This window comes from Nannobrachium achirus, assembly GCF_963921795.1.
Source record: "Nannobrachium achirus genome assembly, chromosome: 2".
Taxonomy (NCBI): Eukaryota; Metazoa; Chordata; class Actinopteri; order Myctophiformes; family Myctophidae; genus Nannobrachium; species Nannobrachium achirus.
In genome coordinates, this window is record NC_137811.1 from 39,821,033 (window position 1) to 39,882,902 (window position 61,870).

A 61,870-nucleotide genomic window follows, 5' to 3' on the forward strand; every position below is an offset into this window, starting at 1 on the left:
TTGGTCGCTATTAAAATGTTTAGTACAACATACTGTATAGTTGCCTATATCCATTCTTTGTATCCTACGTCTTACTCAACACTCAGCTGTTAGATCCAGTGTTTGAGTCATTAACATTACAGTGTTGAAGGGTTGATAATTGGATAACACGGTCTGTGATTTTAATTATAGATCATATGTAGGAATATAAAGTTACACATGCATACATGGACGCAGTAACTGCAGACATTTTGGAATGCTTTTGTGAGTGTAGCTAAAATCACTGATCATCCCTCATGTCTTTGCTCAGTGTATAGGCCTTTGCATGCACCTGTTCAAGAAATATCATGCTAAAGACAATTTGCTCTAAAGTAAGGCAGTTGTATAATTTGGCCCAGAGTTTCTGACTTTTAGATTTAGAATCTTTTCTCTTGATTCATAGACTTCATATATTACATAATTAGGCTACTTTTTGTAACAGTAATTACAATTTTATATAACACCATGTGGCTGAATTTCACACGTCAAACCGAAACTGTATGACATTCTACTATCACAACAGTGTTAATGGAATGGAAAGTCTCAATTGACTTGCACACTAGAGTTTAGTAATTATAATTGTATTACTTTGTTTGTTTGGCATTCTTCAACAAGTTCTAATGTGCTTTATTGATGTTAAAAGGTCCCCAGACATTTGTACTTTGAAAAGTCAACTGGAAAGAAATGTCACAAGCCAGCTGGAGGTGACAGGTGGCACCCTGCTCATACTCTCCCATTTTCTTTGGGTTCACACAGAAACCCAGCAGCAGGGAGGTGTACATGGACAGATTATATACATTCACCAATATCACATGTTCTATGTTTCAGAGCAGCCTGTGGCACGGTAAATTAAACATAATTAAAATGCAGTGGTGTAAAGAAACTAAGTACATTTACTCAAGTACTGTACTTAAGGCTGTACCCACACGTACCTATGAGAGTGGATTCCCCATTCCGCCAAATGTATTTCAATGAGAATGGAGTGTTTTTTGTAGAAATCCTCTACCTGCATGAAACCGCTCCTTTCCCACTGAAATACATTGGCGGAATGGGGAATCCACCCTCATAGGTACTTTGGTGTGGCTTCAGCCTTAGTACAATTTTGAGGTATTTTTTGAGCGGTGGTCACAACGCTCCTATACGTGGCCGTGTGTGTGGGTCTGTCTGTCTGTTTGTCTGTTTGTCTGTCTGTCTGTCTGTCTGTCTGTCTCCGGGTCTGTAGCCTGCAGTAACCTTTTCTGACCACACATGTTAAGGGAGGGGCGCTGTTGCACACACACACACACACACACACACACACACACACACACACACACACACACACACACACACACCACCGCTCAGTTCACACGAGTGTGATTTTTTACTTTATAGTATGTCCAATTTTCTGTACTTTTACTTCTACTCCGATACATCTCAGACGCAAATATTATACTTTTACTACTTTTATCTACAAGCTCACAATGTGTTGTGATGAACCCATTGTGAGCTTGTAGATCTGCTATTTTCAAAAGATTTCTATTCAATTTATACATTTGAAAACCTGTGAAATGAGACATTCTGCATAATGAGTACTTTCTACGGTTGGTACTTTAAGTACATTTAGATACCAATACTTTTGTACTATTAGGCTACTCAAGTACATTTTTAATTCTGGACTTTTACTTGTAAGGGTGCACACACACCAAACCTATACCTCATACCTATGAGAGTGGAATCCGCATTCCGCCAATGCATTTCAATGAGAAAGAAGCTTTTTTGCAGAAATCCTCTACTGGCATGAAACCGCCCCCTTCCCATTGAAATGCATTGGCGGAATGGGGAATCCACTCTCATAGGTACTTTGGTGTGTGTGCACCCTAACTGAGTATTTTTACATTGCAGTATTGATACTTTTGCTTCAGTAAAACATTTTTTTCCACCACTTTTAAAATGTGATTATTTGCTTGCCGGACAATTATGTTTCACTCTTTAAATAGGATTTGTAGTTTATATTTAGCCTACAGAAATGTGTACAGTATCTTATAGTCTGCAGATTTGTCAGGCCTCGATGCTGCTTACTGTATATGGACAGCAGAGTGGTCTAAATGTTAAAGAGACAGGGCCACACATTAGTCATGTTGATGCTTCCTTCAGTAAGAAACCGGACCCCTTCCTGCTCATGAAACCATGTCAACTTAAAATATATATTAATTAGCACATTATGAAATGCACTGTCACTGGGTACAGTCTGTGTGTCTGTCACATGAAAATGTGCGTAATCCCAGATTTGCGTTGTAAAACTAAACGCTCGCTCATTTGTCTTGAAACTGACAGGCCCTTGGCACACATTGTCTCAGCTTGTTCTCTCAGGTAGCCGGTGATAAAACAGCCTAGTCAGTGTATCAACATAAACAATAGCCTCAGCTCAAATGCTTGCAATTGGTGGTGCTGTCAAATTATAGGATCTGTGTTTGGGTGAGGCACCGCACCAACTATATCTCTTAAAATCATATTTATCATACATATGCGACATCACACTTCTATTTTGGGGCTAAAGCTAAAATGTTTGAGAACCACTGCATTAGAACAACCATTGAGTAGTTGTTCTAATGCAGTAGCTTTCAACCTGTGGGTCGGGATTCCCAGGGGGGGTCCCCAAATATTTGTCAGGGGTCCCCAGATGAACATTGTTTTCTCACTCAACAGTAAACAAACCAACATAAAGTTTAAGTGTATAGAGGGTATATGCACCTTTCTAAAGTGACAATTTAAGGAATTTTTAATGACAAATTAAACATTGGCCAAATTGTCAAATATTAGAGGCAGAAATTACATGTTTTGAGCATGTAGATCTACTATTTTCACAATAGAACTGTGTTATACAAAATGTAATGCCTCAACTCTTAGTGCTTGTCAGGGTGGGGGGGCGGGGGTCCCCATTTAAAATATGATTATTTTGGGGATCGCTGCCTTAAAAGGTTGAGAACCACTATTCTAATGCAGTAGTTGTTCCAAGACAAATTCCTATCAACTTTGTTGACATGGCAATAAAGTTATTGAATCTTGAATCTTGCCGGGGTAGGACACACACAACACAAAGAAATACAGACACACATTTTTATGTAGCTGTTGACAATGCATGTTTTTCTTTGTTTTCACAATAAATGCCAGGTTGATGGTCAGAAATAACATGGGCTGTGATTTCAAAAATAGATACACGAATACATTTGCACATGCATATACAGTATGTATACAGACATATAAGCTCATTAGGCCTATCTCTTCCATGGAAGAAAATAACATTTGTGCCAAAATGTATTGCAATCAGCCAGGGTATAATTTACTGCACAACAGGCGGTCCAACATAAGCAACAAGGTGTCTGTGTGTGTGTGTGTGTGTGTGTGTGTGTGTGTGTGTGTGTGTGTGTGTGTGTGTGTGTGTGTGTGTGTGTGCGTGTGCGTGTGCGTGTGTGTGTGCGTGTTTGTGTGCGTGTGTGTGTGCATGTGCGTGCGCCTCTGTCCTCAAATAAAGTTTGACCGGGTAATCTGATACAAACCACACAAGTGTTACCTTGACAGGAACAAGGTTAGATACATCAAGACTATAGCATTTATGCATCACGGAAGCATTCCAACACACTGAAGTTGTATTGTGTTATACGTAATTACCGTAGAATACAATGCAATTAAAGTAAAATAACAGAACGTCACATTTTTATTTGAAATCGATCCGTCAAGCACAAAACAAACAAACCATTGATGTTGAGTAGATGAGGAGGGTTTACCTATACTGTAAAACAGCAGAAACATGGCAGTCCTTGAATGACATCATACCTCTTGATTAGCCAAATGAAAGAATGTTCCATGACTTGAACCTAAATGGATTCTCTTCATTTGCCAAGTCGGAATGGAATTTGGGCTGAAACATGAAAAATACGTGAGCCTAAACCTGATAGGTCTATTATTTATAGCGCACATCATCAGCTTTGCTCTGAGGTATACACCAATGCTATTGTTGTGGTATTTCCTGTTCTGGGCAGACCAGGCTTTGTATTGAAAAAGTGTCCTGAACTTTCTTGTTTCTCCTCTCCTCTCCTCTCCTCTCCTCTCCTCTCCTCTCCTCTCCTCTCCTCTCCTCTCCTCTCCTCGCTGTAATTCTAAACCTAGCTGACCGCACTCCAACTAAGAATAGCAAAGAACTTATGCTCTCTGTAGCTCTCATTTGCTTTCTTCAATTATTTCCCTCTGTCTACACAGTACACAGTACAGTACATCATTCCTACGCCTGCAGTCCCCTTTAAGGCCATCAATGGGGGTTTTCATTTTCAGATGAAAATAGTACAGAAATGATGACCTGGTGCAGTATATTGATATGGGCTCTCTCTCTTTATCAGCGAAAAAGCAGCTGTTATTACCATTGGATTATTCTAGAATGAATGGGAGAAGTGAAATACATGGCCACCACACAATTTGCATAATTGTGAATATCCCTTTACAATGACTAGGAATAGGTTAAATATTTCACTTTAGAAGAGCAGTATAGAACAGAAGTCAAGAGTGTTAAAGCAGGACTATGCAACTTTCCTCTTCTACCCCGGATTTTAACCTGGTTTCCTGCGCAAGTGCAGACATTTTTACCATTGAGCTAATAGAGCCTGCCTGCTTGCTCAGGGGATAAATCTAATCTGTTCATAATTCATGTCAGATCCTGTGTCAGGTGAGACATGACCTTTGACACGATCATATCTCAATAGAAGAGCAGGGAGAAAAAATATAACCACCCAATTGTATAAGTTATATTGTATTAACATACTCTATCATACAGAGTGGACAAAATAAATGTATTGATAAAATTCAATTCAATAAACCAGTAGGAGAAGTCATTTGACCCAATTGTTACCTTCCTCATACAATGGTGTCGAAGAAATACAAAGCCTAAATTAGGCTCACATGACCCAGTAACTATTAACTAACCTCCCTAAAGTACACTATAATGTTGTTGGAGTCATAGCATCCTAAGTAACAGATCCTTTCCCTTTTCTTCCGCAGTGCCCTCCCCCCAGGGTTGCGTGGTGTGTGTGAGTGAGTGTGTGCATGTGAGACAGACCCCCGGCAGCCATGTCAGACCCCAGGGATATCGACGAGGATGCCATCCTCAAGGGCCTCAGCGCTGCAGAGCTGGATCAGCTGGAGTATGACCTCCAGGAGCTGGACCCCGAGGTATGGAGAACACTGCCTTATTTTATTTTAAACAGGATTTAGTTTTTGAGCGGCGCAAACCGCTCCTATATTTCACTTCGTGTTAGCCCATGGCATCAGCACGGATCAATCAAAAGCTGTTCTGGTAATGATGTCATGTGTTAAGCAAACAGAACAGACCAATCGAACTCCGGTTTGACCATAACGTCATGGACACAGAGGCTTGCGATTGTTTCGCCAGTTTCACAGCGTGTTTAACAAAAAGGTTAGCACCGTTCACGGCCTTTGATTGGTCCGTGTTTTCAACTCGTATGAGCTGAATATTACCTTTGATCTGAGATAGTAACCACACTTGCACAGATTGTGGTTATTGTCACAGGTCTCAGGTAACACAGAGCTCACATATAAGCTTAAAACGCATTTTCTCTTCTATGGTCTATAATAAAAAATGTACAGCATACAAAACCTTATATAATCCGACCAGGCCTCTAGTCTGATATCATTACGTTATTTTATTTTTATTTATTATTTCATTGATATCAACACATCATATCAACACTGATTTGCAAGGCGCCCTTGCAGGAATTAGTTTGCATCGCTCACTTCGCATTGGTGCGATTTTTATATACTGCGTGTGTGTGTTATTGCGACTGTAGGTTGCTACTTACTGTAGTATGGAAGCCACCAGATCCTGTCCGTCACTCAACACCCCTCTTTAATTTGTCACTCAAAATCCCTCTTTAATTTGTCACTCTTCTTTCTCTTCACTCCTCTCTTAGCTCAAGGGGTAATGGCCTCTATATAGTGCTTGACTGTGTGATATGTCAGCTATGTCATATATGGAGTTCTACATTAGACTGATGCCAGCACTAGATGTCTTTGCCGGCTCCATACAGTATGGAGCTAAAGATCGTCCTGGTCCACATATGGAGTACCAATATGTCAGGGATCTCCATATATGGGGCTATATCCTAAATCCTTCTGCTGAGCTGGGTCTGACCTCTCTCTCCATATGTGGAGCTGACTATCATCACCTGGATCTCCATATTATGAAGATCACCACACTGACCTCATCAAACCCTGGATAGCCATACATGGAGACGACTGGGGATCTCCATATATGGGGCTATATATCCTTCTGCTGAATGATATTGATGACATCAGGGATCAACATATATGGGGCTGTATCTCCATATGTGGGGCTATATCCTATAGTCTGCATGCACCCATGTGCGTGACCTTTAGGCCAGTCAATCTAAGCTAAAAAAAAGGGCCTGACCCAAAGGAAATTGCAATAGTAATCATTCAGGTTTTTTTTTACGATCCTTAGGGTCATCCAAATAACATGTTAAAAGTTTTCCACTATATTCTTAGTGGATCAAGGTAAATTCAGGGGGTTCAAGTTTGGACCCTTCACTACAGGGAAAAAAAGACCCCAAAATAATCTTCTTTAAGTAGCATGTGAGGGGTCTAACTAGAGGTTTTTCATGATTCTGAATCCATTGCAAGCATTTGTTTTGCACAAAAAACATTCCTCTGGCTAAAAATGGAGCCACAAACTATGGTTTAGTGATGAGTAATCACTTTTCTGGGGTCAGCTCGTTTTTTTTGGGGCCCGTTTTTGCCCGAGGAATGTTTTTCATGCAAAACAAATGCCTGCAATGGATTCAGAATCATGAAAAACCCCCATGCTACTTGAAGAAGACCTTTTGGGGGGGTCTTTTTTTTCCTGTATAGTAAGTGAAGGGACCCAAACTTGAACCCCTTGAATTCACCTTGATCCACTAAGAATAAAACGTTTAACATGTTTATTGGATGACCCTAAGGATCATAAAAAACCTTGAACCATTATACTATTGCAATTTATTTTGGGTCAAACCTCAGATTGACTGGCCTACTTGCCCTTTAGGGCGAGGTCGCTTCTCGCCTTGTACCATATGTGTGTGCAATGCAGCACAATAAGCCCTATTCACGGCCCGCCCACTCAGCATCCCCCCGGTGCTGAAGTCACGTTTTGAAGGGGTAAAACCCTGCTAAGCCTAAAGAGTTAACACAGAAATCGCTAATTTAATGCAATTTCCGAATAGTTTTAGTATAAAATACGGCTAGCATGATCATGAACACAAGATAGTAAAAGGCACAAAGCGTTATAATTTACTCTAAATAATGATTTGTTGGCTTTAAGTCCAGCAATTTCTGTTATAGTTTCCCCTTCTAAATTGACGTCAGCACCAGGAAGTTGCTGAGAAATCTGCTGAGTGGGCGGGCCGTGAATAGGGCTTATGAGTTGTAATTCCTACAGTACATCTCTACATGTTACAAGCTGCCCAATCAAATCAGTGTGAGGTCAAAGTAATAGCGCAGAAGAAAAAATATATTCACCTTGTATTCTGCAAAATTATATTATACAATTCCAACTTCATGTACATACATTCATACTGAAATGAAAACACTCACACTCACTTGAAAATAACGATTCACATCTCTCTGCTCTCTGAAGGATGCATACATTATACATTACAGAGTACCTTTTATCGTACCTTTTACCTTGTTATCGTGATGATGATGATGATGGTTTTCTGACCCCCTCCCCTTCCAGCAGAGGTGTTGCACCAAATTCTGGGCCCTGGGTACTTTAACTATTGAAAAATAGCAGATATATACAAGTAGATTGTAGATCTGCTATTTTTGAAAAATCGTGACAATTTGTGCAAATCATTGAATATTTCAAATCCTTCTAAGGTTTTTGGAAAAACCTATGTTTTCATGTCTTTTCAAAGACTCCCAAAATGATATGTATTTGGCCACGGACTCCATCTCAAAACATGTAGTTCCAGGGACCCCCAGAAGCAAAGCTTTGCAAACACTTTCACAACTTTTCAAAAATAGCAGATACACAAGCTCGCAGCGCGGCACTTGGTGCCGCGCTGTGAGCTTGCATATCTGTGTTATGATGAGCTTGCATATCTGCTATTTTTCAATAGCTAAAGTATAACATAATTAATGCCTCTCCACCTTGGGCCCTAGTAACTCAGTCTTTTCTCCCCCTTGTGACGCCCCTGCCTTCCAGAATGCCATGCTGCCGGCTGGTTATCGTCAGCGTGACCAGACCAAGAAGAGTGCCACGGGGCCGTTTGACCGCGATGCCCTAATGGATCACCTGGAGAAGACAGCCATGGAGATTGCAGACAAAGAGGACCTGGTGCCTTTCACTGGGCAAAAGAATGGTAGGAGAAATCTCAACAAGTGTTCTCTTGAAAGACGTTTTACTCAAGGTGGATGCTCTGTTGCCACCCAGGGGTTATAAAAGGTTGGCTGGAGGATGTAGCTCACACGGGGCTCCCTCCGTGGAGCTCGCTGATGAGGTTTGCATCTCTGGGGTCAAAGCTAGTAGTATCTAAGTCAAATTATATTTTGAGAACAGCCATGTTTTTAGGTCAGATTTAAATCTGGACGAGGAATCGAGAAGTTTCATGTCTGTTGGTAAAGCATGCCACATTTCACCCCGTGTTCGTGCAGAATTTAGGGGGACAAGGTCAGAGGAGCTCCCTCTGGTGTTATGTCTGAGACCTGGGCCGCAGAGTCATATGTGAACAGGAACAAGATGCATGTGAATATCACATTATTAACATATTAAGGCCCAGAATGCTTCCCTGTGGGAGCCCACAGCTCACTGGGAGGGTCGAGGACAGGGTTCCATTTACATCAGCCACCTGTTCTCTTCCCTCCAGGTAGGATTTCACCCAGTTCGGGTAAGTCCTGAGTCGTAGCCATTCACACCAGATCCAGGCAGCAAGTTTACTACTATAGTAATAGTTGCTTAGAGCTTGAAAGAACTGAGGTTTACGTTAGAGGCCCTTTAAGCACTCACTGAGCCGTGTTAAGCCTGTAACAGAGTCGGGTCCGCGGTGTAGTGCTGTGTAGTCTTTTTGAGCGTTAACGTTGTAGTTTTATGACTCAAAAAGACTACACGGCACTACACCGCGGTGGATAGCCTTCCACCGCGGACCGACTCTGATACGGGCTTTAGACCCATGTCTTTTCCAGGTCATTGCTTTGGTGTTACTATTTTGACAGAAGGACAAAACCCAATTGAAGGCTATTAAATAGAAATATACAGTAGATTACATATATTTTGGGGAAAAATCCAGTGGAACTGCAAGCAAATGGGCACATAGTATGCACACTGACTTCACAATTTGTTTCAATGTCCCAACTTTAGTCTCTATTCGACTTTTCAACTTCTCTTTTAATTATTATTTTATTATAATGTCACTAATCCATACTTTTTACCCCAATCTTATGTGCTTGATTCAAGCATAGCTACCTCCTTACATTTGATCCCCAGGTCGCAGTTTATGCTCTTTAAGCATGCTTGCTCAGCCTTGTTAAATGACTGGAAAGACTCTGGCAGCTCCTAGGTACATAATAGTACTCTGCAATGCACCACTGCACAGGAGTGCTTACTTTTAGTTACAGGTCTGTGTGGGGTTTCTGTGGCTCATTACTTCTTCTGGGTTCTGGTGCCATTTTCATTTCCATTGCATGTCCAGACCTAAGCAGCCTAATTCAAGAAAAATGATTGTCTCAAGAAGTGTTTGGTTCCACTGTGCAAAAACAATTGCATGTTGATAAAACCTGAAAATAAGATGATAAATACATTTTACAATCAGTCTGTGTTTCTGGTGAGTTATGCGTTAATGAATATGAATATTAAAATGTAAATGAATAATAAAAGAACAGTGAAAAGATCCAAATACTGTGTAGGCTGCAGTGGAAAGTTGACTTTATATGTTTAGCCCACAAATACCTCATGAGCCCAGTTTAGTGTTTTAGGAAACATGATCTGAACAGTCCTTTTTACAAAACAAAGAAAAGGCTCAGTTTGAGACACAGACTGTTGCTTTTTGTTCAATTATTTAATTCTTATATAACACCAAACACTGAAAACTCAAATGTGTTGCTCGTTACACGGTAACATATTGTAAAAGTCTTATTGAGCAATTGTACAGGATTCGATTAATTAATTTGCATTGTTGCATTGCATCTCTCTCTCTCTCTCTCTCTCTCTCTCTCTCTCTCTCTCTCTCTCTCTCTCTCTCTCTCTCTCTCACTCTCTCTCTCCATCCCCATCGTGTTGTTAACTCTCTCTGTCTCATGTATTTCTATTGGTCTCCAGGTAAGGCCTTTATACCCAAGGCTGGATCAGGTCAGATCCCCCAGAGTGAGCAGATCACCTTGGAGCCTGAGCTAGAGGAGGCTCTGAAGAATGCCACTGATGCTGAGATGTGTGATATCGCAGGTTAGAGCTCAATACATCCACACTTGATTCTATACACGCACACAGTGTCACAGTATCCAAATCTAATGTAATATTATTCAGGCTTGATTTAAATCTAAGTACTTGGACTTTAAGGCAACTACAGAACTGTTTATACACAAAGGAAGTTGTAACAGTGGTGTAAAGTAGCTAAGTACATTTAGATTTACTCAAGTACTGTACTTAAGTAAAATCTTTAGGTATTTTTATTTTACTAAACTATTTCCTATTTTCAGAGGCAGTACTTTCACTCTTCTGCAATTATTTGAAAACTTCAGTTACTAGTTACTTCGTAGATTAACCACTTCAGCCCTAAATATATTTCGGCCTTTTGAAAATAAGCAATCTACATGTCTAACCATGTCCATACCTCCACCTGGATACAAAACATTAGCTTCCATTATGATCTGTAATCTGTACTTTTACTGTATAGTGTATTGTGTATCGTGTATCGTGTATACCGTACTGTATGGCGGCTGATGTATTTGCTGCCACTTCAGAAATACAAATGTAAATGGATATATGCGTGTCTGAGTTGCCTATTCCAGCATATTATTTGAAAATAATACTACTAATACTTTTTAACTTTAGCCTACATTAGTTGCCTGCTGCTCGTCGTGTCACACTGTTGTCGCTAAATACACAAGTCATTGTGATGTAAACCATTTTCCATTGTGATGCAACACCATATTTCCTATATTGTCAGCCGTACAGTGTCCTCATTGTGTCATAGTACATATTGGTCATGTGTCACAAGTAGCAGGTCCTATTGTCACAACATGACATGCCCTGGTGTAGTGAGGTCCATGTGTTTAATCATCGTGGCTCTGACCCACATAGTTATATTATGTAGCCAGGGGCGTCACAAGGGGTAGGAAAGTGGGACTGAGTTACCGGGGCCCAAGTTGGAGGGGCCCTAGTAACTTTAGCTATTGAAAAATAGCAGATATACAAGCTCACAGCGCGGCACCGAGTGCCGCGCTGCGAGCTTGTAGATCTGCTATTTTTGAAAAGTCTGGGGTGTCCCTGGAACTAAATATTTTGAGATGGGGGTCCGTGGCTAAATACATATAATTTTGGGGTCCTTCACATGAAAAGGTTTGAGCACCACTGACATGGAAACATAGGTTTCTTGCACACATTTTCACAATTTTTCAAAAATAGCAGATCTACAAGCTCGCAGCGCGGCACTCGGTGCCGCGCTGTGAGCTTGTATATCTGCTATTTTTCAATAGTTAACATTCATGGGGGGCCCACAGTGAATCCTTGTACCCAGGGCCCAGAATTTGGTGTGACGCCCCTGTGTAGCCTTAATGTGTCGTCTATCTGGCACCTCAAGACATGCTAACAGACACGGACAGATCTCAAATATAGAGCATGGCATAGTTGGGGTCTAATTCTCCATGCTCAGCAACACAAAAATAAATATGCTTGGCCACGAGCCACGAAGGAAGGAGTGGAATGGGCGGGGGCCTGCATGCGCTGTCTTATCTTTTTAAACCAAACAAGAAGAAGTTACAGGAAGTCCACAGATAAACATGTTTAATTTTCATGCCTGCACATTTCTTACACTTTTGAATCTTTAATCAACAATGAAATATAATGATTCTTCATTTCAGTGTTTTTAGTTGGCTTGAATGTGTTTAATATTCCCAGGAAAAACATGCCAATTTATTCAATTTCATGTTGTTTATTTTTCTGTCCCCTTGTAGTGTTGACTTTATAATAATATAAGTGCCAGAAGCAAATGATTATTATTAATACTGCAGAAAACCAGAAAGGCATTTCCCAGAAACCAGATCACAATGCTTGTTTTTTGTGACCAAAACCTAATTAGATCACATAATAATAATAAATGACCATTTGATTTTGTAGTTTTCAAAATAAGTCTCACCATTTAGTATCAACATTTATACAATACCAAACTTTTCAATTTATATTGATTTCCAAACATCCACTAGTCTAAAGCCAGTGGTTTGAGGGGTCCCCAGATGTTTTGTGTAATGTGCAACATTGCTTTCTCACTCTAAACAAAACAACATACAGTATAAGACCTTTAAGACTTTTTAATACCGAATTGGCCAAATTGTCAAAATGTAGGTAAGATAGAGGTAAACATTGTGAAAATATCCAATCTACAAGCTCACAAACTGTGAGGTGTTGTGAGCTTAAATAAACAAAACATGTAATTAGTGGGCACCTGAAAAACATACGGGCGTCATTATTATTTAGCTGTCAATCCTTTGCATGAAAGAGGTGCCCTTGTAAACCTGAATATTGAGATTTAGTTCGATGCAATCAATGCATATAACTGGTAGACACATTTCCTTTAATGTCCAGGGGAGGTCTACTGTAAGCAGACATCTGAAAATGGAGAACAGGAAAGTGGGGTAGCCTGCGTATCCAGTTAGATTATCCTGTCAGTGTGCTCTCATGGAGGCCACCGTTTTAACCCTGGAGAGAGTCCAGCGGAGGATTAAAACCACAGTTAGCTTCTGTCTGTCTGTCTTTTGTTTGGGCTCTTTGGCAAAGGGACTAAGTGGGGATGGGATCACAATAGCCTGACTAGTCAGCTCCGTGGGGGCCAGAGAGTGCGTCACCATGGAGACCTAATCGGCCCTTTTTTATTCACGGCAGTATTAATACTTAGAGTATTTGGGGTATTTTTGTTATCAGGGGTCTAGTTTGCACTGTAAAGCTACCGAAGGTTATTCACAGGGCGGCGCTGGATGATGTGAGCATGTTTACGCCCCCCCCTCAGCAGGCAGCTGTCTCCCCCAGTGTGGTTCTCCTCACAAGGCCCTTCCCATGGTGCCCTGCTCCATGCAGGTCACAGGGCTGGGGGGGGGGGGGGGGGTTCCACAGCAGGTGGTCTGTGACTGTGACACAGTTTGGTTTAGAAAGGCTGGCTGGCTGAAACATGACAGAGGCATTTATTATTGTGCCCCCTGCTGGCTGTAAAGAGTACCACCAAATAATACCTACAACAACATGCTGTTGCTTGTTTGAAGAATGCAATTATACTAATTACTAGTTAAATGCAATGAAAACAAGGGGATCTATCCATTGAATGGCTTGGAAAAAATAAAATAAAAAATAGATTCAAGACTAAATAATTGGTTGAGATTATTTAGTGGAACATTGTGATGGCCAGTGACTGTGTTTTATTCAGGCCATGAAGGAACAGAGAGGTGACCACTCATAAAAGGAGAATGTCACTCAGATATATCCTTACAGCCCACTCAAAATCATACGTGCTGTGTAGATGGTATGGTATCTGAGTTTGAGAGAGATGTACACGTTGACAAGAATATGGATTGGACTCATAAAACATAGACATTTTGGACTTTTGGAGAGGTGTTGCCTTTTGTATTATCATTACCAGTAAGACTCCCTAATCGGGAGATAAGCGACCGTCACGTCGCATACACAAACTTTAGAAGGCATTTTCACCCCAGGCCACACCCACATGAATGCATGGTATTATGACGCCCTTGGGGACCCTGGACTGTGAGTGATTAGGGCCAGTGACTGAGTGATATTCTGTCTCTAGGAGACTGAGCAGTCAACAATATCCTTATCTAGCCAAGCAGACATATTAGAACTATATAAAGGGGGAGGGTGTCCATTGTTCAGACAAGCTCATAATTCCAGTGAATGTATAGTTAAGTCAAAATCAATTACACAATCAGCACAATATATACGTTGAGAATGTGTCCATGTGGCGTTAGTGAGGAAACATGTCATGAATTCTGTATAGTGATCAGTGGTGGAAAAAGTATTTTACTCATTTCGTAATTAATTAAAAGTATCAAAACTGCACTGTAGAAATATTTTGTTACAAGTAAATGTCTCGAATTCAAAGTTTACTTGTGTTAAAGTACAAATGTATTGGCATAAAAATGCTGATGCATGTTTGAATGCTTGATGTATGTTTTGTAATAATAATCAAAATCTACAAAGTAACTAGTAACTACTTAAAAAAAAAAAGAAATGTAGTGGAGTAACAGTACAATATTTGAAAACCCGAGATATGTACTGGAGTAGAAGTAAAAGTATTGGAAATTGGAAATACTCAAGTAAAATACAAATAACTAAAAATGTTACTTAAGTACAGACTGTACAATACTTATGTAAATGTACTTAGTTAGGTTCCACCACTGATAGTGACATTGCATGTTAGATCCAATTCCAGACATACAAAAGACAATATGGAATTTAACTAAACTATTGGAGAGTCATTGTGTTTGCTTGAATTGTCCCTAAAGCATATGATTCAAAAGACTTGATTTCCCTGTGGTTGCAGCTATCCTGGGCATGTATACGCTGATGAGCAACAAGCAGTACTACGACGCTCTGGGTGCCACCGGCGTCATCGCAAACACAGAGGGGATCAACAGTACGTAACTAATATTCACACACTCTGCATAAATAAAACACAATGATTGTTGTATGGGAAACAATAGACATGGGTCTTCAACAGGGGGTCCGGGACCTCTAGGGGGTCCTCAGAGTTACTACAGGGGGGCCTCCAAATCTTTGTGTGATAGAAACTTTTTTCTCCTTTTTTATATTAACCACTTGAACCCTAGTGTCCATATTTGGAGAACTTTAACCACAAATAGCAGATCTACAAGCTCACAACTGTGAGCTTGTAGATCGGCTATTTTCGGCAAAGAGGTTTGGTGTAGACTAAGTACAGAGTGAAAGGTCAAGTTTATTAAGTATTGACGGTTCAAGTGGTTAAATATCTGAAAACACAAATTGACAGGAATTCAAAATACATTGATGATTGTGCTGTCAAACGCTGAAACTATGTTAAGTCTGACATCATTTTGTAGGCAGAGGAGAACTTTTGGGGGCAAAAGGCCCCAGCGCCCTTGAATCTTTTTACTATTTTTACTATTTACTATTTTTTCTTCTCTTTGTTGTTGAAAGGAAAGTGGTAGAATTATACTTTAGTCGTTATTTTTGTCTCGGATCTGTTGAAATAGCGAGGGACAGTTATTGATAATAAATCTGCTTGGAGGTCTGACTACAAAATGATGTCACGGCTTAAAAGCCCCATATGGAATCTATGGTGGGGGGTCCCTGCTTCAGCTCTCTCAACTAAGGGGCTGAAAACGTTGAAGACCCCTGCTTTAAGAGATAAACGTCTGAAACATGTTGACGTGTTGTGGTCTTTCCAGGCGTAGTAAAAGCAGACCCATTCAAGATCTTCCCAGAAGAGCCGCCCAACACCACCAACGTGGAGGACACTCTCGATAGGATTCACAATAACGACAGCGCTCTGACAGAGGTCAACCTTAACAACATCAAGGTCAGCTCACTGACGCAAGCAAGCACCATATCAGTATTATTTACAATAGTGCTGCGGGTTTGTTGTCAGCGGGACTATGAGAACCGTACACTAGTACCTGTTATCAGAGTACTTTAATAGTGTGTCTGTTTTGTACCAACTTTGATTTGAATGCTTCAATGGAAAATCCAATAAACAAAGTAAAAAAGAAAATAAATAAAAAGTACTTTGATGGACCAACTTGGAAGAATCAGGAATCAGGGCATAAAGGGACAGACACAAACACACACACACACACACACACACACACACACACACACACACACACACACACACACACACACACACACACACACACACACACACACACACACACACGTGCGGACAAGGATTTAGAGATAGATAACATTTGCCATGTACTGTAGTGTTGGGAAGAGGGGAGAAATGTCAATTATTTACAAATGTTTAGACCATCATTTGGATCATAATACCACATATAAAGTTCAATGTAAAGTATTTCTCTGCTAAACCTTTTTGTCTTTGCCATTTTACCCAACAATGCACACATTGCTGTGTAATATTACAACATCTGATTAATGTCCCTTGATTCTGTAGGACATTCCCATCCCAACATTGAAAGAGATCTTTGAGGCGATGAAGGGGAACTCCCATGTCGAATTTCTAAGCATTGCAGCAACACGAAGCAATGACCCAGTGGCCTATGTAAGTATAACAGAAAAGTTTGACAAAGTATGGTCCATCTCTGAATAACAAGCTTTATGATTAGGTTTCTATTTGAACTTTTGGAAATACATATAAGTATAAATGAGTTTGTGTTTGTGTGTTTGCCAGGCCTGTGCCGAGATGCTGCAGGAGAACACTTGTCTGCAGAGCCTTAACGTTGAGTCTAACTTCATCACCTCTGGGGGCATCATGGCCATCATCAAAGCCGTGGCCAGAAACGCTACACTGGTGGAGCTCAAGATCGACAACCAGGTCAGAAACCATACCGTACTAAAATGTGGTCTTGTTGTTCTATTCAAAGCTGTACTTAACACTGAGGTACAACATTATAAGATATACAGTATGGATGCAGCCAGATAGTATTTGTTGGGGGATCATGCCATATCACATTTTGACTTAATCCTTATCTTGACAAAAAAATAAAGGTGCTTACAGATTGATTTGACAAACATAGTGGTTGCAGAACTCAAGTGGTTTATTATGAAATGCAATAGGTCCTGTTTAAAAAGAAAAACAGATAACACTCTACTTAATATTTGTGCAAGCGGTAATATAAGGCATCGACACATTGTAACGTGTAAATATGTTTTTATTCCAATGATTTGAGAGGTGTCACCCACCTCTTAGAACGGTATACAAAATGGTAGAGATCTCATTTTAGAATGATACAAAATGTCCTTCCTCTTACAGAGTCAAAAGCTGGGAGACGCAGTAGAGATGGAGATCGCATCCATGTTGGAGAACAATTCCAGCATTCTTAAGTTTGGCTACCACTTCACCCAACAGGGTCCTCGTGCGAGGGCCGCCATAGCTATCACCAGAAACAATGACATGAGTAAGTATCAGGAGGAGCTGCTCAATCCTAGGGGCTATGTCCACCACTGCCTTTTTATGTACAGTATATTGTTTGGTATATTTAGATTATTTACACTTTGTTGGAAATGTCTTCATATGAGGTGTCAGAGACCTGTTTTACCTGTTGTCAGAGTAACTAGTGCAGTAACCATTATCATAGTACTTGGAGGGCAGTCTTTGAAGTCAGGTCTATGACGTGATACTGATGACATCAGGGATCTCCATACATATGCCCAATAATGGTCAATATATAATATATATCGTTGCTGTCGGGTGAAAAGCTTGTACCGTATGTCCAAAACCGTTCGTTTTGCATTTATCATTTTAAAAATGATTTAAACTAGTGGAAACAGCCGATCTACAAGCACACAACGCCTCGCGCTGCGAGGCGTTGTGTGCTTGTAGATCTGCTGTTTTCACTACTTTTGTGCGACGGCCTTGTATGATGAAGCAGGGCTTAACTTGGCGAAAGAACGTACAAATTTGAAACTTGGAGATACGAGGTTTCCACCCGACAACGACGATATAATGTTGTAAATTATTCTTGAAACCATGCCACAGCTAATGGATGATAACGTTATCTATCCATCTGACCTCTTTCTTTTCTCCCTCCATCCAGTTCGCCAGCAGAGAATAAGATGAGAGGACTAAAGAGCAGTCTATCAGTTCATCACCCTTGGAGCTGGTTTCAGCAAAGGACTGCCATTGACGGCATCATGCTAGTTTTTCGAAGGGGCGCAACAAACGTCATACTGATCCCTCATGTTTCCTCACAAGGCTGGGCTGTCATGCATGCTACAAACCATAATGTCCATGTCAAAGCATTTCGTTTCACTAACCACAGCCAGCTTTTGTAGACTGATCAATTCTTCATAAAGGCATGTATTAGGTCACAAGCAAAAGAAATGTGAAGTGTCTTTTTTGTGCTTCTAGTGTGTACAATGGCCACACCCACCCCAACAAGTGAACATTCATTCATGCAATTTTTTCAATGTGGTGCTATAAACAGGATGGTAAAAAAAGAAAAAACTGTAAATACTTTAAATAAAATATATACTGTATATATTTGTTGTTTTAAATGGGTGGCAATTTCAAGTTTGTCATTTCCACATCTCCCATAAACATCCATCCATCCATCCATCTTCAACCGCTTATCCGGAATCGGGTCACAGTTCCAACAGATTTCCAGTCGTCCCTCTCCTGAGCAACATTATCCACTTCCTCCGGGGGTATCCGAGGCGTTCCCGGACCACTGTGGAGATGTAATCCCTCCGTCTGTCTGGTCCATGTGGAGGAGGCATCCGTACCAGATGCCAGAACCACCTAAAGCAGGCTCCTTTCCAAGTGAAGGACCACATGAACATAATATTTATAATGCAAATGCGGATATTTATTTACAAATGATGTTGCTACAAAGTAGCAGTATTGCACCAAAGAGGGTCATGCGTATGTTCCCTCAGTTTAGTGTAAAGCTTTGGGTTAGGGTTGGGGTTCGTTTTGAGGGGAACGTACTGTAGGGCTGAGGGAACACTCCTGCACCAAAGGATTACATAGTATATCGATTAGGAAAACCCTGATACTGTAGATCTGTTTTGTTAAAGCTCTCTGCACATCTGATGTTTTTCTTTTCTTCCTAATTGATATATCCAGTATCCACCATTTGAGAAATGATGAACAACAAAAAAAGAAAACAAATTATGTTTTCATATGACAGTAGACATGATGTCCTTTTTGTAGAGGATCCTATCTCATTCATAAATACTGAATGATGCAGGTTCAGGTCATTATTTGTTTATCTAGAATTAAAGAAATAAAGAAACTACACAACCCCTGTGAGTCTTCTCCAGATCCTCAAACTTCCTGCAAGCATTTGCCCTATTTTTACCACGCTCTCTCCACCCACTCACCCGACTCATCTATCCCATTCTGGCCATGGCAAATGTAACCTAGTCCTCAAAGCTTGAGTTACTCTGCTCCAAATATATTTACCAACTTTTATAGGGTTAGAAGGGGCGGGGTACTGGGGGGGGCGCACCCAATGTTGCAGCAAAGGAGATTTATGAGCCTTTAGGAGCAGCTGCTAACCTCGGAGGAGTTCCAGCAGGCATGGGTGGGTGGGTGTGTGACTGCACTCTCATTCAACAGACATTTAATACATTTCTTGGTTTCCTCTACAAAAGTGTTCAAATCAGGTGCATGGTTTAATCTCACTATAGCATAATGTCAACTTTGACAAGAGCACTGGTAATAAACAACACAGATTTCCCAAAGGTCACATTTATCAAACACGTTGGCTGTGATGTTCACTGTGGTGACATTTGGCACAGGGAGCCATGTTCTAATGATTTAAGGTCAGTTTTACTGTTGTAGCTAAATCCATTCCTGGGGCTCCTTTCCCCTTTGATCTTTGTTCCAGCTGTACAGGTGTATTTTTTGCACTCTGATGCTGAGTTCAATGCGATGCATTTTGTGATTGACATCATGTTGTATATTAGCGACCCAATCATAGTACCTTTATGCACTACTATAATACTGCGTAATGTACTGTGGGGATACATTATGTTAAAGGTAATCAGACCTTAATCAACATACACTGTACAGTATAATACAAATTCAAAACTTGTTTATTGCATTTTTAAATTGCCTGTTCACAAACATTTGTCTCCACAAAACAAAATACACTTCAAGATATGGCACCATCAAAAAACATAATTTAAGTGTCATGCCCTGTACCCCCCGAATAGACCATTTCCAGAAGACAGGATGAGAACCCCGTCTACCAAGATTAACACCAATATTTGCTGCTTATGGCTAAACTGGCTGACACAGGGAGAAAGAGGGAGGCAATGGCTTTGAGTTGAATGAGATCTTTAATAAAGTCTAATCTTTTCTGCCTCTTCCCGAATATTTGTCAGTGAATAGTTAATATTCCTTACTGATTGATCGAGTCATTACTCAGTTTGAATTTGAGTACCGTGTTTCACTGATCCATAATAAACAAACACATTAGATCAGTAGTGCACTACCATCATCCCATAGCCAGAAATGTCAGATACAGCATTTCCATGTTTCCAAGTCAACATGGAACGTTATCCAATGGCCAGCAATGTGCAAGCATTTCATTTTAGTGGGTGAGGAGGACTTAAAACCGAGTAATGGTCCATTGAGTAAGTGGAAGGAAAGTGGCAGAGATTTAATAGCACAACAAATATAAGCAAGGCTCTGGGGATGCAGCCATTTGGTATCAGCATTCCATGGTGTCAGTAATATGTTTAATTAAACCCCTCTGCCTGCCATGCCGTCTCCAAACCTTTACAGATATATTAAACTAAATATTAACTCAGTAAGTGGTGAATTGCATACACACCTTATCCAATCTGCCTCATACAAAGAGTCCAATTCAAGTGGGAGTATTTATTTCAGTCAAACAGTGACTATGCAATAAGATACAAACTATTAATTTCATACAGGTTTTTTGTTACCGGCAAGGTAAAACAAAGGGATAGTCCAGAAACAACGCCACAGCTTATTGTTGTTCCATTGTAGTTGTATGTCACTGAGGAAGAGGAGCAAGAGGAGGTGGTTCCTCCTCATCTGAATCAAATTCCACATTTTCATCTTTAACCCACTGGCCACTCTTGTCTTGTATCCACCCGTCACTAAGAAAAACAATGCAGGATGGAGTTGAGAAAGAATCATAATGTGAATCAACTCAATGATATTGTTCTGACATCTAGTGGGTTAAGTAGACAACTGCAGCATTGGTCCTAATTAAGGTGCAGGCAGGCAGGCGAGCGCGCGCACACACACACACACACACACACACACACACACACACACACACACACACACACACACACACACACACACACACACACACACACACACACACACACACACACACACACACACACACACACACACACACACACACACACACACACACACACACACAAAGTGTATACTGTATACAAAAAAGATCCACAGCAAAGCCTCTCTCCAGAAATCAAGACTTGGTTACTTGTGATAATCCACAGACCTTGTTCTGATCATTTTATGAGAACTGTTTTCCACAAAGGAATTCCAACTCATGCACTCATCCATGATTAGAGGCCAAAGCTCAGTAAATCACACTCAAGCTATCTGGATGGAAGGACAGAACACGTCATAAGAGGAAACATGTTAAGGGTTTGTATTTTGAGCTGAACAGCCTCTTCCTTACATAACTACCAATACCTTTTCAGTTTGAGGTAGTGCTCCAACTCCTGTCTCCTCTGAGCTGTTAGCGGTTCTGCGTCGTGTACCAATCCTGGCTGAGATCCGTTTTTATGTTTGGATGGATGTAACTGCTTATTGTCTGGTGAAAACAAAACATGTACTGTATGTAAAACTAATATAACATAATAAGGGCTTGATTGGTTTCAAATAAAGAATACAAAAGCTTTTCTTGCTAGATTGCTAGACTATTGTGCAGCCTCAATAAATACCTGGTGGTAATTTGTCTGCTTCTGTGGTCATTGTATGCTGTTCAGTTGGCATCGAGTTGGGACTGCTTCCTTTGGGGCCTGAGCTATTACTTGCTGATCCTCTTTCAGAATTTGTGCTAGAAATGTATAGGCATATATGTTTAAAGCTGTTTAAAAGTTGGTATTTAACATCAGCAGTGGAAATAATTCAAAACAGCTCAAGCAGATATTATGTTCGATTACCATCAGTAATCATCTCACTAACCTGGGCTTTCTGTGACAACTGTTATATGGTACAGTCTTCAATAAAGCATGATGTGTAAGCTTCTTCGTCTGTGTTAATAAAGGGGCTGAACTGGATGGTTCCTGAAAACACATTAATAAAGACCTTTAAGAACTTCATGAAGATCTCGGCAGCAACAATTGAACAACGCATACAACTTCATTAAATAGGTCTAACAGACAGAAGTTTACCAACCTGTCTGCTATCTTCCTCTTGGACATATTGTTCATGTTGCCTTTTTGATACTTCATTCTTCAGGTCTGTTTTCTTGCCATAAAACCACTTTAATCCTGAAAATCATTAAAACCTGCATTATGATTTATGACAAAACAAGAGACGATCTGGGCATTCAGGATAAAAAAAAAGAGGGAACAGTCTTTATTTAAAAGACAACTGCCAACATGTTTCGACCTCAGAACGTCTTCATTAGGGCGAAGACCTTCCCAGATACAGTAACCTTTTTATCTCCTGCGAGCACCTAGTTGTTCTTGTTTTTTTCTTATTTGTTTGCAAGACATTAAATTGCGATCATTTTCAAAACATACTATTAGGAAGTGTAGTGGTTTCCTTCTAAGTTATAATATTCTTTAATGGACCCTTTTCAGACCTGTCATATTCGTTAGGTACATTTAAAGTAATAGCAGGTAGAGAACGCATAACTTTTGTATTAATCCTTTTTAACCTGCTAGGCTGCTATGACATTGAAGAAAGCCAGGGTGAAGCAGAAGAAAGAAACTTTTTACACCAAAGACACCAAAACAGGTGCATTTCTCTTGGCACTTTCATGACCCCACTCATTCTTTCCTACAGTACCTTCTAGGTGCCTTTTCCCCTTTCTGTGTACTGTCAGCATATCAACTGTATCAAACACAGGCCGGTAGGAGCACACAAGACAAGTGTACCTGGAAAGTAAATAAATAACATTGCTTATGTTGCAAATGCATAGCTAATTCTACAAACTGAAATTAGATTAAGTGGCTTTATGGGCTGGAGACACATTTGGTGGTGGTGGTTGAGGAGGTTACTGCACCTTCCATTTTTCAACAGCGCAGCCTCGTCCTCTGGAATAAAATGAGACAGGAGATCCGCTACCCGCCGTTTCTAGGATCGATCAAAACAGTTTGATTGATTGATTGAAGACTATTATAAGTTTGCATAGAAAAAAGGTACAGTTTCCTGACGGTACAGTTCACTGGTACAAGGTCAACTAAAAGGAGATCCTAGAAAAGACTAAGGAAACCAGTGAAGTATCTCATATAACATGTACATTTAACGCAACATCTGGTTGAGAGCAGTGGTGGAAAAAGTGCTAACATTTTGTACTTAATTAAAAGTATCAATACTGCAATGTCTGTTACAAGTATTAGTCTGGAATTCAAAATTGACCTGAATAGAAGTACAAAGGTATTGTTATCAAAATGTACCTACTGTAAAGCACAAAAAGTAGAAATTAGGCCTACTCATTATGCAGAATGTCCTGTTTTCAAATGTATAAAAGTCTTTTGAAAATAGCAGATCTACAAGCTTGTACATCGGCTATTTTTAAATGGCTAAGTGGTTAATGTATGTTTTGTAATAATAATAATCTAAATCTACAAAGTAACTAGTTGTATATGTTTTCAAATAACTGTAGTGGAGTAAAAGTACAATATTTGCCTCTGAGATGTAGGCTAGTGGAGTAGAAGTAAAAGTATTGGAAATTGGAAACACCCAAGTAAAGTACAATACCTCAAAATGTTACTAAAGCACGGTAGGCTACTTAAGTAAATGTACATAGTTACTTTACACAACTGATCAAAAGTAAACAACATCTGGTTGAGAGGTGAGTTCTTGTTAGCCTATATGAGATAGATACATAAAGATTTCCATACGCTGAAGAGCTTACTAGGATCTCCTTTAGTTGACCATGTCCTTTCCTATGCAAACTACAATCAATCAATAGCTCAAAGCTAACAAACGAGTCAGCTGAATAAAACCTGAAAGTGACCGACCAAATAAAAGGTGAAAAAAATAATACCTTCAGTATATTTAGCTGACTCTGGTCATCACCTTCCCTTTTAAAGGACATCACTACTTCATATAAGTACTAGTCTTCATATAAGTACTAGTACTGATATAATAAACTACACGTGATAATAAACTGCAGCTAAGTGTGTAGTGATGTAAACAAACATCTTCCTCTGCTTCTCGTTTCATTGCGAATGGCAGTTTTATTTTTTGCATTACCGCCACCTACTGAACTGTTTCGTGAACCGTTCGTCTCCATAATAAAAAAAGATTTTATTTCCCCAAAACTTTGTAAAAAAAAAAAAAGAAAAGAAAAAAAATAATAATCAGAAAGCTTTCCACTTGCTTATTTGGTATTTCAAATAAGACAGTATTGTTTACAAATTTCAATTACCCCCTCAATTGATCCTGCTTAGCCTTTTAAATGTGTGGCTCACTCTACTCCACCACTGTCAACTGCATGAATGGCTGATGTTTTGTATTTTGTTTTTAGATCCAAGCTAAAGGGCATCTCTGCTTGCTAAAAAGTAGATTGCTACAGTCAGTGAATGTGGCATTACTAGCTAATACATCATGAAACTTCAAGCATACATTAAACAGTCAACAATCAGTGGCAAAGCTTTAATGATTAGACCACACATCTGTCAGTAATAGCATGTACACCCCCTGGACAGTGATGACACTACTAGTATGTCAAAGGGACGTGACCCAATTCCAACCCTTGTTGCTGAGTGCCAAGCAGGGAGGCATTGGGTAACAATTTCTTTGGTATGACTCAGCCTGAGATTGAACCTAGACCTCCAGTCTCAGGGCAGACAATATAACCACAAAGCCACTGAGCAAGCACAAAAAAATTGCATCTTTCGTGGTTACAAAAGGAGTCAAGCGACTGAAAATAATCAAGGATTGAAAACAAAACCCCAGACTGCAGAGTTGAAATGAGAACAAGCTACTATGGAATGGGTGCAACTGGGTATTACAAATTAACATCACCTGGCTCAGTGCTTATTCTCTCATTCAAAGTGAAGGAAGACAAGTGCTTTCTTACCCCCACATCTTTTCAAATAATTAGTGCTTCGTATCCTAGAGCAACAATGGAACTTTGAGTGTAGTCAAATCAGTAGGCCTACTTGATATAATTAAGAACGACTTCACCCATTTTCAACAAATACAAGAACGAAGCCCTGAAACATGCTTGCCCTGGGCAAGAACCGCTGCCTGGGGGAGAGCGGCCTGCGGAAAAAATAAGGGCGAATGTGTTTTTTTTTAAATAATAATCTTCATATAATTGGTCAACACTAATGCTCAGTATAATATGTCACCATTTGTGTCTGCTCTGTCTGTGTGTCAGAGGAGGGCTGTGGATAATTCAGAAACACGCCTACCAGTGACATCTTTGATGGGGACTCCAAGCTGCTGCCTTCCTGGAAAATTAGCATGTTATAGTTGAAGCCATTGTTCTTGTGGTAATAAAAATAAAACATTTGAAAAAAATCAGTGGTAGGCGGGTGTGAATGATTGAATACTTCATCACCAAATAACCCAGGTGCAAATAGTAGCTGGGGGTCTGACTCCATTTTGCATATTAAACACTGGTTCAAATAAACAGCAGGGGGCCCAAATAAAAGCCGGGACTATTATTTGCAGGGGGGTTAGCCTATTATTTGAGTTTCTTCAGCCTAATTTGGGTCCGCCCGGGCAATTATTTGAGTTTCTTCAGCCCAGGCTCCTATTTGGTGATATACAATAGTCGTAAATGTAAACAGCACGTGGTACAGTCAGACATTTAGGCTAAAGGATAACACAAAAAAGTCCTGGGGACTTGTTCCATTGCGGTCCTATTTCCTCAACAACAATGGAAAGCAGTGTCCACGAGCCTCCTCTGACTCTGAGACACAGACCGAGTGGACAGAATTGTAATTTTTTTAAGCGGTGAAAACTGCTTCCAATGAGTGGCTTTGTGTGTCCCACGCCCATATATGGTCATTTCAGTCCAGAATGAACAGGTTTTTTCAAAAGCAAAATGTCTGTCACCTCATGTCCATATATGGTCATTTCAGTCCAGAATGAACAGGTTTTATCTGTCCCGTACGTCCAGAATATCAGTCCAGAATGAATAGGCTTTTTCAAAAAGCAAAATGTGTGTCCCATGTCCATATATGGCCATTTCAGTTCAGAATGAACAGGTTTTATCTGTCCTGTACGTCCAGAATATGTGTGTCCCTCCCGGTCTGATGATTGGATACTTTGAGGATTGGTCAAGCTTCACATGATAATTCGGCCCTCCAGATAAAATCATTCATTCATTCAGAATATATAAAGAATGTAGAATTCTGGATATATAAAGAATGTATAGATCACAGAGTTCATAACTCTAGAACACATAGAATAAAAGTTCACCGCTTCACTTCGAACCGAGGTTTGATTTTTTTTTATCATGAGCATTAGTAAGGATACATTAAATTGTTATTATGAAGATAGGTTGAAAATGGGTGACGTCGTCCTTTAATAAATCAACACAAGGGAGAAGGGACTTTTGGCTACCAGGGTTCATCAACAACTCTCATGCACCATTTGGACTATTAAGTCTTGGGCATCCTGCACACCAGAGTTAAGCTCTGCATCTCCCCTCTTGACAGATGTGCCTATGAAGAACAACTTGTCTCCAGTGTCAGACAGGGACAGCTTTTCATGGAGTTCTGTGATACTGCAGGCCCCTGGTAGGTCCTGTTTGTTGGCCAGACCAGTATGGGGAGGCAGGGGTCAGATGATCCATCCAGCAGCTCATGTAGGTGTTTCTTAGCCACGGGGAACCGGTCTGCATCAGAAGAGTCTACACCAAACAAACACCAGCACCAGAGCCTTGGACATGTATCTCTTCCAGTAGGGCTGCAGGCTCTCTTGGCCTCCAATCTCTAGGAACTCGATCTGCAGGGCCTCTTTGTTGATGGAGACAGCATTGAATCCCTGTGTAGGGCCCACACCCTCCTGCTCCAACCCCCCAGTAGTGGAGAAACACTGCAGCATGCAAGTCTTCCCTGCCCCATCCAGACCCAACACCAACACCTGCCTCCCTTTCCTTTCTCCACAGGCTTGGACTTGATTAATGGTGCTGTCCGTGCCTCTTTGTTGTTGTCAACATGTGCTGTCATAGCTTCTACCACAACAACAGGTTGTTTTGGGACATGTTCGTCTTCAGGTTGAGAATGTTGCTCTGACTTTGCTGTTTGTTTCTCTTGTTCTAAAGACAAATAGGTCCAGATAACATACACAAGTCCACCCAAGAATCTCCCACCATTGTCGATTCTCTCAACCCAGGCATGATTTAGCCTAATTAAAACGGGTTCATGTGTGTGTTCAAGCCATTTCAAAAGAGCAGAAGAATGGGCTTTATTTTATCAAATTGAAGAGGAGGAGGAGGAGACAGAAAGACAGTTCAAGAAGCCCTCCTCCGTTTGTATCGATGCTAGTTCCTCGCTTGCTGTTTCCAAGGTAACCTGACTCCGCCAGAAGGTGGTGTATTGAGTTCAGGAACTCAATACGCCACCATCTGGCGGAGTCAGATAGACAGTTCCAAGCACATCTGTGGTTCCAAGGATGTTTGTCACTCTCGGTGAGGAGATTCTACACGTTAGGATTTTATAGAAATAGCCTAGGCACACTTTAATTAAAACAACATGCATACTATTTTCTGTAAGTCAAGACAACAATAATCATACATGCTGTCTGATGCTCGCGCTCGTGCCAGGACTAGGACTAAAGGACGGGAACCTCGCGTCAGACTTCTAATTATCTGTGTTCCGACAGCAGCCTCTTTTATTTACTGTTCGGTGCTCAGATCCGGCCAAGAGCCCGCCTACTATATCCGGTGATATGAAACCACATATATTGACCTACACCTCATCGTTTCCGTATCCGCTCTAAACTGGATGTGCACCATGCAAAGTGAATTGATCCCAGAGTCTACCCAGACGATACACTTTAAACTGGGCTTCCTGCTTTTGAACGCAGATGGAATCATGGGATTAGTCACATCAACAGAACAAACAACACACAGACATGGCGACAACAAATGACTCTTGTGAAGACTGGACTTGATCGAAGAGTGGACAGATCTGAGAATTGTTCTCCCAACGCAACGTTTGGGGTTTAAATTAGATAACAATAACCATCGCTGAAGAACTTAAATGTCCAGTTATTATTGATCATGGTTTGGACTGAGTGGACTGCGAGTTAGTAAACGGACTTGTCGGACTACCTTCACAAGAGTTGAAAACGATGTCTAAGGTAATGCTATAACCTAATTTACCCGGCTACGCTGATATGTGTAGGCTAACTATGTGTGAAAAATGTTGTAACGTTATTACACTTTTACGAAAGTTTAACGCCAGCTGGCAGCTGCCAGTGGTAGAAAGAAAGTACATTTACTTAAGTATACTGTAATTTAATTATTTGTAAGTACAATATTGAGATATTTGTACTTGAGTATTTCCGTTTTCCAATACTTTTACTTCTACTCCGCTACACTTTGGATCCAATTGTAGTTTTTACTCCACTACATTTAGTTGAAAACTCTAGTTACTCTTTACTTTGTAGATTTTGATTATTATTATAAAGCATAGATTAACCTACCACTTCAGCCTTACACTTTAGATTTTTTAAATACATTTTATACATGTGCAAACATGTGAAATGGGACACTCGATCGATCTGCATAATGAGTATTTCACTGCTTTTGGTACTTTAAGTACATTTTAATACCAATACTTTTGTACCTTTTTACTCAAATAAACATTTGAATATGTTTTCCACCACTTGCCAGCTGCCATCAAAAAGTTAGCCCCCGCCCCCGCCACGATGGCTGCCGGTGAAGCGACAGGGACACATGGTCCAGCCGGTGTCAACAACCTCCTCCGACCGGGCAGCAGGACCAGGTCGTACGGCAGTCTGGTCCAGTCCTCACTCAGTCCAGTACGGCAGACCAGGATCCAACACGCTGTGCAACCTGGAGACACACTGCAAGGCCTGGCCCTAAGATATGGAGTGTCTGTAAGTCATATATATTCCCCTTAAATGAGGTTAACAGCAGGATGTGACACATCTCACATTTTACATAATTATCTCAACTATTTGTCAATCAAGTTTTACAGGGCTCCTGTATTTGTCATAGTTCTGTGTGTATTTGTCATTTAATGTGAATTAATTAATTTAATTAAAAATTAAATTAATTTAATGTGAATTAAAGTAAACAAGCCATTGTGCTTTCATGGGTTTAAATCCTTTTAGTAGACTTTGTATCTGAACTGTAGTGTCCTGTGCTGTGCTTTTCCTATGCAAACTTCTTATGAAGTATTGAAGTTATTCCCCTTTTTCAGATGGAGGAAATCAAAAGGGCAAACAGACTGTACACCAACGACTCGATATTCCTGAAGAAGACCCTGTCTATACCTCAGCTATCAGACACTGATGCTTATGGTGCTCAGATGGCCAGAGAGGACTCGGGCGAGAGCCCTGTTCAAAATGGAAAGTCTGCGAGCCCTTCTAAAAGGACGCAAGCTGACGGGGAGTCAGAACTCTCCCCAATGGATTTCCTGAAAAGGATGGATCACTTGATAAGCGTGTCCAAGCAGGCAGCTGTCAAAGGATGTGAGGAGGGAGAGAAAAGGTATTACTTTACTTGGCGCACATCATGACCTACTTATTGTGTTTACATCATGGACATATTTATGTACGTTCATTCGCCATGCAAACGGCGTGACAGGTTTCTTACATGTAAGAATTCTTAAAATGGGCACACATGCAACTGGAGGTTCACAGTAGGAATGTACATTTTCTGAACACTCCGTGCTTAAGGAATCGCTTGTGATCCATGGAAAATGATTTCCCCCCTGAGTTAAGTCCCTACAATGGTCAGCTTCAGCCACATTATTTTATGACACTCTGCTGTCGTGGTCCCCACCTCTTCTGCCATAATCTCCACCTAAACCACACCGAATCTTATAATGACGCCTCTGGGTACTGACACACATTCAGAGAGAATTCTCTTGTTATATTGTGTTTTTCTATACCCATTGACATTTTTTTGTGCTTGCTTTTACAGGTTTGCTGCCCTGGAAGCAGTTTGTGCCAGCAGGTCGCCAGACAGTCATCGACTCACCAGGTCACAGAGTGCCGCCGCCATTTCCTCTCATAGAATGCACCAACAGGCTGCGCTGGGAGCCGTGCCCCTTACCATTACAAAACGTACCAAGAATCTCAGAGACAGGGAGGACGACATCTTTGAGTTGTGAGACATTTCTACTCTTTATACCGCCAAGCCAAATGAAAGGAACTGGCCTCCAAGCAAATCTGACAATTACAGATTAACTACCAAATATAAACCCTCACAAATCAGTTGTTACAATGTGGACTTGAGACTTGAAAAAGCACTCGAGTCTTTGACAATGCGATATGATGGGCCATCGTACTTTGATGACAAAGTAGGTAAATTGGCTTAACTTCTCAAGCAAATATTGTGTTCCGACGATTCATTATTTATTTTGATATAGAACTTTTGAAAATCTTGTCTACAGTTCTGTGTTGGGTTGTAGGGGTTATTTCATTATTTATTTTGATATAGAAGTTTTGAAAATCTTTTCTACAGTTCTGTGTTGGGGTTAGGGTTATTTCCACACACAGCCAATATGAGCATAAAACTGGAAATCATATGACTGCTCATGTGGTCAGCTGAGCTGGGGCATGTATGTGTAATGCTACCTCATAGTGTGAGTATGGATCTTTTCTTCACATTCTCTTCACTAGAATCCTTAGCCATGGACAGTCGTGTAATATTTTATGTTAGCGTTTCCGTTTTAGTTATGCTAGTTAAATGCATTTCACTGTAAGAAATTAGACCACTGAACTGCCAACAAGTAGAACCTTGTCTGTTACTGCTGATGAATTATAGTATTACTGATTTAGTCAAAGCCATAAAGACTTGAGAGAGTGTTACTTTTTTACAATTATTTAGTTTTTACGCAACAATTTTCATTTGGTTTGGTGATTGGAATGACACCTGGGCGCCAAATAAAAATAAATCTCCAAGTCTTATTTTAGAAATAAGGAAATTATTTTTCATTTTCAGAATTACATACTTATACATCATACTTATTACGTTAATTAAAAGTGAATTCAATGGCTAATTGATGTCTCACGGAAACCAATACCCACATTATCACCCTCTGTAGCAGAGGATCATGTGGACATTTGGTTTTATACTAATATACGTGAATACGTCATTTTAGTGTATGGTAATAATTAATGTAGACTCTTGGTCTTCTTCCCCACATTTTGGCTAGAGGAAGAAAGTACATTAGACGCATTTACACATTATGAATCGAGTAATTAACTTCAGCTGTGATGTACTGTAGAGCCATCCTTTCTCTTGAGTGTTGAAATGTAATCTTGTACTTTATTGTAACATCCATATTCTTGTTTTTGCCAGAAGTAAAATATTTCTCTTAATTTCTGCCAAGAACTATAATGAAATCCTCAGTAAACATCAATGGAAGGCTTGACATCCCAAAAAGTCAAATAAATGTAAAAGGAACATTTTTGATAACATGTTTACAAAGTGAAAAACTTTGGTTCATCTGTCTTATTATTATAACTATAATTATTTATTATTGCTCTCTTTGGCACAGTAGCTGAGCATAAATATGTGCAGCTGGGGAACATCACTTTGACCACCAGATAGCGGTGCTGTATTACATTGCGTTGTCCCTCTGTTTTCTCAGTGTTTTTTATGAAGTTGCACTGACTCCTCACCTCATCACACAACACAAGTAGTTGTAAATGTTATTCTGCTATGACTCCTCCCCAAAATACATTACATCAGTAGTTGTAAATGGCACATTACAAGGTCTCGAATATAAAACATTGAATGGAAATTCCATTATTTATAAACTGGTGATACAGCTCAGATTCAGATCTGAATCTGAATCTGAATCAGCATATAAACCAAACGATTTTTAAGTCTGATCATCTCTTTCCAGGAAATGGCCCTCAATTCTTATAACCGTTCAAGACTTTTCCCTTAGAAATGTTGATATCATGGAAAGTTCAACCAAAATATTTTTTACCCACTTTCCCTTTGTCCTTTCAGTACAACTGTACAGCATTGTACCACTGAGGTTTAAACGTTTCACACATCTTGCCAGTTCTCAATGGCTGTAAACTGTTTTTTTTTTTCTTGCCTCATTATTATTACTAACCAGTGAGCCAGTAAGAACTCTCCTTGTCGATCTCCCAGTGTCTATCAACATGGCTTCACTCCTCGTTTCTCATAATGTCCCTTCCTCCACCATTTTATTGAGTCCGGTGCAGATCTTTGTGAGGTTGGGGCGGAACGGTCCCGCCGGGTCGTACAGTTTGGTCAGCAGCTCTGGATCAGAGTAATGGTTGAAGACGTGATTGATGCGGCCGTGGGACTTGGGTGTGAGGTGGCTGTTGACCAGCTTCAGCAGGATGTCCCTACAGCTGCTCAGAAGCTCAGACATGACTGCTGTGTCAAAGGTAAAGTCCACCTGCATCGTTTGTGAAGGGAGAAATTATTAACAATGAATGAAGTGATTTCTATAATTAATCATGTATTTTGTCAAGTGTTCTAGTTATTCGGTAATAACAAAAGTGTGCCACAAACGGCTGTGTGTCTTAAGTACGATAGCTCTTGTATAGTACAGTGGTTCTCAAACTTTTTCATGTCAAGGATCCCCAAATGACACACATTAGCCCGCGGACCCCCATTTGAAAAGAGATGCCAGGGACCACAATTAGAGAATATTTTTACGGCTCTAGCAGTGATTTTCAAACATTTTAATTTCAGGAACCCCCAGCTTGACATGGATTAAAGGCTATGGACCCCCATTAAAAGGCATTTATATCTGGGACCCCAATTTATAATGTAAAATCAATGTTAATTTAACTCTGAGAGTGTACAAATGAAACCAAATGGACCTGCTCTGAGTTAAATACCCATAAGGGTCCATTTGGTTCCTGACTATCATCTAGCTGGGGACCCCTTGGAACTCCCTCAAGGACCCCTGGGGCCGGGGGTCCCCGGACCCCACTTTGAGAACCAATGGTATGGTGTACTATGCAATAAATTGTGGCTTGAAAACATTCTATTTCAGTAAATAGTGGTTGTCAGACCCTGTTGTGCAACTTTTAAACATAGCGTCCTGTAGCGTACCTCGTAAAAGCTGATGAGTGTCATGGCCCCTTGCTTCAGCTTCTTCTTAAAGTCCTGGGCCAGTCCCAGCTCCTCCGTGCTGAAGCGGTTGTGTTTGAACAGCACGCCGATCTTCACAGCTATTTTGATGAGGTCTTTGGTCACTTTCTGGGCCTCATTTTTGTTGCCCGAGTACTCCTTGGAGACGCGGTAGAGTTCGTCCAGGATCTCGCTGGTGGTGTCGTCGATGAACATCTGGACGGACGACTTGTTGGCCATGCTGCTGAGGATCTTCTTCTGGGCCTTCATGGCCATGTCCTTGGAGCTGAAGTCCATGTTTACCTGTGTAGATGAGAGTTAAAGGGATGGTGATCAGGCACGTGCACAGACTGCACACATAGACATCAAAGGGGGCTTGAGCCCCTGCCATTTTATCCTTCTGTAAAAAGTGCCCTCTCCAGACCATGAATGCAGTTTTTACTATTGTGAAATAAATGTAAATGCCCCCTTTCCATGCCATACCTGAAGGCAGCATTCAAGAGAATTGCCATGTCTAAACTCTCCTGAACTTGAGTGCAGCATCTTATGTTGAAATAATTGCCCTCTCTGTGTAGAAATCCATGCCGTACACCACAACTCCAGTATTGGCTTAATGCCTATAGTTCAGTGTGGTATCAAGCACCGAAAACAGCCGACCGGTCTGCTATTTTCGATATTTTCACCCAAAGGCCCTTTTAGAGATTTTTGCCCCTGCCTCTCTAACATTCTCTGCACGTCCCTGATGGTGATCATGACAACAGGTCACTGTTGATGATGAAGGACTTAGGAACTTAGGAACCTCGAGCCAATTAACAGGCTTATTGATGTTTTGATGCAGAATTACTTTGTTTAAACTCAAAAAGGACCAAGAAAACACTCCTGTTTATGGCTACAGTCAGAGGTAGTGACAGTAATGAAGAACTACAAACACACTCTGACTCACACTGCAGCCACGCCTCAGAACCCCAAGACTTTTATTGCCCAGGGGCTGTATTATAATTTCTTAATACAGCATCACATTCATTTAACCGCTTTATAAGCTGGCTTTAAAAAATCACACCTAGTGTGAAGTGAGCGGTGCCATCTATGAGTTAATGTCATTAAGCGCCCCGTGAAGCTTGGCCAATGTGACCCTGGGCGAGTGGTCGTACGACAAACTTTGGGAGCTTTGTGCAAAGATGTAGGCCAAATGGCCAATGTGACCCTGGGCAACAAGCTTTGGACAAATGAACAAAGCCAGATGTTGGAGCTTAGCTCCTTCCAGGAGCACCACAGATATATAGTACTTGTACATCTATATTTGGACATTGTTTTTGAATTCTTAAAAGAAAAAATATGAACACAAATGTTCTGGGGGTCCCTGGCACAAAAAAAGAAAATCTGACCAAATACACGTCCATTCAGGGCTCCTAGAGATGAACATCTTTGAGAACCACTGGGCCAGATGACTGGCCGCTCCACTGGAGAATTTGGCGGTTAAGTGCTTTGTTCAAGGACAAATCATCGGTAGTTAACGGAGGCAGAGGATTTAGCAACACATGTCCATCTCCCATCTCCCATCCAGCTGGTGTGAGGTTTGAACTGGAAACCTTCCAGTCATAATAGCTCTTCTCAAGGTTTCAGGTTATCTCTCACACATGTATCCCCTCCCAAAATAGTATTTATTTTATGCACAGCAATTCAACTGTCAAAACAATTTCCTTACCAAATATGTGAAAGCTTTTTATTCTTCAAATGTTTCTCCCCCCAACTAGGGATGGGACGATAAGGGATATTATCAATAATCGTGATAAAAAAACACTCAAGATAATCGTATCGTGGAGATTTCATTTATCGTGATATCGTCCTCCGTCATGCACTGGGATCAATTCACCTTTCATGTGCCGAGCTGCATATCCGCCCGGTACCATTTAAACCCTCTATAATTGGTAAAACATACTTATAATATATGTACTTGGGGCGCCCGCTGGCCTGGTGGTCAAGGCGCATACCACATACTAGGCTATGATTCCTGCTGGTGTCGCCGGTTCGATTCCCGATCCAGATGACCTTTGCCACATGTCATTCCCCATCTCTCTCCCCATTTCCTGTCAGTCTACTGTCCTATCAATAAAGGCATAAAAAGACCCAAAACAAATCTTTAAAAAATATATATATATAATAATATATGTACTTGATACAGTCTTTTTTTCACGCTTTCAAATAAACGCGAGGCGCTGCGAGCTTGTAGATCGGCTATTTTTGGCAAATGTTCCGCCCCAGGATAATGGATTTTGATTATCGCGATAATATTGTAAATCGCAATTTCTTTTGTCACAATAATCGTGATGTGAAATTTTCATATCGTCCCATCCCTACCCCCAACTTTTAATAATTTCACATTAGACTATCTAAACTGTGTTGTTGTGTAATGTCAGGTTTAATGCTTGTTTTTCTATCAAACATAAATATATCATGACTGCTCCTGAGATGAAAATGTCCTCCTCTTATTTTCTTCTGGAAAGTGATTTTGACTGGAAAGTGAGTTTTAATAGCTCCCACTAATGTTTATCAGACAAACACACATGAATCCCAAAGGGAAATAGTCATCATTGTTGTCCCTTTGGGTTTTTCTCCGGTAGAGAGAGGAGTCGTCCCCCCACCCCTTGGGAGATTGGTGTTGTACTGTATGTACACAGACAATTGTTGCACGCAGTTAGACATAACCACATCATTTCCACTTTGCATAGCAGGCTGTATACCCAAAATGGATTTGCATAGTTTTGGAGTAGATTGTTCAGATTAGCAAATCACCAGACTCAAAAAACACAACCTCAAATATACAGTAGGAATCTTCCATACAGTTAATCTAAATCCCCAGTAACCCTGGCAAGCTCTCTTGAGGGAGTGGGGAGATGGGGGCCAAAATAAGTTCAGGTTTATGGGATGTAAATGGTGGAGACATGGGTGCAAGTAATAGTAAAATGTTGAAGGATCAAATAACTTATTTGACGTGTCATTTACGTTTTTTGTCTCCACACAGTCACCGGGTTTAGAAACCACGCGATTTGGCCAAAGACAGAAGGAAGTGGAGGGATTTAGCTTCCCTATGCACCAGCTGGTTGTAACTCAAGTGTGATAACTAAGTAACAGAATTTGGAAAAATTTACAAGCAGACAGAATGCTGAATCCCACTTGTTGCCTGTGTGGACAGGCATTTAGGAAAGAGGGCAGGGATGCTGCATAGCTGAGGCAAGTCCATACCTGAGGTTTTTCCAGATTGCATCAACACCAGGGCTAACAGAGAAAGTCAAGTATCCTCATAATGTCTTGTTTACCGGTAACTTGGGGTAAAATAACACCTACAGTAGTCTGTCATTGCGACCATGTTACCACACATGATTAGATTCCTGTGCCGTAAACAATGTAGAGATTGGGACCTACAGTTTGTTTTGGCCAACAGGAAGTGATACATTGACAAACAGAATGTCTCTCGACTGTATGCTGTCACTTTCCCCTGTCATTGCCTCTATGCATTTTGGGGACTGCTGTTCTCACTGTTTGACTTCAATGATGCTCAGTCAGCACTGTTGCCAAACAACCTCATGGCTCACTAATGATTTCTTTTATACAGTCGCACTAATGATCATACCATGCTAATAGGCTATGCTAGCTGTGTTTCTCTGCATCCCCCCGTGTGTGAACCACCCTGGGTGCGATATGCATAATAAGCAAATGCTCATTTTTATAGGATATCCCACTAGGTTCCTTATTACATGCACAGCCATTCATTCCGAACAACTGTCCCATTTCTAATGGTTTGCTTCGATACAAAGCTTCTGGTTCCCTGCGGGGAATTAAAGAACATTCATTAGATTAATTTCCCATAACGGTGATAATGGAAATGGAGCAGCGTGATAGCTATTTCAGATTGGGTTCCAATCTCATTTATTCGCTAAGAAGACTATTGGGATTTTACGTACGTGTGTACTGCGTAGCCGTCTGCCAATAGTGTACACAGTGAAATATGAATTCACAGCTGGAGACAGTATAGTGTTTGGCTTGCACTGAACGAAGAATTGTGTCTGTTTGCTTTACACAAACCTATGGAGAGGTGGATATCTCTATGTTGAATATTACTGTGTCCCTAATGCACAGTTCCACAAGACCTCGTTTCTGTAATGGGCAGAGGGCAGCCTGTCAAACCAAGGATGCTTTTAATGTTGAGCATCAAATTCCGGGTCCAGATTGAGTGAAGAGTGTATTCAATTTGAGGTGACGGCCACATTATATTTACTTGTGACAACTTGACTACTAGAATCCAACACTGACTCTAACAGAGAATAACTGAGTGTTGATCCCTTGTCGTAATAGGTTTCTTTTTCAAAGTTACAAAGTATGTTCATCTGATGAACACTGAAATAGGGGGTGTTGATTGGTGGGACAGGAGAAGTAAATATTTAGCATTCCACAGATGACTTCACAGTGTAGCCTGAGGTTGTGTGTGTTTATCTGTGTCCATGTGTACTTGTGAATGCAGATGTGTATTTTAGTGTCAATGTGTTTCAGATTGTGTTTGTCTAGCTTGTGTGTGCATGTGCATATGTATGTGTGTGCATTTTATCGTGTTCGTTCTTGCGAGGCCGGTGTGAAGGTAAATCCCCCTAAACTCACAGGACTTAGCAGGGGGTTGAAGTGAGCCCTTTTGACTTGGCCAGTCTGAGTGGGCCTTGTACTGCAGGGCAGTGGGACTTTGCTGAGACAAGCTTCACTGACAGATGTCCCCAGCTTTGTGTCACATTGTCACCACCAGGCACGGGCGGGGTTGTGGTGTCAACGGTTGGAGTCAGAGAGAGGTGATTATTCAGAACATGAAACTATTCAAATGGGTGTTCTGGATACTGTGGCACTGAGCTTGTAGTGCTGGTAATGTTCAAAAACATAACAGAATAGCATGTCAAAGTGTGGATCATTCTCATTCCCATCCCTGGCGTTCTAAGCCCATGCATGAATGGCTGGCCACTCTACCGTTTCTTTGTGACGCCTAGGGGTACAATAACTAGAAAAGGATAAAAACAAGCGTCTCTGTGTCCTCTCAACGCTGGCAATGACATACAGATGGTGGGTATTGTTTTTTGAAGTTTCACTTAAGATGTGGTTCTATTGCCGGCAACGCTATAGTTTATTTATTTATAATAATCAGGTTATTACGTCAATATTCTATCTTGTTTGAACTTCTGCACGTTTGGATAATGTCAGCAGGGTTCATATACACTCATCTGCTGCCTCCAGTTTGTCCCCTATACATTCTTTTTTAACTGAAAGTAAGTCAGGTATTTTGAAATATGGACAAAAGTCTTCCACGGTTGCACAACATCTCTGAACAACTCTTCTCTAGCCTGCTGCCCATCTGTGAGGCTCAAAAGGGAAGCGAAACAGGCAGCAGTTGGCTTTGTGGCTGATGAGGATATGGGCCTATAAAGCTTAGTAACTATCAATACTGTCTACCACCATGTACAGTACTACTGCCTTTCACACTGTAACATCCTTAGTGTTAATTTAACTCTGAATAGTGTGCAAATTGAACCTTTCAAGGCTTAAATAAAAGTAGGGCAAAAGAGGAGGGAAAGCCAAATGATAAAGTTTGTATTGAGCAACTTCCAGCAGTTAGAGCATTTGAACTCCAGAAAGTTCCAGAATTTGAGCATTGCACTGTACTTGTTCCAGCATGACTGTGAGTGTGCACAGACTACACACACGTCTCCTAGGCTGAACTCTTAAGAAGGGGAAGTGCAGAAAAGTTGTGACTTATTTGTTCCAGTCATCCCATTAATTTCATATCCTACAGACACTCTACAAAATAAACTATATCTTCAACACAGCAACAATATCTGTGCACATGTAGTGTTGGATGTCATAGTGCTGTCATACAGAAATACCAAGGAACAGTATCTCACCTGTGTGTGTGCGTCTGGAGTCCCCCTCCCTCCTCTTCTGTGTCAGATTTCTCTCTCTCTCTCCTGCTCTGCACGTGCCTCAGGTATGACAGTACAGGCCAGTCGGTTAATTTTCTACCTTCATTTTCTACCACGAGGAACAACACCAGAAAAAGAAAAACAACCCTCCTTTGGCGCTTCTATCAGTGTTTGCCACCCTGACTCAAGATAATGCTCAGTTGTACTTCCTTGAGGAACTAAATTGCTATGACACACCCCTCAGTGAGCCTCTCTCTCTCTCTCTCTCTCTCTCTCTATCTCTCTCTCTCTCTCTCTCTCTCTCTCTCTCTCTCTCTCTCTCTCTCTCTCTCTGTTGTTTTCTTCTGAATTTCAAATACTGACTTCAAACTACAGTATCTCTCCTTCCCCAGACTTTGACACTCCCTCCCTCTTACTCTGTTCCTCTCTCTCTCTCTTTCAGCCCCCATATGCTGACGCTATGCCTCTGCGTGTTCTGACAAGTGAACAGCCCAGAAAGAATTTAACAATAATCCAGTGATGCAGCCATTTGAAAGGGGAGCGGCTTAACCCTTTTTTGTGTTCACCTTTGTTGGAATGTGGCTCATGTCAGCGCCGAGCACCAGATCTCTCCCTGTGTCTATATTTCCATCTATGAATACACATAAGGGTCTTGCTTTCTCATCTTCATGCACATATTGATATGCACATGAACATGCACAGTACACACGCATCACACTTGTGGGATCATTTACAGTATAATGAAAGTGCTTGAAAATGCTGGACTTGAGATGATCTTTAGTATGGGAGCTGGTATATTACAGTATACCTACCCATGTATGACTTCAGTGGTTGCTATAGACGTTATCACTCTTCTAATTCCTTATCTTATTTGACATTGTGGAATATAAATAGACAGACGAGGGTAATATTGGATAATTTCCAGAGTAACCGATATTGAACCTGGCTTTGCTGAGGCTTGGTAATCTTCCTAAATTCAACAAATGACTATCACGTCATGAAAGAACAGATTAATTTGTCTGCAGCCAGACCTGTGATTTTATAACACTACTGTTTATCAGCGCTTTTGTGAATGGCGACCAGCTGGCCCAAAGGGCAGCTGGCTGAGAGTCAACTCATTCAGGGCGGATTCACACTGCAATCCGTTTGATTAGAACTGATTCTGAAACCGGTTGCTGGTTCACGCTGGCCAGCATTCACATTGGCAGACCTTCTGGCCTCCCTGGAGATCACTAGCACTATACAGCCCGGTCCTATAGGTGGCGGTATGCACATAGTGTCATCAACTATGCGACATTGCTGATGGTGGTTGCCAATAAATTCAGACACGAAAGTTGGTGTAACAATTCAATGACGCGCGACAGCGCAGTGTGGAACATTGTTGCAGTGGTCTTGGGTCTCGCACCCCCCACACCTCGACAAGACAAACAAGCCTATTTGCATATCAATTGACCTGTGTCGCTGATCTACAAGCTCACACTGACCTTGCATCCGCGACGCGTTGTGAGCTTGTAGATCTGCTATTTTCCAGGCGCATAAACGTGCAGAATGATGAGCGAGACATGCAGCGCAGCGCACGTTATTATTTTAATTATTTAATAATCAACATGGCTGAAACGCTTGTGGCTTAATATTCACATTAATGGCACGTCAAGCAGGCACAGCAGTGCACAAGCAGTGCCAAGGAATCTATAACATCGAAACAAAAGTCAGGGATAAAGGAATACTTTTAGGCTATTTTCTATCAACAGCGGTAAGTCATTTTCGGTTTGTTTTCATGGTTTAACAGTTCATGGTTTAACTTGTAGGCTAGTGCTTTCTCTTTCTGCTTTTCTTTCCCGACGGGCGACAGCGCACACACATGCATGCACGCACGCACCAAGCCCCCCCCCCCTCCCGCTGTAAATCTGATCCCAGAGCAGCATAACCATCATCTCACAGTTACAGCCATACTTCATGTCGCTGCCTCGCGGCTAATAACGGACCTGAATCTGATCCTAGGTCAGCCTAGATTACAGTCCCGTGTTCCGAATGTTTTAACGGAGCGCCGGTTCTGGCCGTCCCGTCTCACTTTCACCCCTGCCTCAGTGCGCTGGTGCGAGACAATAAATAACTGTTCGCCAATTGCTACTTCTCCCAATTGGAAGTACATGACACCAGTCCAGCGCACCACAGTAGTAGGCTAACTGGTGATATAAAACATATAAACGAATTTTAGAAGACAGTCCTACAAGCAAGCAATCTCTCTGTGAGATGAAGTCGCTGATCCCATGGCCATGTCGACAACTGTTACCCAGTGTTTATTTGTGCCGACGGCTGACTCGTCGACATTATATGAGGTCACGTTCAACATCAATACCGTTTTTGAGGCCGGTTGCTTCACACTGCGGCTCACCGGTCTCGAGGTCGCACAATGCAGTCTCGAGACTACCTCTTGAGGTGGTTTCGAGGCTATCCGTTTCTGAGGAAGACCGCACGCTTCACACTGTCAAAACCGGTTTAAACATCTGCCAAGTAGCCTCGAGACCGGTCTCGAGACCGCAGTGTGAATCCGCCCTCAAAAGGATCTAGCCAATCAGGCCATAGGATAGAGCCAGTAATTGCTGTCAGATGTTGCAGCGATACTGTAGGTCAAGCCAAGAAAGACCCGGCTGGAGCGCGTACTGTACGTAGGAGGGCCTGGACACTGTGGACAGGATACTAGCTCAGCAACAGACCTGCCTCTCTATGTCCTGCCTCTTGCTCTGTCTCTCCTTATCCTTCTGCAAGAAATTAACATGGATGGTAAACTGTGCAACTGCGAAATGGGGCCTGTCACCATGGCAACAGACAGGAAGTAGTGCTTAAGCGGTTTCCTGATGACTTCCTCTTTATCATGTAATGACATCTCACAAGGAAATATCTTCTACAGGGAGAGTTCAAGTGTGTGTTTGTGTGAGCGTGCCTGTCTGTGTGTGTGGAGAAGGTGCACCCTCGTTGAAATGAGCTCTTACCTGCATTCCACACCTGCACAGTAGTGAGCGCACGGCTTACGCATTCTCCTATTTTTGGTTATGAGATAATAAGCAGAACACCAATTATGTCACTTACCTTTCATTAAAAGATCACAAGGGTTCTCTAACCTCAAACCTGACAATGACAGTCAAACATAATGGCACTGTGTTATCGCCATGATGAGCAACCTCAGGTCAGTGAATTGTGGTTGTGGATTTGGGGCCTGAATTGGATAAAGGATTGGGTGAGCTAAGCTTAGGCTGCTCTCTGAGCTTGTGCTGTCCCTCTACCTGGCTATTATGAGATAGAGCAGCAGTGAAGAATCTCGATAAAAATAATGCTGGTTCAGAGGAGGCCAGTGGGACTGCAGCTGACCGTGCCTCACCTCTCCTTAGCATGAACATTAAATCCTTATCAGCGGCAAATCAACACCAGTTTCTGTGCACGCTGCACAGTATATGTTCTGTACTTTTTGAAAAACACTTTTTATAACGAAGGAATTTGATGTCGCAATTTGAATGTAGCTAAAGGTCTTTGGACTGGCTGCAGCTTCCAAACCCTGCTTGCACAGCAGCAGATGGAGAGCACTGGAGATCCCTGACTGCCCAAGCATCCATCGTCACACCCCTACGGTCTCCCAGGCCCAAATAGTTTGTGATTATTTTACATGTTTGTTTTTTGCATAATTGTTTTTGAGCGGTGCTAACTGCTCCTACATCTGGCTTTGGTTAACAAAACAAAAGAAGGTTTATGCGGTTCCGATTTGGGTATGGATGATGTCATCGCCTAGTTTTTGTTCAGAATCAAGCCTTCTATGGAAGTGAATGCTGAAATCTAGCACCAATATGGAATCATACGTTATAGACTGGCCTCATGAAGGCCAAGATCCATGTGAAGCCACGCAGTTATTGGACCCATTGGTCTTGGAAATACAACAAATATGCCAGGGAGAAAGGTTAATTATAAGAGAAATAAATAGTTAAATATCTTAAACCTGTTACACGTTTTTAGTTTGATAGCCTACAAGCAGTCAGCTCATCTGTAAAATGTGTGTTTTTGCTCAAGAATTTGGATATGTGAATATAAACTTAGGTTTGGTAATCAAATACAACTGGGAGCAGAGATTCATTCCTGTCACATTCAGGGAATCCAAACAATAATCTTTTTTTTAAGTATAGTGAGAGAGTCATGATCAGCAATAAATCATCATAATTTACTCCACAGTTTTGACCAGAATGAATGTACCGGGGTTACTCTGGGCTAGCTCCCCAGTCCCCACACAAAGCACGGCTTTCCTGCAAATAATAATTAGTTGGATAAAAGCTGCAAAGAATTTTCAAGGACATCTCTTTGATTTTGTCACAAAAAAAGAAAGAAAGAAAAAAGAAAAGTATCCTATGTGACAGTATAGCCAACCTTTTCCCAACAAAATATGATGAGGCAGAAGGTGTACATAGGATGACCTCTTGAAAAAGCTGATGGATAGCATTATTTTGTTCTTAATGTACCATGAAAAACGAGTTTGCCCATGAATTCTTTGGTTACTCCTAACAGTATGGGGTAATTGTCAATTTTGTTTAAAACGTTTAAAACGCTAAATAACACTAGACAGCAAAGATAAATGAGACTTTGGTGAAAAGGGGATTCCATTGGTGAAGAGTTGGTTGAATAACTGTCGTAATAACAAAATAGTATCCAGTTACCACGGCAAGAATTTCATGAAGTCCATAACTTCTGTGCCTCCTCAGTTTGGCCTTATGCCCCTCAAAAAATGATATTCCCTGCCTGGGGCCACAGTGGCCTTGATGCTTCCACTGTTTTAGACATTAATGTAATTTGTTGAGATTCTTATCTGACCTTGTTTCTTGATTCTCCATTCTTTGCCCTATTCTAAAAACTGAAAAATGTTGAGATCGTGTACGAGATCCAATTTTACCCATAACTCACTCTTTTACACCTGAAACAATAAAGCTGAATCTGAATGTATCGGGTCTTTTCTGTTTTGAAAAGCAATACATGAGTAAAAAAAGACTGAGCTGTAAAAGTTTAGATTATAATGGTCGCTTTGAACAACAATAATAAAATGATAATAAAAAGAGAAGGTTTGATGTCCAGTTTTCCCCACTTGAATAAACAATCACAAAATACAAGTTAGACCATTGGATCACAATGGAAATAAGCCCTGTTTTATCCTTTTGACAGATAAATATATGTTAATGAATATGCATTTTGTTAATCAATAAAAACTACGATAGTAAGATACAAAACTGAAGAAGAAAACAATGTTGTGAATAACTAGCTCCCTATTAAGCCTAACTAAACCTTCTGATGGCATCTAGTCTCAGAAGCACCCATATAGCAACTGAAAACCCCATAAGCTTCGTTCCAAAAATGGGTTACTTTAATTTTAATTATCACTTTAAATAATCCCCAGAAGTTATTTTCTTCGACACTAGTATACAGGGGATAGTATATACAATTCAACAGGTATCTCATCATTATGGTTATTGTCATCATGAGGAGGTCATCATCATTATAGTTACAGTATGTAGGCTATCATACTTCTTCAGTGCTCGCTACACCTATTTACTGTATGTGTAGTGATTTTGCAGAGAGGATGCTGCCCTTACAGTAGTCACCAACAAAGATATTATGTTGTGATCTTAGAGGCCTTGGTGGTTTAATAACACAAAAAGAAAATTTCGTTCACAGGCATTGTGGGGTTGCAGGTGAGTGCCTTAATAAGAGTCCATACAACTAATAGTCCTTTATGTTGACGTGGGTTGATGCTGCCACTCTGTCTTGCTGTGAGACTACATCCCCCATGATAACTCTGGCATCATACCCTCCTCACATTTGAGCGGGGGCTTGGTGGTAATCTTACACCACAGCACCCTGACATGTCATCATGTTTAGACCCTAGTTTAGATCTACCTATCAGAGTATGGAACAGGTGGCGCTGCGTAAAGGCAGCCTACTGTACTGCAGCTTGAAGCTGTTTCTCTTGTTGTTGAGTTGGGGACAGGGGACCTCCACAACGTCAGCAGGTGGCGCTGTCTCCACCACGTTGACCTGAGGTACTTCCAGTTGTTTGGACCCAAATTTGTTGGTCTTTTTAGCTTTTTCCTTCTCCTGTGGATCTACTGCTGATGGTCTACGCTCAGCGGTGCCCTCTGGTGGGGGCAGGGTGTCCACGTGAAGTTCACTGGGTCTGGGGGTATGCTCCCATGTCTTGTCCTCTTTGGGGTAGTTTAGGTTGGACACAGAGCGCTTGTTGCTATTGTCGGTGGAACTATAATACAATATATATATATTTTTAAGACATAATATGAACAAAAATACATTTGCAGATGCTTTATTTTCTCATTAAAGGAGTAGTTCACTCCCAAAATGTTTTTTCCCCCCTATTGATTACTATTGACATGAAGACTTGAGTTCAATAATATTTTTTGAATTTTGTCGCATTCCTAAGACTATAATTTGATAACAATAATAGTATATTTACTATAATCAAATGTATGTCTGGCGACAAATACAAAAACTCAAGTCTCCATGGCGTGAGTAATCAATAGAAGAAATTTCATTTTGGGGGTGAACTACTCCTTTAATCAACACTGGGAATAGAATGTTCACTGCCTTGTGCCACAGCCTGAGATTTGACTCAGATCTGATTCAAATAACTGAGAGCATCCTGTGTTCAAATATTCTATGTTTCTAATACTATATTATTGATACACATCTCACCTATCAGAGCTCTTGTCCTCAAAGTCCTGCTGCTCACTGGTGTAGCGCAGCTCTGCTGGGGTCTTGAATGACAGATCTTTCTTCCCTTTCAGCCAGTAGGTTTTCATGTAGCCTTTACCCTGCAATAACAGAATAATACACATATTATATAACGCTTATTATTATTATAAAGAATGCTGACATGTACCCACACTGCATCTTGTTTTAATTTCCAGCAAGTGTATGTAGACCATACATACAATATACAACAATTTGCAGAAAGTGCTATGTAGGTGATGGTCTGTTTTCAAAGGCATACACAGTAGTTTAAAAAAAAAAAAAAGTGACAAGGAAGCTATTGGTTTCCATTCATTTCACAGTAAGGAAATCTACTTTACAGACATGAAACTTGCTTGAGAACTTTCTATCGCCTTTGTTTTTTAAAGCCCCATTGTGCGATATGAAGCCCTATCGATATGGACAGCCAATGTGTGCACATATTGGTCGATGTCTCAATGAAACCATATTGTCAGGCCTTGTGACTATGACATTGCACAATGCAGCTTCAATGTTTATTTAGAACTTGAAATATCATAAGTGACATATTAGTCACCACTCACCTTCACAAAGATCTTACCCCTCTCCTCAATAATATAAGGCTCATGTTCCAGGTGGTCTTTAGTAGTTTGACTAATATGGATCTGCATTCCCTGCATGGACAAGTGGATAGATGGAACAAACGTACAGTAGGCATTGTTAAGTGTTCAGTTATTCATTCATATGGGATTCAGAATCATCTTAATTGCCAAATAATACTGGTTCAGGGACATAATTGACAACTTTCTCAAGACCAACCGTATATTGTATTGTTCTACATTCAAATATTCAATATTTGATAGTTTATAGCCACTCAAATGTAAAATGTATAAATTTTTTTCTTTATCATGGAAATGTATCAATTTAGAAATCAGAGAGCCAAGACTAATAGTAAATCTAGTTGCAGGCAGCGTTTTTCATCTTTCATCTTTAAGTATTGAAATAACGACAAGACACTGGGATGTTGTCTTCTTTTGATAACATTTACAAAAGCATTATTCTGTAATTCATTTAATTAAACAGTTAGCTGCATTTTCAGATCACTGGAGAGCATTGTGACTGTGAGCATCTCCCACAGAAATGTAATTTTGTCTTGTTCTTACTAAAACTAATGGGAAACAAATGATGTGATTATAAGGAACTTAAACACCATACATACAACGGTCTTGTTACACAGAAGATATATCTGTGCTAATTGTCTCCACCAGCCGAAGGCTGAGGGAGAGTATGTTTTCCCCTCCGTCCGTGTGTCCGTCCGTGCGTGCGTCCGTGCGTCCGTCCGTCCGTCCGTCCGTGCGTCCTCGCAGTTTGTGAGCGCCAAATCTCAGTCACCGTTGGCCCGGTCGCTGCCAAAGTGAGCACACACATTCCCTGGATGCCAATCTAGAACCTCTGCCCTAAATTTTTCAAATGGGCCTTTTCTAGCGCCAACTAGTGGCCAATGTTTGCTAAACACATTTCTGTGCACTACTCTTACAGATTTTGTCCAAAAATCCTACAAATCGGTAGGCAATATCTCGACAGTCATGTGATCGACACGGATCTGTCCGATTTTGCATATTCCATCCTGATTGGCTAAGATTGGCTTCCAAAGTTTGTGGGATTGAGCCGTTTTGAACAAAATGCCTCAAATCACAAACGCAAAGTGCAATTATCATGAAATCGCGCACACACGTTCCCACTAGGCCGAGGAAGAAATGCCACTTAATTTTTTTTTAATCAGCCTCATGGTGGCGCTATAACAGCCCGATTTGTGGTTTTACCTATAACTCAACCGATCAGTTTCAAACTTTGTAAGCGCACTCCCTAGAGGCTAAGGATAAACCTTTGCCCTGCATTTTTCACATCAGCCTTTTATAGCGCCACCTTTGGCCTGACTTATGTAAAACACATTTTTGGATATTACTCCTTGAGATTTTATCCAAAAATCATGCAAATCGGTACACAGTATCTCTATAGTCATGTGATCAAGTCCAATCCGTCTGATATTTCACATTCCATCCTGATTGGCTAATATTAGCTTCCAAAGTTTGCAGGATTGCTCCGTTTTTGAACAAAATGCCTCAAATCATCAACGCAGCTTGCGATTACCGTGACATTTGCCACACATATTCCCACTAGGTCAAGGAACAAATGCTACCTTTTTAACATTGTCCTGTTATAGCGCCACCAGCAGGTAGACTTTAGAAAAACACATTTTTGTAACACAATGCTTGAAATCATGCATGCAGCGTCCGATTGCCATGAAAGATCTAAGGTGAAGAACATATGCCACCCTTTTTACATTGGCCTATTATACAGTAGCACCACCAGGATGCACGGCCTGGTGGAGACCTGTGCTCGGAAGAGCACTGCTTCTAGTTTACAGTTTTTTTGTTTTGTTTTGTTAATGTTATGTTGTTAACTGTAATATGTGGTAATACTAAGGGTTATTTAGCACAGTTTGCATTGGCATACTTACTACTCCATTACTCTCCATCCGCGAAGCTGTGTTGACAGTATCACCAAACAGACAGTAGCGAGGCATCTTCAGGCCCACCACTCCAGCTACAACCATACCGGAGTGGACACCTGAGGTGGCGGTAAAGATGTAGTTCACTGACTGAAATTAATATGTCATGCCAGTTGATCCTTAATTGAAAAAGATTAGAGTTTTATCTTAACATTTATATCTTTTTAGCTTTTATCCAGAGTTAATGGCAATGAGTGGATAATGGAATTAATTGAAGCATGAACCCCAGGGATGAGTGCTGAGCCCTCTGCCTCTCCTCTACTCCCACACATGACTACAAAACCATCATTCAAGTACACGGACAACAGTGATAGGCCGGGATGTCAACAATGACTTGTCTGTAGATGAGATCAACTCACTGGCATTTTTATTAGCTCTTGATACTGTCCAATAGATGACTATGCTCTGACCTTAATGTGGCTGTGAAAAAAAGTTTGTTACGTCAAATTTGAATTACAAAAAATGGAAGCTGCGGCTGAGCAGAAATATCAGGTAGCCTATTATGCTGTAACTCATAATCAGTTGGCTAAAGATGCCAGAAACCTAGTATGGTGTGGACTGGTGGTACTATATAAATACATTACCAGAGAAAATAAAAATGCAGTAGATATGGCCTTGAATTTCTCTTCTCACCGACTCGAATCTGAATGTTGTCCCCGGTGGAAGGGTCTTTGAGGTGGTCGATGGAGCTCAGCATGTCCAAGGCCATGTCGCAGATGTGGTGGGCATGGAAGGTGGTCTTGTTGGGCACACCTGCCACCACCATGTAAGCATCTCGGATGGTCTCCACCTGCAGAGGATGGGTTAGTGGTAATGCTACAGTGGTTTTCGACCAGTGGTCCTTGAGGGGATTCCCAGCTAAATGATTGAGAGTTGGTAACCAAATGGACCTTTATAGATCTTCAACTCTTGAGAGCGTAAAATGAAACCAAATGGACCCGTACAAGTGAAACCAAATGGACCGGTACGGGTCCATTTGGTTTCATTTTACATCCTCTCAAGAGTAACATTATTGTTAAACATCTGCATTACTTACTTTACAAGAAGTCTACACAATTCAACACAATTTGACAATTGTTGTATTGATCAACGTTTGTCTGTTATCTCCAATGTTACCACATCAAAACAGCATGGAATTGTGCACAAACTAAAGTCTTTATCCAACGATAACAAAATATTTTAAGTTTGGGCTCTGAGAGGTTAAATCTCATCAAATGATTGTCCGTGGCTCAAATACCCAATAAATAATCGACCTTGATATGAAAAGGGTTGAAAACCACTGCTCTACAAGATGCTAGACCAGAGTCGTGAGCGTTCACACAAGCCTACACTGTTGACATACAGTATGGCATGGTAGTTAAGTACAGGAATGCATTTTCAATGCATTTAATTGTACTGTTAGTGCTGCTGTTGTTGTAGAGTTTCCATGTGACTTCTCACAGTTACTTTTACGTTTACAGTTACATTTCTTTGACTGTGGGGTAGTCGAAGAAAAAAGCTAGAGCAGCTTGTACTGTTTACCAGTTCTCATCTGACCTTGTAGACGTTGTGCTTCTCGCTTAGCGTGTCAAAGACGATGTAGATTTCATTGAGCATGTCCACCACTTGCATGGGGGTGATGTGGATGCAGATCTCATTGAACTTCACTACATCGCTGAAGAGTATGGTCACATCTGGGAAAACCTAGGATACACACACACACACACACACACACACACACACACACACACACACACACACACACACACACACACACACACACACACACACACACACAAATACTGAACATAGAACTTGGATATAATATCATTGGATTTGCTCTAAAATTGAATAAATGGTGCCTTTAATTCCATTCATCTGCTGATTTGCAGAGGTCTGGTACAAACTATTAAAATACAGTGTGCATCGATAATCCTTTGTTTGTTTTAATAGCTGCTCAGTTCTTTAATCTCCTCTAAGTATGTTTGAGAAGCTGATGACAAATCAGTATCTGTTCCGTTGCATTTTCTAAACTACATTTCAGAACTCATGCAATTGAAAAGGTGTTGATATTTGGCTCCCCTGTAGTAAACCTGAGACTGCCTAAGGGTCCTGGGCTCCTGGATCCCTTGTTGAAGTCAGACCCATGCTATAGTATAGGGAATAGCAGTGTGTGTGGTTTACTGGTGCCACAAAAATCTTAAGCCAAGAATCAAGCCATCCAGGATCCTGGTGAATCATGCATAAAACCTTTGATCCTGTGAAACAAAGGGTATTTATAAACCGTTCATTTCGTATTCATCATTTAAAAATGAACTAAACTAGTGAAAACAGCCGATCTACAAGCACACAACGCCTCGCACCGCGAGGCGTTGTGTGCTTGCAGATCTGCTGTTTTCACTACTTTTGTGCGACGGCCTTGTATGATGAAGCAGGGCTTTGCTTTGCGAAAAAATGTACAAATTTGAAACTTGGAGATACGAGGTTTCTGCCCGACAGTTACGATATCATACAATTAAATATTTATGTCTTTTCACAGAATCAAAGGTCAAGATTCACCAGGGTCCTGGATGGCTTGCTTCTAGGCTTAAAATAATTGATATCAATATTTTTTTGTAAATGGGAATAATTCATGGCATATCTTTTAGGCACCAGTAAACCATGCCCAGTGCTATTATATGCCATATATAACATACAAGCTCACAACGTGTCATGATGTGTCAAAAATCTATTCGAATCTTTTGTGTCGATTCATTGATACATAAGAAAAATTGCTTCTCAATTATTCTGTTCTAAGTCAGTTATTGGTTCTAAATATTGTTTTTGCAATAATATTCGAATTGCATCATCATTCATGGTGTCCTGTACCTGGCATGTCTCCAGTGCAGTGATGCCCTTCCTGAGGCGGTCTGCCACAGCTTTAGGAATCATGGCATACAGCAACGAGTCTCCTCTCTTCTTCTCCTCGTCCAGCTTCTTGACGATTTCCTGTAGCTGGGTGTACTTCTGTTGCTCCTGGAGAGTCACAGATAGGGCTGTCACCATTATTACATAATCGTCTAATCGCAATTATTTGACATAATCGCAAATATTTGACATAATCGCAAATATTCTGTCTTAATCGTCATAATCGTGAATGTTGAAAAATGTTCATACATTTACAAACACTTTCAGAAATAGTGGAAATAGCAGATCTACAAGCGAGCTTGTAGATCGGCTATATCCACTATCAATGTTGTTTTTTAAGTAGAAAGTTGTCAAATATGTCAGTAATTTCTTTGTATATTTAGGTTACATGTCATATCTACCATGTAAAACTTCAAAGCCTAAAAGCCAAACAGTAATGTAATTGTCAATGACAAAAACACAATTAAATCGTTAATCGCAATTATTTGTGTGACAATTAATCGTCATGTAAAATGTCATAATCGTGACAGCCCTAGTCACAGATGGGAAACGATTGAGATACTGTAGCCTATATACTACACAGCAAAGTCCTGTGTTATTTTAAAATCTGAGAATGTACAAACGTTACCAAATGGATCCATTTGGTTACATTTGTACACTCTCACAGTTATGAATGGATAAATGAATGAATACTATTTAGATTCTGGGGAAATTATATTGACTTAAACGTATTAAAGTCTGATGCGTTTAATAATATATTTATATAGCATTTCTGTGAATAGTCAAAGGTACTTACTTACTATGTATTAATGTACAGTATAGATATGGTATGCATTATGCATGGTCTGCAGCAAGCTACAATACTTTAACTTAGCATGTTTTTCTTGACCTGGTAAAGTTATAATATTTGTCTTGGCCCACAATCTGCCTGTCACCTGGTCAAGGGCCAGCTGTAGTTCCGCTGACTGCTGTGTGCCTGCCAGGATCAGCTCTCTGCTGGAGTCGTGCAGATTCAGGTCGTTTACATATACCCCCATCTTAATCATGTCCTCCACTGTCTCAATACTGCAGGAATACGTTGAGAAGAGGGAATGGAGCAGATGTGTTCAATTTAGCTACTGTAATTAGCATACCGGTACTTTAATCTGCCAAACCAATGCAGGAGACTTAAGGCTAATTCACATGGCTCTCTCACTTGACAAAACTCTTGCTCATTAAGGGTCATGTCGACGGTCAAGTTTCAGTTGAAAATACATGAAAGGGTTAAATTGGGTTTGGGTATCCCCTATGGCACTGGTTCCCAGTGGGTCGGGACCCATTTCAGGATCCTACATTTTGTTTTTAATTATTATTTTTCCAAAACTTTCAAAAAACATTACCAAAAAAGCAAAAAGTTTCATGATAAAAAATGCAAAGTTTTTTCGAAGTAATTTCATGGCTAAATAAAATAAAAATCTATAAGAAATTCCTTAAATCAGAAAACAAATGTTTAAGAAATAACGAAAATAACCAATCTACAAGCTCACAACGTGGCGCGAAGCGACGCGTTGTGAGCTTGTAGACTGCTATTTTCACTAGTTTGGGCTCCGGGCAAACGTCTAATTTCTCTTTTGGGTCACGGGCTAAAAAGTTTGGGAACCACTGATCTTACGGCCTTACATGGGTGTCCCCAGGAAGATGAGAGAGTCCCATTGGGGGACATACTTCATCTGACCCTTCAGATGAAGAGGCTTCTTGGGAGGCTCTCGCATGTCCTCAAAGATGGTTTCACTGCACTTCCCTGAAAGATAGAGAAGGAGGGACTGTCGGACAGGATTATGAGGACGTCTGGCATTGTTTCATGGGTTCCGCAAGATCCATTCCAAATCTCTTCAGACCAAAAATAAATCAGGGAAACATTGTTTGGAAAGTTGTGCCAAGAGGTACTGAAAAAGCACAAGGGTGCATTGGCTATGTGTTCTTTTCCATATTTCACTCCTTCACAAAGAATGAATTGAAAGAGAAAGAGAGAGAGAGAGAGAGAGAGAGAGAGAAAGAGAGAGAGAGAAAGCAAGAGAAGGGTGTGGGGGGGGGGAGAATGTGAAACATATCGTAACCAGTGACAGTCTGGAAGGCCAGCAGTTCAATATCTTCTCCTCCAGCGATGAGAGAGCTGCTGTACTGGGGTGTCATAGCACTGCTATACTCCTGGTCTTGTCTCATCTCCTCAATTGACTTGGGCTCTGGTGGAGGAAAGGAGAGCGTTCAGCACAATTTCAGATTAATGAAAAGGGGAAGGGGAGGATACCTGTGAGTGAGCGGATGGAGGGGAAACGTGAATAACTGTATGATTCTAAGATGGCAGATACCTCTTTCTTCATCCTGTTCGTTCTCCTCTGTCTCATCCTTGCTCAGTTTGGGAATGACCTTCTGTTTACTTTCCACCACCGCTTTGGACATCAACTCAAATACATTATTCAGATGAGTGTAGATCTAAAGAGAGCAGGTGAAGATAAGATGTTCTTTTATAACAGTGATGACAAATGACTTGACGGTGAGCAAACAAGTAAGCAGCTGGATGAATGCATAAGTGAGTGTGCTTATATTATAAATGTGTACAGTATGTGAACGATTGAGTCGGCATGTGCTGAGTGAAAGAGCAGATAAATGAGCGCGCAAATTGACAATAAGAGCCAGGGCCCTGTCCAACTCACGTTGTCCCAGCTGAACTCCAGCATGGGCCTGACCAGGGTGAACTCCTCATTCACCTTCTTGCCCTGGAGGTCGGAGAAGACCTCCTTGAGGCCGTCGCCGATGCGATACATTGTCATGTCACGGCGGAAGATGACGCTGAAGGGGAACATGTCAAAGAAGATGCCTCGCTTCATGGGCAGCTTCTCATAGCCGGGCCCGGGCGCTGTCTTCTGCTGAGGCATGCGGTGCTTGAAGGCTGCATTGTCAAAATTCATCTTGTAAACCTGGTCAAAAAGGTGGATGTCTGGATGACACTTCTGCGATCAAATCAAGGTTATCTTTATTTATGGAATGACATTAAATGCAGCTTCTGCACAGAGCGCTCCATAGATTAAAAGAAGAAAAAAGAGGCCTGTCACAGATTTTGAGATACTGGGCCCAGGGCCTGTGTGAGACTGTGAGCAAACACATCTGGGTGAGTGGATATAATAAAATAGTGTGCTGAATTGCAAAACACAGAATTTACGACAAATGCTATGTATACCCATATTCCCAACTCAATAAACACTTTGTCCAAAAAGCACTTGTTGTGAAAGGAGATGGAATGATTCCATCAAATACAAGGTCAGGATCAGATGGTTGATATATTAGCAATTTACTTGAACCCAAGCCCTAGTACATACCACATATGTCATTTTCTCAGTTTCCTCTTTGGACAGGATTTCCACTTCAATGTCTGTGTTGTAGAATTGCCGCCCGACTTGAGAGAGTTGTCCTGTGGGATTCAGTGAAAATGTCAATGAACTGATAGAGAGGGAGAACATGGTTTATAGGGGAGAATCTATGGGTGCCGCCCTCATCCAGGTCAGGAACAATACAACATTCAAGATCAAAGTAATCCAGCACAGTGAGCACACACCAGGAGTGTTCAAATCGACGTAAGTTTAATTCAAATAGTTGTATAACATATTGCAGCAAAAAAGTCAATTTGAACACTGTGCTGAATTACTTTGATCTTGAATGATGGCTTACTGTATACGTATGTGATTCATTATCTCCACCAAGCCGGAACAGCCGGGGGCATTGATTATTACAGTATGTTTTCACCCCTGTGAGTCCGTCTTTGAGTCTGTCTTTGAGTCTCTCGGGCACCGCTGCAAGGATTGGTGGCGTGAAACTCTGCACGTACACTCCCAGTAGGCCAAGGAATAACATCTACCACAAATTGTTCAAATTGGCCTCATGGTTTAATTTTGATTTGAATTTGACATCGTTATTGACAATTTAACATACAGTACGTTTAAAATGAAATACCCACCACCACTATACAAAGGATAACATGCAATAAAGCCAATGAATTACCTGCATTTGGGTATTGTTCATCTACTTCAAAAGAGAAACGCTCACGGACACAACACCAGAGGGAGCTCCACTGATCTCATTCCCCCAGATTCGGCACAAATTAATTCTACTAGTGTGCCAACCCTTCACTTTTAATTAAAAAAAAAACACTTATACTGAAAAATGTCTTGGGAAACTCTGAAAAAGTTTAACATAAACCTTTGCCTTTTGGTTTAAAGTAGATCATTTTACCGCCTTTATATTGCCTTGTGAACATACAGTACATTATTGGGTGGTCTGACTCTGTGGTAATTGAGACAAGTCGTGTGGCAAGAACTGAGAGCTATGGAGCTCCACCTCAGCAATCCATTTCCCAGGGGTCTAGCGCATTGTAGCGGGGACAGACCGTGTTATCGGCTGATACCAACAATAAGTCTCTCCCAGCCTATTTATTGCGACCGCCAGGTCGCAGTTACTATCAAAACCTCTACCGGCTGTCAGTCAGTCAGTCAGTCAGTCAGTCAGTCAGGTCACGTCACACTTTTCCCCAACTCATATATCTGTCACTGTCCATGCCAAACTTTGCACACACACTCCTTGCCTGCCAAACCACAACCTCCACCCCTCATTTCTCACATGGCCCTCTTCTAGCGCCACCATGAGGCTGATTCTTGCAAAACACATTTTTGGACACTCCTACAGATTATGCCCTAAAATCACGCAAAGCGGTACACAGAGTCATGTCATCAACATGGATCTGTCCCATTTTGCGCCACCATCAGGCCGATTTTTTCAAACACATTTTTTGACACTGCTCCTACAGATTTTGCCCTAAAATCACGCAAAGCGGTACACAGCACTTACAGGCCTATTTGTGTATACGTGTGACCTGACTGTCGCTTATCTCCCCGTTAGGGAGTCTTGGTAATTCAGATTATTGAAACAACCCAAACCGTGTCAATGCCATGCATACATCTTTATAATAAATATCACAATCCACTGGCCTACTTACAAACAAACACAAATCTACAAACACAAACATTATGACCCCATTTACATCCCAGATACCTTTGACAAACTGGGTGAATCCCTTGCGGGTGCTACGGTAGTGCAGGGTGAGGCTGGTCTCACACTCTTCCTCCACACAGAAGCTTGGAGGCTGCACTTTTGGGAAGGAGAAGCGGAAATACTCGTGCAGGTTATCCAACTCATTGATGAAGTCACGTACATTTCGACCCAAAACCTGGAGAATAAGGATATTAGAATATGAGCATGAGCAGTGGCTTATAATCAATAACCAAACAAGTGCTTGAGACTTGAAGACGGCATCGAAACACAGAAAAGCAGAGATTAGTTTTTAGCCTTTACTTTTTAGATCACAATTAAAAATCACAGAATGTTATTTAATTCATTTTTCACAGAACATCTTAAAACACAAAAGGAAACAAAACCGGAACATAATCTACATAATCTATTTTTGATGAATAATTGCTATTGCTTTATAACGATTGACTGAGAACACATGGGTCACCTTCAGAATTCTCTCATATCCATAGTTCCCGATCCTCTTGACCATGTAGACCCCAAAAGCATACATCAGCTCATCGTGGGTCTTGCCCAGCACCTCACCTGCTGCCTTGGCCAATCGCAGGATCAGGTTATCACTGTAGAGTAAGTAAGAAATGTTGACCTCAAAAACATTAGGAAAAAAAAAACACGATTTAACCACTTAACAGCATCCATATGCTGGGGTGCCAAAAATAGTTGCATTGCGACATTTTGTAGATCGACAATTTTTCAAATTGACCGTCATCATTGGGAATCGCATGCTAAGTGGTATGTTGTATAGTTTAATTGCAATATTACACTCAAGGGTGTGGTTGTATGTGATTATTGGAACTTGGCGTTCCAATAATCACAATAACCCACACCCCTCTCGTGTAATATTTCTTAATTGAACGGCTTGATCGGGAATCGTGTGCTTCGATTTTGCTAAGCAATATGTTGTGTAGTTTAATTTATATATACATTTATATGTAAAAAAAAATCACACCCGTGTGAACTGAGCGGTGGTTCCCCCCCCCCCCCCTTCCCCCCTGTGTGTGTGTGTGTGTGTGCGTGTGTGTGTGTGTGTGTGTGTGCCTGGTCTGGCCTGGCCTGAACAACAGTGCCCCTCCCTTAACATGTGTGGTCAGAAAAGGTTACTGCAGGCTACAGACAGACAGACAGACAGACACGCACGCAGACAGACAGACAGACCCACACACACGGCCACGTATAGGAGCGTTGTGACCACCGCTCAAAAAAAATAAGTTTGGCACCACAGCTTAATGTGAGAACATGACAAGAATGTCATACTTGTACATCTGGTGTCTGATGAACTTGAGGTGGGGGATCTCTGCTCTGGCCTCAATCAGTCTCCATACATCTTCCCCATAGGATTCATTGATGTAGTCATTTACTGCCTCCAGGTATAGGCCATACATCTTTAGAGGGTTGGAAACCTCCAGATTTGTGCCCAGGTTAACTGCTCAGCTTAGTGAAAAGAGTATTTATAATGTGTTGAAAAACAAAGCAAATTAAACTTTGGGGGACAATACAATTAGTATCGATGAAAAATACTATATAGTGCCAGACTACTGCTGGAAAAGTGTTAAAAAAAAAAAAAAAAAACATGTTAAGGTGGGCTCACACCACAAGATAATCTGAGATACCGGTATTAGGGGTAGGGAACATAAAGCGTGAAAGCGAACCAGATTGTTCAGTCTTGCAAGTCGCGCCACGAGTTAGAATAAAATATGTCCATCTTTAACTAATCTTTTAGCACCACTTGCGACTTACCAAACGATAATTACACCTAAAGAAACGAAATGATTATACCAAACTAAACAAAAGGGGAATAATTTTGGAGGTGCACGGCACAGGAAGTTCCAGGCATGGGTTCCTGCCGCCTGATGACGTAAAGTTATTCCAACCGGATCAGAAACCCGAAAAGGGTTATTGATCCCAAACTAGCGAATATCAGGTAATATTATCCTGGAGTAGTGTGACTGTGAACGGTATATTGCAAAGTACAATGTGATATGTGATTTAAAGGAGTAGTTAACCTCCAAAATGACTTTTTTCTATAATTGATTACTCATGCCATAGAGACTTGAGGGTGTATTCAGTGATAATGCAAGTGGCCGGGTGTCATCTTGTCACAGGGTGGAAATGTTTAGTTTTTTATAGATTTTTTACACCATTATAATGTTCTCGTTTTGATCATTAGACCCAATCACTGAATATCGGTAGGCCTACGTCTCCAGCTTCAGGATATTATGATACTGATGTGATTTACTACGAGACTGTGGCATTTCATGAATTCAGTAGTTTACAATCTAGGCATTTAGCAGACGTTCTTAATTCAGTGCGACTGTGGTTCTCAAAACTTTTATTTGACCATTATAACTAAACATCATAACATAACTACGGCCAAACTCTACCCTGATTGGTCGAGGACTGGCTGGCCACCTCTGAAAACGGACTCTAGCTATGCTCGTAACACGGGCCATGGTGGAAGTCCTTATATGGTCAGCACACATTCTAGTGAAGAGAATGAATGGAAAATGTACCAATTATATTTTTATTTGAATGAAATACAATCACTGAATATACCTTTGTCGCATTCCTAAGACAAAAATGTGATTATAGTTAATTTACCCCCATTGATTCCAGATGGGGACCCAAATACATGGCACTGGATGGGGACCCAAATACATGGCACTGGATGGGGACCCAAATGCATGGCACTGAATGGGGAAAGTGTCAGGGTAAGTTTACTATAATCAATTTTTTGTCTTAGGAATGTGACAAAAAACAAAACATATTATTGAACTCAAGTCTCCATGGTGGAGGTTGGGATAATAGGGAAAAAAAAAGTCATTTTGGGGGTGAACTACTCCTTTAAGCTTCCCAATTTGTTATCTGGATGATCACTACTGTTTTACATGACATTGTCATCATCAATCTGTTATGGGCTCACTGGGCAGCTGACGCTTGTTAATATGTGGCAAGAAAACGTCTCTCTGTCTGTAATGTGTCTTGTTATGTTACCCAGACATATCAGAACTGTTCTCGTCTGTTGCTGCTGCAGGTTGGTTTAACAGCCTCCGTTACATCTCCTTCCGCATAATGATCACAGCATGTGGAGCTGCTACATTTGTGTTTCTCCAGCAAGCCCGAAAATCTTGATATAATCCTGTAGTGTGATCTGCCCCATTATTTTTTTATCTTGTAGTGTATGCATGTTTGAGGAGAATCTTGTAAGAGAGCATACTGTACATTACACTGTGACTGTGAGTGATGCTACCAGATTTCCAAATTGGTTACGCACTAATTGCAATGTTAGTTTTTCATGGTTGTGATTAATGGGAGTCGGGGGTAACAGCAGGGGCGGTTTTTATAAACTGGGGGCTCCCCACAAAGGTAGTAAAAGAGGCCCCCCCCCATGAGCGCGCGTGAAAAATAGATATGCGTGAAAAAAACAGTATGCGTGCGTGCGAAGTGCAGGAATTAAAAATGCCACCCTCCAACTCAATACCTATTCTGAAAAAGTGATGATTTAGCATGACAAGACGATGAACTTGACAAGACAATGAAGAGCAGAGGCAGAGGAAGCCTATTTGTTGTCATTATGGTTGGTTTTAAATACCTAACCACAATCATTTTGGATCTATTTGATTAATTTAAGAAGAGTACAGTAAGGTAGCCTATATAGAGTAGGCCTATATGTATATTTTTATACAGGACATATTTGATGCAGGACAATAATTATTTTAATAACAATAAGGGAATATCAGTGAATAATAATACTTTAAAATTATATTTTAATTATTCATTATTTTATTTTATTATTATTTTTTCAAAATTTTGATAAAATTAAAGCTGCAAGCAGCAATGACCGGGCCCTCGCAGCTCTACCCACGTCACAAGGGGCAACAGCCAATCAGAAGAGGGGACAGGACTAAGTTAAACCAATTAAGGTGAAGGACTCTTGATGAAGTCATATGACACCAGCCACAAGTCTGTGCGACAAACGGTTCATGAGATATAGAGGCACTTCCTGTTTGGCGAAGGGCACTTCCTGTTTGGCGAAGGAAGCGCCAATTAAGGTTAAGGACTCTTAATCAAGTCATATGACACCAGCCCCGAGTCTGTACGACAAACGGTTCATGAGATATAGAGGCACTTCCTGTTTGGTGAAGGGCACTTCCTGTTTGGCGAAGGAAGTTTGATCTCTGTGTGAAACCTATTGACTCCAGTGAGCAGTTGGTCAATTCTTTAAACAATCATAACTTTTGACAGGAATGGGCTAGAGACTTACTTTTTTTTTCTAAATGCTCAGAATAATGAGCCCAGCAGGGGGCCCCCTCTGCCTTGGGGCTCTACGCAGTTGCGTAGTCTGCGTAGAGCAAATGCCCGCCCCTGGGTAACAGTGATTTTGTTTGAAATAAGTGTTAATTGCTCTATATTGCAATAGCAATCATTGCTGTATAGAGTGGTTGAGTTATAGGTGATGCTCTTTAATAAACAGCAATGTTATTATAGTTAAACTAATAAAATATCTCAAACTAGAATTGAAAATAAAATAAAAACGAAAAGTAAAGCAACAAAAAAACGATCACTAACTTAAGCTGTATTATGACTAATTGATACCAGTAAGACGCCTAAGGGTTCTGTTAGAGTGGTTCCCCTGACATCACAGTGATATCAGAGCGTGATATCAGAGTGACAAACACATAGACGTAAAAAAACGTACACGGATAGACCTCCGGAGACGTGAAGTGCCGTTTCTCATACTAAACTGCGACCTTCAGTCGCAACTAACTAAATATTGAAAACGTCCTTTTTGTCAATAAATGTCTGGATAAAATTGGTATCCCAAATATGTATTTTCTGTTTATTAAAGAGCTGGACCGATGGTGAGATCCCTATTACTGAACAAACTATGGCAAAATTGGCAATGGTTACTATCACAATATACTAGAGCTTTAAGTTAAAACAACAACCCATACAATCCAGCTTCATCAAAGGGATTTATCTGAGACAAATACATTAACCATGTGAGACCTCAGGAAAGACACTCAAACACCAACTTCTGAATTTGTGAATTAACAATAACGCATACTGTTAGTTCCCATACCTTGTAGGAGGAAATGCAAAACAGACAAAAACTAACACTATCCAGCAACAATGCTACCAATTTAAACTAGCCCAAAAGGTCTTTATC

The 61,870-nt window shown here is 40.9% G+C and overlaps 5 protein-coding genes and 1 pseudogene across 6 annotated transcripts; 2 read left to right on the forward strand and 4 right to left on the reverse strand.

Moving 5' to 3' along the window:
* The first annotated feature begins 5,081 nt into the window (after positions 1 to 5,081).
* On the forward strand, positions 5,082 to 18,831 carry tmod4 (tropomodulin 4 (muscle)). The gene is made up of 9 exons (XM_080747266.1): positions 5,082 to 5,220; positions 8,270 to 8,426; positions 10,379 to 10,501; positions 14,826 to 14,918; positions 15,709 to 15,839; positions 16,434 to 16,541; positions 16,671 to 16,814; positions 17,253 to 17,397; positions 18,037 to 18,831. The coding sequence occupies exons 1-9, from the start codon at positions 5,119 to 5,121 to the stop codon at positions 18,057 to 18,059; spliced, it is 1,026 nt and encodes a 341-aa protein (XP_080603392.1). The 5' UTR covers positions 5,082 to 5,118; the 3' UTR covers positions 18,060 to 18,831.
* Positions 18,832 to 20,889: 2,058 nt separating this feature from the next.
* On the reverse strand, positions 20,890 to 24,322 carry scnm1 (sodium channel modifier 1). The gene is made up of 8 exons (XM_080749848.1): positions 24,184 to 24,322; positions 23,197 to 23,267; positions 22,980 to 23,068; positions 22,362 to 22,456; positions 22,149 to 22,249; positions 21,905 to 22,020; positions 21,654 to 21,774; positions 20,890 to 21,076 (listed from the first exon to the last, which is right to left on the reverse strand). The coding sequence occupies exons 1-8, from the start codon at positions 24,232 to 24,234 to the stop codon at positions 20,971 to 20,973; spliced, it is 750 nt and encodes a 249-aa protein (XP_080605974.1). The 5' UTR covers positions 24,235 to 24,322; the 3' UTR covers positions 20,890 to 20,970.
* A 2,404-nt stretch (positions 24,323 to 26,726) lies between these two features.
* On the reverse strand, positions 26,727 to 27,325 carry LOC308298309 (ADP-ribosylation factor-like protein 9; annotated as a pseudogene). The gene has a single exon. The product of its transcript is annotated as an ADP-ribosylation factor-like protein 9 (transcript).
* Positions 27,326 to 28,211: 886 nt separating this feature from the next.
* On the forward strand, positions 28,212 to 31,642 carry lysmd1 (LysM, putative peptidoglycan-binding, domain containing 1). Its single transcript, XM_080748675.1, has 4 exons — positions 28,212 to 28,460; positions 28,996 to 29,222; positions 29,549 to 29,838; positions 30,274 to 31,642. The coding sequence occupies exons 2-4, from the start codon at positions 29,031 to 29,033 to the stop codon at positions 30,461 to 30,463; spliced, it is 672 nt and encodes a 223-aa protein (XP_080604801.1). The 5' UTR covers positions 28,212 to 28,460; positions 28,996 to 29,030; the 3' UTR covers positions 30,464 to 31,642.
* Positions 31,643 to 31,781: 139 nt separating this feature from the next.
* Positions 31,782 to 39,531, reverse strand: tnfaip8l2b (tumor necrosis factor, alpha-induced protein 8-like 2b). The gene is made up of 3 exons (XM_080748686.1): positions 39,357 to 39,531; positions 33,403 to 33,723; positions 31,782 to 32,737 (listed from the first exon to the last, which is right to left on the reverse strand). Exons 2-3 carry the CDS (start codon positions 33,715 to 33,717, stop codon positions 32,495 to 32,497), a joined length of 558 nt encoding a protein of 185 aa, XP_080604812.1. The 5' UTR covers positions 33,718 to 33,723; positions 39,357 to 39,531; the 3' UTR covers positions 31,782 to 32,494.
* A 5,774-nt stretch (positions 39,532 to 45,305) lies between these two features.
* On the reverse strand, positions 45,306 to 58,085 carry LOC308298321 (soluble guanylate cyclase 88E-like; the record flags this gene model as incomplete). The annotated part of the gene is made up of 16 exons (XM_080741895.1): positions 45,306 to 45,660; positions 46,113 to 46,231; positions 46,712 to 46,801; positions 48,649 to 48,758; positions 49,333 to 49,489; positions 50,236 to 50,382; positions 51,547 to 51,693; positions 52,521 to 52,650; positions 53,245 to 53,365; positions 53,682 to 53,807; positions 53,934 to 54,057; positions 54,279 to 54,542; positions 54,942 to 55,033; positions 56,668 to 56,842; positions 57,131 to 57,263; positions 57,958 to 58,085. The coding sequence occupies 16 exons, from the start codon at positions 58,083 to 58,085 to the stop codon at positions 45,306 to 45,308; spliced, it is 2,418 nt and encodes an 805-aa protein (XP_080598021.1).
* Positions 58,086 to 61,870: the final 3,785 nt, after the last annotated feature.

What these genes read in the sequence shown, in the direction of transcription:
- tmod4 (XM_080747266.1), top strand. Translation starts at nt 5,119, where the DNA reads ATGTCAGACCCCAGGGATATCGACGAGGATGCCATCCTCAAGGGCCTC. An exon ending in AAACACAGAGGGGATCAACA is followed by an intron (nt 14,919 to 15,708) that starts GTACGTAACTAA and finishes TGGTCTTTCCAG; the next exon opens with GCGTAGTAAAAGCAGACCCA. An exon ending in GCAATGACCCAGTGGCCTAT is followed by an intron (nt 16,542 to 16,670) that starts GTAAGTATAACA and finishes TGTGTTTGCCAG; the next exon opens with GCCTGTGCCGAGATGCTGCA.
- tnfaip8l2b (XM_080748686.1), bottom strand. Translation starts at nt 33,717, where the DNA reads ATGGACTTCAGCTCCAAGGACATGGCCATGAAGGCCCAGAAGAAGATC. An exon ending in CACTCATCAGCTTTTACGAG is followed by an intron (nt 32,738 to 33,402) that starts GTACGCTACAGG and finishes CAAACGATGCAG; the next exon opens with GTGGACTTTACCTTTGACAC.
- lysmd1 (XM_080748675.1), top strand. Translation starts at nt 29,031, where the DNA reads ATGGCTGCCGGTGAAGCGACAGGGACACATGGTCCAGCCGGTGTCAAC. An exon ending in CCCTAAGATATGGAGTGTCT is followed by an intron (nt 29,223 to 29,548) that starts GTAAGTCATATA and finishes CCCCTTTTTCAG; the next exon opens with ATGGAGGAAATCAAAAGGGC. An exon ending in TGTGAGGAGGGAGAGAAAAG is followed by an intron (nt 29,839 to 30,273) that starts GTATTACTTTAC and finishes TTGCTTTTACAG; the next exon opens with GTTTGCTGCCCTGGAAGCAG.
- scnm1 (XM_080749848.1), bottom strand. Translation starts at nt 24,234, where the DNA reads ATGTCCTTTAAAAGGGAAGGTGATGACCAGAGTCAGCTAAATATACTG. An exon ending in GTCAGCTAAATATACTGAAG is followed by an intron (nt 23,268 to 24,183) that starts GTATTATTTTTT and finishes GATCGATCCTAG; the next exon opens with AAACGGCGGGTAGCGGATCT. An exon ending in AGCAGACAAATTACCACCAG is followed by an intron (nt 21,775 to 21,904) that starts GTATTTATTGAG and finishes TGTTTTCACCAG; the next exon opens with ACAATAAGCAGTTACATCCA.